The sequence below is a fragment of the Physeter macrocephalus genome, chromosome 12 (genome assembly GCF_002837175.3).
Source record: "Physeter macrocephalus isolate SW-GA chromosome 12, ASM283717v5, whole genome shotgun sequence".
In the NCBI taxonomy this organism is placed as follows: Eukaryota; Metazoa; Chordata; class Mammalia; order Artiodactyla; family Physeteridae; genus Physeter; species Physeter macrocephalus.
In genome coordinates, this window is record NC_041225.1 from 11458565 (window position 1) to 11528859 (window position 70295).

The 70295-nt window shown below is 46.1% G+C and overlaps 3 protein-coding genes, 2 long non-coding RNA genes and 1 other non-coding gene across 11 annotated transcripts in view; 1 reads left to right on the plus strand and 5 right to left on the minus strand.

The window, feature by feature from the left end:
• KRCC1 (lysine rich coiled-coil 1) overlaps positions 1 to 5537 on the minus strand; it is a 17844-nt gene extending 12307 nt beyond the window's left edge. The window contains exon 1 of one of the 5 annotated variants that reach the window (XM_028496998.2): positions 5316 to 5537. The gene's annotated coding sequence lies outside the window, so the exon portion shown is untranslated. Of the gene's footprint in view, positions 1 to 4363; positions 4507 to 4873; positions 5041 to 5315 lie in introns of those variants that run through there. The other 4 variants (XM_024129965.3, XM_028497000.2, XM_028496999.2 and 1 more) reach the window with 4 other exon arrangements.
• A 5451-nt stretch (positions 5538 to 10988) lies between these two features.
• On the minus strand, positions 10989 to 15368 carry LOC129392614 (uncharacterized). The gene is made up of 3 exons (XR_008618790.1): positions 15214 to 15368; positions 13637 to 13769; positions 10989 to 11209 (listed from the first exon to the last, which is right to left on the minus strand). It is a non-coding gene; the product is annotated as an uncharacterized lncRNA (long non-coding RNA).
• Positions 14547 to 47935, plus strand: SMYD1 (SET and MYND domain containing 1). Of its 2 annotated transcripts, XM_007102540.4 has the most exons (10): positions 14547 to 14748; positions 23781 to 23957; positions 26260 to 26473; positions 29328 to 29458; positions 31823 to 31861; positions 34792 to 34981; positions 41983 to 42075; positions 44018 to 44181; positions 45357 to 45525; positions 46751 to 47935. In XM_007102540.4, the coding sequence occupies exons 1-10, from the start codon at positions 14612 to 14614 to the stop codon at positions 46907 to 46909; spliced, it is 1473 nt and encodes a 490-aa protein (XP_007102602.2). In that variant the 5' UTR covers positions 14547 to 14611; the 3' UTR covers positions 46910 to 47935. The 2 variants fall into 2 exon arrangements, with proteins under 2 accessions (XP_007102602.2, XP_023985726.1); XM_024129958.2 differs by lacking the exon at positions 31823 to 31861 and having other exon boundaries at positions 14548 to 14748.
• Positions 28986 to 29058, minus strand: TRNAE-CUC (transfer RNA glutamic acid (anticodon CUC)). The gene has a single exon. It is a non-coding gene; the product is annotated as a tRNA-Glu (tRNA).
• LOC114487320 (uncharacterized) lies at positions 31871 to 37518 on the minus strand. Its single transcript, XR_003682317.2, has 4 exons — positions 37263 to 37518; positions 35519 to 35946; positions 33333 to 33777; positions 31871 to 32008 (listed from the first exon to the last, which is right to left on the minus strand). It is a non-coding gene; the product is annotated as an uncharacterized lncRNA (long non-coding RNA).
• Positions 47936 to 62199: 14264 nt separating the features above from the next.
• On the minus strand, positions 62200 to 65870 carry FABP1 (fatty acid binding protein 1). The gene is made up of 3 exons (XM_007102539.3): positions 65804 to 65870; positions 63682 to 63854; positions 62200 to 62301 (listed from the first exon to the last, which is right to left on the minus strand). Exons 1-3 carry the CDS (start codon positions 65868 to 65870, stop codon positions 62200 to 62202), a joined length of 342 nt encoding a protein of 113 aa, XP_007102601.2.
• Between the last annotated feature and the right edge of the window lie 4425 nt (positions 65871 to 70295).

Genomic DNA, 70295 nt, shown 5'->3' on the forward strand with positions numbered 1-70295 from the left:
ACTGTCTAAAAAATGCTTCATATCTTAATAAAATACTAAGAACCACTCCACTTTTCCTAATTCTAGACCTGTCAGAGAGAATTTGTTACATTCCAACCACCCTTTTAGAAATAGCAAAACCTGAATTTAACTTTTGCATTGTATGAAATGTTTTTAATATGTCTCCATAGGTTTAATAGGTTGAACGAGCATATCAACTCGAGTGAAAAATTTACTAAAAATTTTCACGCCCACAGCACATTATTTGTGTTGTGACATGGTATTAAAACATAATACAGCATAAAGGTTTTAAAAATATTTATTAAATATCTTTAATCACTGAAGAAAAAAATGTTTGAGCAAAATTAGGAATGTTAATTTGCTAAGTTTTAGGTGTAATTAGGTTCCCTTTAATAAATTCTTCCTCTTTAATAAATATACCAAATTAATGGCATGGTCCTATACTTTTAAATTTAGTTCACTAAGAAGCATTAAAAGACAATTTTCCCCACTATTTGCATCTTCTTTCTCTCAGCAATGTTATGGAGAATTCACTGTACTTTGTTAAAGTTATCCAAAAGTATTTTGGTTTTTGATGCAATAGTAAATAGTATTTTTTAAAAAATCTCAATGTCTAATTGCTTGTTGCTAACATTTAGAAATACTATTGGATTTGTATATTGACCTTGTATTTCGTGTCCTTGATAAACTCACTTATTCTGGTAGCATTTCCCAAAATTCCTTGGGGTTTTCTACATAGATGATCATAGCATCTGCAAATAAAGACAGTGTGATTTCTTCCTCCCTATCTGTAAACGTTTTTATTTTTCTTGTCTGACTATACTGGTTAGGGCCTCTAGTACAATACTGAAAAGAAGTGGTGAGGATGGATATCCTTGCCTTGTTCCTGGCTCTTGAGATTTGCAATCTTTTAATGCCATTACAATCTTAGGAAAGACTAAGTAGAACACAGCACTAAGTTTTAGGAGACTAGCTAACTGATTCTGTTATCTTAACCAAAGTATGCTGGGACTTCCCTGGTGGTCCAGTGGTTAGGACTCTGTGCTTCCACTGCAGGGGGCACAGGTTCGATCCCTGGTTGGGGAACTAATAAGATTCTGCATGCCGAGTGGTGCGGCCAAAAAAACCCAAAAAACCCCCAAAGAAACCATTAACCAAAGTATGCTGTTTTATTTCTTTTTGTTTTGACCTTGAGGGTCAAATCCCATTTAAGAAGTTTTGAGAGATGCAGCATGTACCTGTTAGCATCATGAATATTCTTAACTGTGTTAGTTATTAACCTTGCCTTTTCAGGAAATGAGATTAGTATGTGACCTTTGAGTTTGCCAAGCTCAAGCTATTTTACACTAATACTACAACCATAAAAGTAACTGAGGATTTACTATGGCATATTTCCAATGACAAAATACAAAGAAATTAACAAAATCATTAATTGCGGGCACTAGTTACATACTTAACATAAAATACGTCTTAACTTAAACTAAACCTTTGAACATCAATAATTATAAGTAATCTATGGCTAGCTAGCTCAAGGCTCTTGCTTGTGAAATTAGTTTTACTTGGACCCATGGCAGACATCCTATCTCAGAATGCCATCAAATACATGCCAGTCTTTCTAAAAGATCAGTAAACGTGAATGGGTCTGTGAATGCTCTTGTCCTAACACACAGTACCTGGTCCATAGTAGGAGCTCTAACTGTTTTCTGAATAACTGTAAGAAGGGCTGTTAGCTAGATTTTCTGTCATTTGACTCGAATCTCTGCTTACTGTCAAGAAAACAAAGGAACATTTTTGGCAATTGCTATGTAAATGGATTTATGATTCAATAAGAATTCAGAAATGTTCTTCATTCTTAAAATGAGTCTAATTTTTTTTCCTAAAAAGCAGATAAGCAAGAACTGTTTGCTATGGTTTTGTTGTTACTGATTTCCTAGGAATATTATTACTCAGTAGAACATTTTTAACTAACAAAAATATCTGAGAAACTTAACTGAATGAATTACAAAGTGTCCTGGAAAATCTTTCCCTTGACCATAAATGCAATGTATATTTCTTTTCATATAAGTCTGGTCATGTGGTGTTTCTTTGGGTTTTTGTGATTGAGTTTAATTTCTCAATTTCCTATTTATAATCTTACACCGTCTATATATTCCCTGCTTGCTAATTTTTAATCCTTACTGACCTTTATTATCAAGCCCAATATAGAGGAGCTCCTTATAAGAGTGTTAAGAGTGTTACAGCTATAGGTGAAAATGGATCAGCAGTTTTAATAGTATCAGGATCTTGAAAGTGAGAGTGGAATTTTAATAACTGGAAGCATGACAATCCTTTGATACCTTTTGGAGGAATCTCCTAATAAAGTCTTTTAAGAAAAAAAAAAGATACTGGCCAAGTACTAAGCAAATTTTTTTTTCTCTTCTTGTTCATGTACTATTATACTGGCAATTACGTTAGGCTTTTATAAATATCTAAACTAAAAATACCTTGGGTCCTACTAGTGTTTTAAATAGCATATCAAATATTTACCGTGTGTTAAGTAGCAGTTAACTGAAAAGTTAATTAAGGATATTTACTTAAAGCGACAAGAGGTAATTTTTAGGTAACAAGTTGTATTTTGTTTTTCAAATCCTAGTGAAGTCTCAAGCATAACTCAACAGACTTCATTAGTCTTTGAATGTCATTTGATGGCCATTAGAGGTCAAAGTTTCATGTTTTATGAATTGCTGTTCTAGTACACAGCCAAGCCATGGAAAGAATATCAGTATGGAACAGCAAAATCAGTTCATAATTTTAGAGTTGTCAAGGAGCTCAGTTTGGTTAGTGCAGACTTCCTCAACCTCGACACCACTAACATCTTCAGTGGGATAAACCTTTGTTGTTTGTGTTGGTGGCCTGTGCATTTTAGGCTGTTTGTGGCATCTCTGGCCTATACCAAGTAGATCCAGTAGCACCTGTAATCACCAAGCCCTTTCTTGTCCAGTGGCAAAAACCAAGGGGGAAAAAAAAGGCTCCAAACACTGTTAAATGTCCTCTGAGGAGGGGTTGGGGCAAAAGCACCCCTGATTGAGAACCACTCAGTTGGGCTAGTCCAACTCCCCTCTCCACAGATGACAAAACTCAAGTCCAGGAAGTTTGGGACTTAGGGTCATACAGCTAGTTAAGAAATTAGCATTAGAACTTAACAGTCAAGACTCCTATTCCAGTTCTCATACCACCTTGAAGCAGTATAGAAAAGTAACTGCTAGCATCGTGTGAACTGATTTAAAGTGTTTAGTAATTGCACATATTCAAAGTCATTGCAAAAAACGAAGTCTGGCAGAAAGCTGTTTTTTTTTTTTTTCTTCCGTAAGAAACTGTTTCCAAATCTTCCTGTGATGTGGCCATGGGAGCTAAAATGAATTGTAGTCTTGACACCTATAAACTGCTCAGGCTTACTTGCAGGCTTACTTGTTAGTGAAAGGCAGGAAATCTGGTACGAAAGCAGAAAATTCAAGAGATTTTATTTTTTAATATCTTAACAATCATACTAACCCAGGTTGACTAAAGACACTAAATCTAGTCTTCCAAAGGTTGTCTTCACTAAGGGACTTAATGGACATCATTTGGTTGCAATGAAATTCTAATTTCCATTTTTAGTGAATGGAATTTATATAAAGTTCTTACAAAATGTTTAAAGAAATTTATAATACTTTACTGTTTGCCACTCCTCCAAGTGAAAGGTATAAAAGATTATCAAATACCACACAAAAATAGAGTATACTGTGGAAGAGGATGAAAATAAAAATTATTTTAATGAAGTTACTATATTTACTGCTGTCCCTCAGGAAAAGGGAAATTAAATCATCCAACAATGTTCTGGCTTCCACCATCTTTCTCTCTGGAGACAAAAAGCAACATAAGGCAACACTGCAAATACTAAAAATTAATTATGAAAATGAAGATGGCGTAATGTTTTACTAGATCTTCTGCAGTGGGATCAAGCTCCACCGTCTAAAATCCTTTCCAAAACTTCCTTAAAGCCTAAACTCAGGGTTTGGAACCAGCAGTTTGTTTGCAGGTATACAGTAATTGTAGAAACTCAAACATCTCTTAGATTGAGATGATCAAGAAATAGCTTTTTGTGTTACGGAAAATGTGCTGGTGAAAACTCTAGGCAGATATACTCCTTCCAAACTTCTGCACAAAGACTTGACCAAACTTTAACTTGGCCTCCAGCAGCCTGTGGCTACGGCCCTCCGATGAACCAGCCCAATTTTGAGCTCAGATCTGGAAAAACTTGGGGCTGTCAAAAGACGTTTACTGTTTGTTCTAGCCAACACCTGATGACAGGTCCCTGGCCGCTCTTTAGCTCTTTAGTACTTACTAAAAAGGGTTTACGATTGTGAACCCTTGCTCTGTCCCTCTGAGATGTATGTGTGTACCTCCTACAACTTAGGAGTGTCTTTCTCAAGGATCTGGAAGCCATTCCTTTGAAGTGTAATCATCAGGAAGGACAGGGCCTCTGTCTCCCAGTCCCTGTGGGAAAACAGAACCCTCACTTCCGTAACTGCCAGCAAACTGACACAGCTCATTTACTGCAAGGACACTACCCAACCCTTTGTAATTTTGCACGTCCCTGCCTCTACTTGAGCTCCACCTTGCCCCATTCTTACATTTTCTCTTTAAAACCCCTTTTCCAACTGTCAGTAGTTGCTGAATAAAAGCTGTTTTCGCCGCCCCGATGTCCTGCTTTATTAGCTTTGACGCTGGCAGGTACATATTAAAACTCAGACCACTGTCAAGATAGGGCTGTAAATCTTAGAGGCTTGTTTTACACGGCGTTATCCTCATAAACCCGGGCAAACTCTACAAAGTGATCCCTCAAAAGCCTCACCCGCCTTCTCTCCGCTAGGGCACGGCACCTTTAAGCTCGCGTGTTTACTTCCTACTCTCCCAGAACTCCGAAATCCACTTCTCCCCACGTGTGAGTGAGATCGCTACTTTCCAGGATGTTGATTTCACCCTGCGCAGGTCTACGCCCTTCCACGTCTGGGGCCTTTTCTCTCCTCGTCTCTGTTCCCTCGATCTCCGAGTGTCCTCATCACCCCCCTTCCCTCTCCCTGACGCTTCAGATCCACGGCCTCGGCCTGGTCGCCTCTCTCCCGCTCCAACCTCAGCTTCCCCGGCAGCGATACGCGTGGGGGCCCCGGCGCCCGTTTCCGGGGGTGGCGGGTGGAGAGGGGAGCGTACTGTCCGGGCCCGCCTGGCCTCTCCCGGGCCGCGGGGTCGAGGGGCTGAACGCCTGGGCCGCCCCCGCTGCCGGGGCGGGAACTCACCTTCTCTGAGGCAGGGGCGGCCGTCTACAACTACCGTCCCCTCCCCGCCAACGCCGCCGGCCAGTGGGTAGGCCGAGGTGGAGTAGGCGGAGAGGCAGGGACAACCGCTGCCGCCACCAATGCCTCCGCCGCCGAGCAAGCGGGGTGGGAGGAGGAGGCGGAGACCGGACTTCCTGAGGGGAAGTCGCCGCCACCACCCGCGGCTGACAGGACAGCACCTCCGCCATAGCGGCGAGGCGCGTTACTACACTTGCCCAGCAGCTCCGCTCCCAGAAAGCCCCGTTTAGCCCCGCCTTCCTGTTTACCCCGCCCCCTTCGTCTGCTACTTCCGGGGCTCTGTTCTAACCTGGCTCGTGCCAGCCATTTTTCGGATGCTCGTGGTTTCTCCGTTGGAAGGAAGGAAAAGCTCGTGGGGCCGCTTACCTTGGGAGAGTGAATCTCAAACCACTAAGAAAAAAAATCAGGAAATCTACGGATTCTACCTCCAAAATATCTGAAAAATACATGCTTTCCTGCTTTTCTTTTCTTTGTTAGAACCTTTAATACAGAGAGTAGACTGAGCAAAATCCTTGGTTATGATACGTTGTCATCATTGCTCCATAAGTGACATTTTTCTCTCTCCTGGCTCCCTCAGTATATGTATATATATATATATATGTATATATATATATATATATATATACACACAGACACATTCATCCTTTCGTTCCCTGTCTCCCAAAGAAATCATTACCATGGTTTGTAGTCATCATTTCCTTTCATATGTATATACGTATCTTTAAAATATACATATTTATTTATTTTGGCTGCGCCGGGTCTTAGTTGCAGCACACGGGATCTTTTAGTTGCAGCATGCATGCGGGATCTAGTTCCTCTACCAGAAGTCGAACCGGGGTCCCCTGCATTGGGAGCATGGAGTCTTACCCACTGGACCACCAGGGGAATCCCCATATGTATATATCTTTATCATATATATATATATATATATATATATATATGTTTGATGAAAAAAAAGTTTAGATTGTTTCTGAATCTCGTAAGATTTATGTCTTTCTCTGGAAGTATTCTGGAACTTGTTTCACTGGACACTTTGAGGTTCATCCAAGCTGTTGCATATAGGTGTTATTTATTCATTTCATTGCTGTACCAAATTCCACCCATTTTCCTGTTGATGGGCATTGCAAAAGGTTCTGTGCAAAAGGTTCGCTTGGGTATGCTCTCCTTTCCTGTCACACTACTGTTGACCAATTGCAGGTTCTTACATTTCATTGCTGTACCAAATTCCACCCATTTTCCTGTTGATGGGCATGTGCAAAAGGTTCTGTGCAAAAGGTTCTCTTGGGTATGCTCTCCTTTCCTGTCACACTACTGTTGACCAATTTCAGGTTCTTATCATCTTTTGTTAGTGCCATGGCAATAGCTGCCTAACTTATCCTTCCTCTCATTTCACCCCTCCAATCTACTCTCCATACTGCCAAAGGGTTCCATCTGGAAGTCATCCTGGCTCCCCATATTCTGGTGGAGAAAGTCAAACATGACTGCTATTCCTGGACCTCTGTGCACCTGCCTGATATCATTATCTTCCTACTGTTCTCACCTCCCCACCCTGCATTCACTTGATGATTCAGCAACATTAAACCTTTATTGATTCCCCTAAATACCAAGCTAGTGCGTAACTCAGTTTATTGTATCTGCTACTTCTTCCTGAAACGCCCTCTCCCTACTTTCTAAAGAACTCTTCCTCCCCTTAGGAGTAAATACTATCATGAATTCAGTATTTCTCATTCTCACGCCTTTTTTAAAAAAATTTTATTTATTTTTATTTATTTATTATTTTTGGCTGTGTTGGGTCTTCGTTGCTGCGTGCAGGCTTTCTCTAGTTGCGGTGAGCAGGGCTACTCTTCATTGTGGTGCGCGGGCTTCTCTTGCTGCAGAGCACAGGCTCTAGAGCGCTCGGGCTTCAGTAGATGTGGCGCGTGGGCTCGGTAGTTGTGACTCGTGGGCTCTAGAGTGCAGGCTCAGTAGTTGTGGTGCACGGGCTTAGTTGCTCTGCGGCATGTGGGATCTTCCCTGAGCAGGGCTTGAACCCATGTCCCCTGCATTGGCAGGTGGATTCTTAACCACTGTGCCACCAGGGAAGCCCATGCCTTTCTTTATATGTACATTTTTACTACATACGTATGTATCCCTAACTAACATGAAGTATTGCTTTACATGATTTAAAACTTTATATAAATGTTATTATGCCTGCTGTTTATTCCCCTACAGTTTGCTTTTTTCACTCACCATTGTTTTTTGATGTTAACCTCTGCTGAGATGTGAGGTTCTAATTCATTCCCTTTCACATCTCTGTAACATCCATTGAATGAATGCACATGAGCTATCCGTTCTCCTATCATAAGACTATGAGCTTATTTCCCATTTTTGCTTTTACAGACAGTGCTGCTTTAACCTTCTTGGACAGTCTCCTTGTGCACACACCTGAGGGTTTCTCTGGGGTTTATACTTAGGAGATGCTGCTGCTTTTTAACTAGGAGGGCTCAATAATACCCACCTCAAAGGGTGCTGTGAAAACCTATGAGGTAGCGCAAATAAAGCACAATTTCAAGCATTCAAACGTTAATTCTTGCTGTTAGATTATCTTTCAAATGTATATGAAAAGCTGGGACATAAAGGGTGAGAGTCTGGTGCCAGAATGATAAAGAAGTATAATACCTGTGCTTCTGTAACTCCCAGAATACCTAGCCGATTGTAATTTTCTGCCCATGTCATGCTGTTTCTTCACCTCCACATCTCTGCTCATGCTGCTGTGTCCTTGGGCTTGAAATGGCCTCCTCCAGTTCTGGGTCTCCCCCTCCGCACTTATCCCTGTCTGCTACTTCTCTGAAGCCTTCCCTGATTCCTCAGGCTGCTTTGAGTACCCTTTCCCCTTTGCCTCCTACATCTCTCTCACCATCTTTATATGCTTTTCCATAATCCTCTCTAAATGGTCAATGTCTTAGATACAGGGCCTACATTTTAATCATCTTTGTATTGGGGCACTGAGTATAGTACCTGGTACATGTGCTGATAAATGCATGTGGAATGAGTGAATTTAGCAATTCTTGGGAGGAAAGCAATTAGGAGCTAAGGATTTCTAAGAGCCAAAGGAGGAACCATGGAAGCAACTGTGCTGCTTGAGTAAGAACACAGGGACCAGAGAGAGTGTAAAGTTCTGTCAGTGATGTAATTATACAGGATATAATGGACTATTCAGGAGGGGAGCCTGCTCCTGTCATTCTGGAATGTGAGTGCTAGGTGTGTACGAGAACTTCTTTGATCCTGTGATTATGCAATGAATGACTAAATCAGCCAGTGAATACACTTGAAAGCAGTGAGCAACCCCTGGCTTATTTAACACTGCTAGGCATTAGCTGTTATTGGTCTAAAGCAGGATTGGCAAACATCTTCTGTAAAAGGCCAGACAGTAAATATTTTTGACTTTGTGGGCCATATGGTCTTTGTTGCAAATATTCAACTCTGCTGTTGTAGTGTGAAAGCAGCCATAGAAAGTATGTAAACAAGTGAGTATGGCTGTTTTCTTATACAATTTATTTGTCATCATTGAAATTTGAACTTCATATAATTTTCATGTGTCACAAAATATTCTTTTGACTTTTCCCCCCAACCATTAAAGAAGGTACAAACCGTTCTTAGTTCACAGGCCCAAAGGAAACTTGTTGAGCCCTGGCCTAAATGAATCTTAGCTCTGGGTACGAAGGAAGGTGGAATCCAATGATAAAGGGCTGTTCTTTTACTGAAAAAGGGCTTAGAAGAAGATTTAAAATCTTGCAGCTCCCTTGATTTGCCACCAGATGGTGGTCCCTGCAGATGTGTGACTCAGGCAGTGAGTCTTTCAACAGAAGGGATGATTGGAGTTTTTCCAGGTTGTGGTAGATTAGCTAGTGCGGTATTAACACAGGTACACAAACTGTCTCAATGATTCAAAACGGTTACTCGAGGTTTCCTTTCTCCACCTTCACACTTATTTGTACATATTCCCTGAACTGCAGCATATCCAACTGAAGGGAACACAATCATTCTCTTAAGACCCCTGAGATTATTTGCTTGAAGATCCAGGACAATAATACAAATACAGAATATGGTTAAAGATTTTAGGGCTGCAATGTGAAATCTGGGAACAGATTCTACCCGAGATGAAAGTTAACCAGTGAAGCTTGTAGTAAGGGCTACTTGAAACCCATGTCTAGTCTTGTGATGTTACGCTAATAACCCTCTCCAAAACAGCCCCCAGTCCTGGCCTCTTCACAGCACCTCTTTCTACCCTTTTTTTTTTTTTTTTTTTTGGCTGCACAGCGTGGCATGTGGGATCTTAGTTCCCCGACCAGGGATCGAACCTGTGCCCCTACAGTGGAAGCACGGATTCTTAACCACTGGACTGCCAGGGAAGTCTAACCTTCTGCCCTTAAGGTGCACGACTGGGGATCCAGCATTACCCTTGCTTAGCACATGCTGTCAACAATTGCCCCACACCTTCTTTAGGGTATGGGAGTACTCAGTAGCCATAGTAATGTCCTTGGCATGTGTGTGTGGCCTGAGTGGGGAGGGAAGTTCAGCTAAAATAGAGGTAAATGGGACCAGAGGGGTCATTCTCGTCACCCCTTGTCTGGAATCTCCCAGCTCAGACCACTCTCCTGGACCAGGGGTCCTTTGACTTGAACAGTCTCATTTTTCTTCTTGTCTCACCACCTTTCTTTATCCAGACACACCAAAGAAAGAGACCAGATGGTTATTAAAATCATTAACAATGGAAAAAGTTTCCATCTTTTTGGAGCAGAAAAGGGCTCAACAGAAACATGATTGTGGGGGTCTGTGAAGCTCAAGTTTACGATCTTAACTGCTAAACCACGTTGCCATATGGTTATGTCCACTCTGACCTCCTAGTTTGCTCTCTCAGGAAAGGCAGAATGAATCTACTGCTTCTTCCACACTGTGATGAATGACGTTGAAGAAAGGTCTCATGTCCTTCTTGAATCTTTTCTTCTCTGGCTAAACAGCCCCAGTAGAGCAATAAGAAAGCCTTTCAAAACTCTAGATGTGCTTTTCCCGATGACAAAGACCAGTAATTCTCGATGGAGGCAGTTCCACTAGTTAGGGGGCATCTTAGAAACGTGGGGGTAACTTTTGGTTGTCACGATGATTGAGGGGTGCTACTCACATATTGTGGGCAGGGCTAGGGCCAGCAAGAAAGGTTTGGATCCCAGTGGGGGAAAAAAAGAACTGGAGGGGAGCAGATGAGCAAAAAACGTTTACATGGGTTTTGTGTTCATACGTAATATAGCAGGGCCCTGTGCTCCCTTCCCTATCACCAGCCTGATAACTAGAGCTGATATCCCCTGTCTCACTGGTCCTGGCCAGAGGTGCTGGATGTCCCGGGAAGCAAAGGACAGCCCTGTACGTTAAAGTTTCTCTGCCCATCCTATACAACTTCAAACATCCAGATGTGTATTTCACTTATGTAAAATTGTTACCAAACTCAGGTTCGGCTGCTCGCCGCTCAAAAGCTGATAATTTGAGAGGCAAGTGTCAGTAGAAAGGAAAGATACTTCAATCAGAAAAGATGGCAATCTGGGGAAAAGCTGGACTCACGTCCAGAGGCCAACTTTGAAGATTCTGCTCAGTTTTTAAAGGGGAAAAAGGGGAAGAATCTCAGTGAATCATTGAGGCAGGAGGTTGGGCTCTGCCTCATTCTCCATTAGGTAGACTGGCTGACTCTTTCTTCAGATGTGATCTTGCCTGCGTGATCTACCTGCAGGATTGCTTAAGGGGGCTGTTGGGGGTAGAGAGCTAGTCATTTGTTAACTGTTTAATTCTTCATTTTTACATCTTTTTATCTAGGAAAAAAAATCAACAGATTAGACAAAGCATGGTGTGCATTCAGGAGAACATAAGTCAGGAGTTAGGTTAAATTGCTTAGTGACCTCATTCCTATAATTAGGTTCTTTCAAGGTTAGAGGGGAACAGAAATGGGCAAACAGGAAAGGGGCAAAAGAGCTGCTTTCAAAATCTTGTTTATAATTATCTGAGTCTAGAACTCTGTTTTATGTAATCTTAGAGCAGTTTTTGTAAAGTTTTAATATACAATACATTTTCCAGGAAGGCAACTTCTTGTTAACTGAAGAAAGATTATACTCTCTTTCATTCAGAACTTGAGTAGGATCATTCACCATTTTAGAAAATCATGTCACAGACAACAATGGCTTGTGTGGTATTTGTGTTTCCAAAATCAATCTACATCTTTAGCTCTCACTATCATAGTGATTCTACTTAGAGGTGCAAACATCTGACTACTTTATCGTGTTTTCTAGTGTAGCTGTACTCAAGCATGTGTCTTGTGAGCACACTGACATATTTAATTTACAATGAATATATATACTTTTATTATAATTTAACTTTCATTTTTATTTCTCCCTTATTAGGTTAGACCAGTGTCTTAGTCCATTTGAGCTGCAATAACAAAATAGCAAAGACTGGATAGTTTGTAAGCAACAGAAGTTTATTTCTCACATTCCTGGAAGCTTGAAGTCTTAGATCAGGGTGCCAGCATGTTTGGCCGAAGGTTCCCTTCCAGGTCACAGGATTCTCCTTGTGTCCTCACATGGGAGAAGAGAAGGGCCTAGGGCATCTCTCTGGAGGCTCTTCTATAAGGCGCTATGTAATCTCATTCATGAGGGTTCCACCTTCATGATTTAAGTACCCCCCAAATGTTCCACCTATTAAAACCATCACCTTTGTGGGTAAGGATTTCTACATATGAATTTGGTGGTGGACACAAACGTTCAGACTATAGGAGTTAGTAATTTATGTTTTTTAAGTTTAAGAACTGATAAATTCTGTATGAATTTTATTTCAGAGCAGCAAAAGGGATTTTATATAATACTTACTATAATGAGAAACTAAGTATAATACTTTATGCATCAGTTTCCTATTGCTGCTGTAACAAATTACTTAGTGGCATAAAATAACAAATTTACTATGTTAAAGTTTGCTGGTCAGAAGCCAGAAATGGGATTCACTGGGCTTAAATCAAGGTGTTGTCAGGGCCATGCTTCCTTTGAGGGCTCTTGGGGGAGCAGCTGTACCCCTGCCTTTTCTAGTTTCTAGAGGGTGCCAGCATTTCTCTGCTCATAGCCCCTTCCTCCAATTTCAAAGCCAACAGTATAGCATCTTCAACTGTCTCTCTGACTCTGACCCTTTTGCTTCCACTGTTACATCTCCACCTGACTCTGACCCCCCTAACCTCCTCTTATAAGGATTCTTGTGATTCCATTGGGCCCTCTTGGACAATCCAGGGATAATCTCCCTCTCTCAAGATACTTAATTTAATCACATTTGCAAAGTCCCTTTTGCTATGTAAAGTAACATATTCACAGGTCTGGGGAGTAGGACCTGGACATTTTTGGGGAACCATTATTCTGTCTACCACACTTTAATAATATAATTATTGTTGTCCTGATAAGGTTGAGACTCAGTTGAAGCTAAAGCACTGGGTTTGATGCTTCCTCTCTCTTTCTGACTTGGGGCAGGTAGATTTCTTCCTTGACCTTGGCTTGGGCTGAACCTGTTCCAGGGTTATAAGTGTCTAGAGGAGAACAACACCATCCCTACGAGGCTGAGCTTCTAGCTCCCAAGGGTGGACTCTGGCTGTTGCCAGGCAATGTGGATGCAGACATTCATTTGAAACTAACCTAAAGAACTCCTTTTTAATCATTTTTTTTTCCCTGAGAGCATGTGATGTTTACTTTTGGGGGCACCCAGTTTTAAAGGTCTTAACATGTTTTGGTCTTTTGGATACATCAGAAGTCACTGAGTTATTCTCTGGTTCTAGGGACTATGTGTTATGACCTAAAAATTGGGATACATGGTCTGACAGAGGATTCTGCACCTGCTTCCAAGAGTCAAAAGAAGTTTCAGGAGACGCAATTTGCTTAAAGACACATTAGAATTTCTAGCATATCTTGATGGTTTGGGGAAGATAACATGACAGAACAAATAAAATAAATTTTCTATCATTTAATAAGTTCTGTACTAAGTACCAAGTGCTGTGCTTATGTCCTTTGTATATATTATCTCATTTACCAGTGAGGTAGAAATTATCACTCTTGTTTTACAGGTACTATCTCAAAGTTGTCCTAGTAGGCTCAAAAGTCAAACACAGATCTATCTGACTCAGAAGCCAGTTCTTGTAAACTACTACACTCAAAGAAACGCGGAGCACAGAAATCTGTAAACAGATGCATCCCTGAAACTAAAAATATTACCTTGAAGATAAGCCATAGCTCCAGATCTGCAAATGTCTTTCTTTTCAACATCAGTGAGAGCTGCCTGGAGATCAAGATGAGTAGCATTTAGTTCAATAGAGATTTTAGAATAATCCTTCCAATGTCCTCATTCCTGGGAAAGAAGAAGGTATTGGTATTTTTCTGGTAGCAGCCACCCATTTAAGGGAGATGTGATAGAATGATAGACACGAGGGTTTTCGTTTTCAAGGCCTACCTCCTCTCATAATACAGCCTGAGTAATACATCATCAGGGAACGCTCAGACCTCCATGCCCCAGGTGGGGATGTTGTGGGAGCCCCAGGTAATACTGGAGAAGAGGGAGGTCCCCTGGAGCCTAAATAGTACTGCTATATACACGGCAAAGGGGTCAATTTAGCATCTGCTGCTTTCTGCCAACAAACTACCTGTGGGGGAGGGAGTAGGGAAACAAGGGGCCCATCTCACTTGAGAAAGTCCAAGCCTGACAGCTGAAGGGTCCCAGAGCAGCAAGCATCACCTCGCCTCTTCTCTTGGACCATTTCAGCTGTCTGCTTTGGATTGACAGAGGCATCTGGCTGCTAAAAATACCCTACTGACTAAGTGCTGCCTATTGCAACTGCAGCTGAGCATGACTGCAATCCAGGACTTAACTACTCCTTGCAAAGGAACTTTTCAAAATTTTCAGGCCCAATTTGAGAAGTACACCAGCCTATGGTCATTTTCTACTTTGTCAGCTTTGCTGGGCGGTGAACGGGACCCTTCCCAGGTCACTGTCCTCTGGCCTGGCCCATCCCCGTCTCCAGGAAAAGAGGCAGAGGGGGAGTGAGGGCCCAGTGGCTGAGAGGGGGTAGGGAAGGGGAGGTGCCTGTCCATTTATAGTCTTGCTGTTGGGATGCTGAAGGTGCTGAAATAGCAGCGAGGACAAGGGACTTGGCTCAGTGTTAAATATCTGCTGAGCTGCCCGAAGGTTCTGAGATGACGATAGGGGGAATGGAGAACGTGGAGGTCTTCACTTCTGAGGGCAAAGGCAGGGGTCTGAAGGCCACTAAGGAGTTCTGGGCTGCTGACGTCATCTTTGCCGAGCGGGCTTATTCCGCAGTGGTCTTTGACAGGTACGGAATGTGGGTTGTTGCCTTCTTTTCTCCCATTGGTTTGGCCGGTGCCACATTCTCGAATACTTTGCTCTCAAAATCAGCAGGGAAAGGGATACTATCCATGTGACCATTGATAACGCCGGGCACTCGGACAGCTAAGCGTTTGCTGGCATGACTGTTTCTGCAAAGAGTCATGGCCCATGGGATTTGCCCTGGTGCCCGGGAGGGTTGCAAAGGTGAGCAAAGGCTTTGGGGCGCGCTCTCAGAGCACCAGGGAACTTGGCTGAGTGGGAGTGCTGTGTGTGGAGAGGGTGGAGGGACAGGGAGCGGAGAGGTGGGTGTGTTGCCCGAGGAAATGTTCTCGTATGGAAGGCTCCATGTTTTTAGCTTCTGAGGTGTAATAAATATACTAGAGGATTAAGTAATTGCTGAGACTTAAAAAAAGTAATTGTAAATACACAGGTAACTCTGGAATCCACTTACCTTTAAAAATTAGAATATCTCGGGCTTGCCTGGTGGCGCAGTGGTTGAGAGTCCGCCTGCCGATGCAGGGGACACGGGTTCGTGCCCCGGTCCGGGAAGATCCCACGTGCCGCGGAGCGGCTGGGCCCGTGAGCCATGGCCGCTGAGCCTGCGCGTCTGGAGCCTGTGCTCTGCAACGGGAGAGGCCACGACAGTGAGAGGCCCGCGTACCACACACACACACAAAAAGTCCTAACCAGAGCTCAAGCCATTTAAGAAGGTCTTAGGTATCCTTACCTTTAGAGACACCAACTCACAACATGTCAAAGTGTAGTTTTGCTTACCACTTCTGAATGGACTTTCATAGCGCTGCTTTTGAAATTGTTATTAAATTCCAGTTTGCATTTTTGTTTTTGTTTTAAAAAAATTTGGAACTCTTAAAAGGTGTTATCAGTCCCAATCTTTTTCCTGGGACACCTGCAAGCTTTTAGGCCTTTGACACTGAGCTTCTATTGCCTGATAGGTAGAACAGGGCTGTTGGCACAGTCTGGAGATGGAAAGGGCTATTTCCAAGGTTGTATATTTCCTGGTGACAACCTGGCAGAGATGATGTACACGAAGAGTAGGGCCATAGAGGGGAATTGAGTCATATGACCCTGAGGATCTCTTCCAGCCTGAGATTTCTGGGTTGCACCATTTCTTCAGGACATGCAAAGGACTCCAGTGCAGGAAGGGAAGGGTGCTAAGCTAATATAGGAATAAAGCTTGTTCTGATTATTATTTTATTTTAGCATCAAATACAAGATATGGCATAGGCAATGTGCTTGTGGGCACCTCTAGAAGCCAAAAATACTCTTTGATTATTCGTTTTTTAAGTCCCAGATGTCTTGAGTTTAGAGTATATCTAGGCTACTGGTTCCTAACCTGAGTCCACGGAGCCTTAGCTAAGGAAACACCTATAATTGGAGGATCAAAGTTTATGTGGATGTGCATGCGTGCTTTTTATGTCTGGGGAGGAAGTTATCTCTTTCAAAATGACCCTCAACCCAGAGGAAGGTCGAAACCCATTGAATTCATACAATCCTCTCTTACAGATGAGGAAACTGAGGCTTAATGAGGCTTTCCCCAGGTCACAGGAGTGAGTCATAGGGCAGGTATGAACCTCCCAGGATCTTGTCTGTCATCATTTCTCACTGCCCCCCATCCCCTGACACACAAGTGGGCCCAGCATTGCCTACTTAATTTTCTTTTGTTCTTGTCGGTCCAATTAATATTATTTAGCCTTAATAAAAGAAAGACTACACACCCATCAATTTCAGAAGAATAAACATCTGGTTCTGGGGCTTGAGAATGGTTAGATCCAAACACTCATAGGTAAGAAATAGAAATATACATGTGATTATACAGGAAAAAATGTGCTTATAATAACAAACCAATGTATTAGTTTCCTACTGTTGGTGTAAAAATTACTACAAATTTAGTGGCTTAAACAACACAAATTTATTATTGTACAATTCTGGAGGTCAGAGATCTGAAATGGGTCCACAGGACTATGTTTCCTAGACTTTTCTAGCTTCTACAGAATGCCTGCACCCCTGGGTTTTATCTTCAAAGCTGCTACGTAGCATCTTCTCCTCCTCTGACCTCCTGCCTCCTTCTTATTAGGACCCTTGTGATTACCTTAGGCCACCCAGATGATTCAGGATTATCTCCCCATCTCAAGGTCCTTAATCTTTATTATATCTGCCACGTCCCTTTTGCCATGTAAGGTAATTCGCAGTTTCCAGGATTAGGACATTGACATTTTTGGGGGGCTATTTTCCAGCCTACCACAACCAATAATATGAATTTCCTATTAATCCAATTTATCACAAAAGATGTTAAGAAGTGGCAAGGATAGTCGATTTTTTTTTTAAGTTCTTGACCAGCTCCTAAATGATTCTGTTTAAAGAGTTGAAAGTGCCCCAGAGAATGTGAGAATATCTATCTATCTATCTATCTATCTATCTATGTATCTATCTGAGTAGGGAAAAATAAAGATGAGAACATGAGAAAAAGAAACGTATTTTAAAAGAAATTACTGTCAGCTGGGCTTTTTTGAAAATCAAACCAACTATGAGCTTCTTCAGGTTCGGTGGAGAGGGTTGGGCTTTCAGCCCGTGTAATTCTATGTGGGCCCATGGGAACACCAGAATTAACCATGGCATATGCACAAACACAAGTGTAGCCTTTAACCTGGTAACAGCTGATGGGTAGGTGGTGGGGGATAAATGATGCTATAAATGGAAATAATTTAATAAAGGGATTAGAGAAATTCCTGAACAGATAGTTCAGAAAATGAGTAACTGTGAAAGTATTCAGGTTACAGCCTTAAACATCGGCACTTGATTTTAAGGATAACCACAGTAGATTTAGAAATATGCTTTTAATTTGGTGCTTTAATTTAGCTGTGGAGGTCAGACGTGTTGAAATGTCATATGACCCGTTGTGAGCTGTGTTGCTAAATTTTGTTAACTAATCCTTAGATGCAGAAGTTTGGGGATAATAGCCTTTTAAACATAGATTAGGTCCAATGCCATGCTGTCCCCATAACAATGTCACCTTCGCTCATTTGCCTCTAAAGATGTGTTCTGAGCCTGGGAAGAGGGGTTTGGTCTCAGGTAGAATGTGGGAGATGCATCCAGGTCTGAGTGAGGCATGTGAGCCTTGTCCTGGGAGTCGCGGCACAGAAGATCTTGAGAAGTGCTATTTTAATGAAAGAGATGTTAAAAATAAATAGGTAATCCCTAGGTCTGACCTAAGGATGCAGTACCACCTAACTTCTTCTGCTAAGGTAAATAATCATGCCAATGTGAATCCAGTGATGCCCCTTAAGTGTTGACGTGGGCCATTTTAAAAAGGACATTAGGTAGATGCCATAGGGAAAAGAAAGTGAGTGTACCAACTCTGGCCGTGTTTCTCCTCTCTGCAGAAGCCTCCAGTGGCTTCCCTCTGCTGCAGAATAAGGACTTGCTACTGAGAGTTGCATTCCAGGTCCCCCACAGTCCAGTCATTTTTCCAACATTTTTTCCCCATACGGTGCATCCTATGATCTGGTCAAACAGCTCCTCCTCTCTCCTATATGTGCCTGCCCCGACTCCTCCCACCACGGAAGCCTTTGATTTGTGCCAGTGCCTCTCCATGGTGGAAGAACTTGACCTTCTGAGTACAACTCAACTCATCTTTAGAGGGTCAGAACAGTGCCTGCCCCCCTCCCCGGTGATCACCTTCCCAGATTCCTCCCTCCCTCACCTTGAACCCTGCAGCAGGGTCCCAGCACTCCTGGATGGCATGCCTCACCTTGCTTATATGTGTTTATGCCCCAGCCCAGCCTTGGGACTGCTTGAAGGCAAAGTTCGTATCTTCTTTATCTTTAAGGCCCTCTGTCACCTAGCTCGATGCACAGCACATAATAGAAGCTCAATAAATACTTTTTAATAAACTTAAAAATTTTTAATGTACTTTTTAAAGTTGAAGTATAGTTAAAAAAGAATATAAATAAAAACAAAAAATTAAAAAAATTGAAGTATAGTTGATTTACTATATTATATTAGTTTCAGGTGTACAACATATTGATTCAATATTTTTATAGATTATACTCCATTTAAAGTTATTACAAAATAATCTATATTTCCCTGTGTTGTATCCTTATGGCTTATTTCTTTTCTTTTTTTTTTTTATGGTACGCGGGCCTCTCACCGTTGTGGCCTCTCCCGTTGCGGAGCACAGGCTCCGGACGCGCAGGCTCAGCGGCCATGGATCACGGGCCCAGCCGCTCCACGGCATGTGGGATCTTCCCGGACCGGGGCGCGAACCCGTGTCCCCTGCATCAGCGGGTGGACTCTCAACCACTGCGCCACCAGGGAAGCCCTGGCTTATTTCTTTATAGCTTATTTATTTTATACATAGTAGTTTGTACCTCTTAATCCCATACCCCTATCCTGCCCCTCCTACTTTCCCTCTCCCCTCTGGTAACCACTAGCTTGTTCTCTATATCTGTGAATCTGTTTCTGTATTGTTATACTCATCCATCTATTTTATTTTTTAGATTCCACATATAAGTGATAACAAACAGTATTTGTCTTTCTCTCTCTGACTTACTTCACTAAGCATAATACCCTCTAAGTCCATCCACATTGTTGTAAATAATGCCCAATAAATAATTGTGAAAGAAGAAAGAGGGGAAGGAACAAGGAAGAAAGACGGAATTGAAAATATTGTAAAGTTCTCTGGGTACTTAAGGGATGTGATGGTCTTTAAGACATGTGCCCTCCCCCTCGATTTTTGAGGGGGGACCACCTTGCAGGGTGAGAGTTTTTAAGCAGCCCAGGAAGCCAGCACTGCTGGTCCAGTTCTCTCTGGTTGTACTCTTGGAGGACTCATCCACCTTGCAGGCACCTTCTATTTGCATTTATCTGTCCAGTAACTGGTTATTTCCATACAAGGAGCTGACCAGCAGCTGCCTTTCCATCCCACTTGACTCTGACAGATGACATAGCCCAGGGCTGCAGAGCAAAAAGTGAGCGGGGACCCGCTGGCTGGGGCAGGGCACACTCAGGCCTGCAGGCAAAGCAGGTAGGCTTGGTGGCTTCCTCTGCCTTCTGTGCTGGTGGCAGTTTCAGCCATCAGGGACCCCTATGAGAATAATATCCCTGCGAAGATAGTGATGACCTGTACTCTAAAGGGTTGTTGTGAAGGTTTAACATAAGAGCACTGCTAAAAAACATCTCTTTCAATTGCAAAGCATTGTGTGAATGGGACTCTTGCGGGGACTGGAAAAATGAGACTAAGGAGGAGAAATGAGGCTTGGTGAAGGTCACCAGCTAAGCTGGCTGGAAGAAGCACTCTTTCTCTGTAATCTAAAAAGTGGTTTTAAGTGGGGAAGGGATAAATTGGGAATTTAGGATTAACAGACACACACGACTATATATAAAACAGATGAACAGCAAGGACCTACTATATAGCATAGGGAACTATATTCAATATCTTGTAATAACCTATCATGGTAAGGAATCTGAAAAAGAATATACATTATATATATGTATGTATAACTGAATCACTTTGCTGTATACCTGAAACGTTGTAAATCAACTATACTTCAATTAAATAAATAAATTAAAAAGTGGTCTTAGAACTTTATTTAATTGAGGTATAGTTGATGTATGATATTGTATAACTTACAGGTGTACAATATAATGAGTCACAATTTTTTAAGTTTATACTCCATTTTTAGTTATGATAAAATATTGGCTATATTCCCTGGGTTGTACAATAATATATCCTTGTAGCTTATTTTATACCTAATAGTTTGTATCTCTTACTGCCCCACCCTTATTTTGCCCCTGCCCCCTTCCCTCTCCACACTGGTAACCACTAGTTTGTCCTCTATATCTGTGAATCTGCTTCTTTTTTGTTATATTCACTAGTTGGTTGTGGTTTTTTTTGTTGTTGTTGGGGGTAGGAGTTTATTAATTAATTTATTTATTTTTGCTGTGTTGGGTCTTCGTTTCTGTGCGAGGGCTTTCTCTAGTTGTGGCGAGTGGGGGCCCCTCTTCATCGCGGTACGCGGGCCTCTCACTGTCGCGGCCTCTCTTGTTGCAGAGCACAGGCTCCAGACGCGCAGGCTCAGTAGTTGTGGCTCACGGGCCCCAGCTGCTCCGCGGCATGTGGGATCCTCCCAGACCAGGGCTCGAACCCGTGTCCCCTTCACTGGCAGGCAGATTCTCAACCACTGCACCACCAGGGAAGCCCCAAGGTTGTGTTTTTTTAAGATTCCACACATAAGTGATACCATATAGTATTTGTCTTTCCCTGTCTTATTTCACTTATGACTTCCCTCTAAGACATCACATCTTTTAGATGCTCTCATGGGGGGGAAGTAAAGAAGGGGTGTTATCTCTATCACGGAAGTACCCTCGGCCCCCTACCTATAGGTTCTCTTCCAGTTGGGAGGTCCTCCTCTTTGGTGGCTGCCTGGGAATTAGTGGGTGCTGGGGGAGAGCAGGTGCTCAGAGATCACCTGGCCCAATCTCTGACACCTACTGAGGACTAGCTCTGTGCCAGGCTCTTAGCTGCTACTTTACACGTTGTTCCATTTAATCCTCGAATCACGCTGAGAGTGGGAGAATTTTGGAACTTCTTTGTAATTTTCTTCTTGCTTGAGTTTTTTAAGATACCAAGTACGTTTCATTAAAAAGTAATAGTGGGACTTGGTGGTGCAGTGGTTAAGAGTCCGCCTAACAGTGCAGGGGACGCGGGTTCGATCCCCAGTCCGGGAAGAGCCCAGATGCGGCAGAGCCACTAAGCCCGTGCGCCACAACTACTGAGCCCGTGCTCTAGAGCCCGTGAGCCACAACTATTGAAGCCCAAGCGCTTAGAGCCCATGCTCCGCAACAAGAGAAGCCACCGCAGCGAGAAGCCCACACACCGCAACAGAGTGGCCCCCGCTCGCCGCAACGAGAGAAAGCCTGAGTGTAGCAACGAAGATCCAACGCAGCCAAAAATAAATAAATAATTTTTAAAAAAGGTAATAGTCATTTGTCTAAATGATATCAAGATCTGAGTGTTGCTATTCTCATTTTCACATAAGGAAACGAAGGCTCAGAGAGGTTAGGGTACTTGCTTGAGGTCACACAGTCAGTAGATACTGGAATCAGGGGCTGAACTCAACTCTGACCTACTCCAGGTCTGACTTTCTGTAATACCCATCCCACCAACAACAAAAAGAGATGGAGACCAGAAAGACAAGCTTTTTTTTTTTTTTTTATACTTCCCCTTCCTGCCTACCTGACACTTCCATACATACTGCCCCCCTCCCGCCCCCCAAGAAAGGGTAGAATTTAGGTTGTCTCTCATATCTACATTCATGCTACTTAAAGTTGTAGCATCAGTATCACCTGGGAGCTTGTTAGAAATGCAGAATCTCAGGCCCCACCCCAGACCTGCTGAATTAGAACCACATGATCTCTGATGATATTCACATGCACGAAAGTTTGAGGAGCCCTTCTCTGCATCAGACCCACCCTCTTCCTTCTTCCCAGTTCCAGCCTCGTGGCTAAGCCTTAATGGCAGGTGGGGTGATGGAGAGAAAGGTCAGCCTCACCTCAAGGAGATCTAAATCAGGAGATAGCTCATAATACTTCCTGGATTTCACCAGCTTTTAAAAATTGACTCTTAAGTCCCAGAAGAATTGTGGCATGAGATTTAAACAGGTGTGTGAGCCTGTAGAAAATAATTTGGTGGTTAACATTTGGAACCCACTATGTGTTCACTAGGAGAAAAATCATTTCAGATTGATCACGTTTTCTTTTCATGAAAAGTAATTAAACGTTTATTATAGCAAAGTGATTGTAAAGACTCTCATGAGACAATATGAAGGTGAGATATTATTGAACTGATAGTGGCATTGAGTCAAGGCCTGATAAGGGATTATATGCACGATTGTAAAGGTCTCCCCATCACCCAGACTGGGGTGAAATCTATATTGTAGCATCTTGGGGCTCTGTCCCCAGCCTTCTCCTGGTCAAAGTAGCAGTAGCGGCATAGTTATGATGCGCTGCGGATTCTGTGCAACTGTGAGTATGCCAGGGTAATTCTACTCTTCCTCTCTCGTTGGGAAAGTTTAAGGGAATGCAAGGGAGCGAGAAAGACATTATTATGGGAATAACCTTGAATCTACTGTAACTTATAAATAAGCACTAACCTTTCATGCCCTTGAGTACTTTATGACTAGTAACAAATTACTAGCATCACACCTCACAGCAGATGGGGACACAGCAGTTTGTGGAGTTGGCCACCCATCACTTCCACTCTCTCTCTGAGCCAGGAGAATACATCAGATAACATCTGTGACATCAGTAACCTTGTCAATCTTACTCCTGCAAAACACGCAGAACTATGACATACATCATAACGTGTAGGCTTCATTTTGTGTAAAACATGTCATGTTTCGTGTCCCATCGTATTGTAAGTAGTTACGGTATTTTTGTGCTTTGGGGAAAGGGACATTCCATTTCAACAATGAGAAGAATATGTCACACAGTATGCCCTCTCCCGGGCCACGGTGCCAATGACATGTGACTTTTGGCAAGAGGGCTGTGAGGGATTTCCACCTACTCCCTTGGCTTAGAAGACGTCCTTGGTTCCTCCAGGATCTCCTCCGTTGTGATCCAGGAATACCCTGGGCTCCCCCCCACCCATTATACTGGGGCTCATGCTGCATGGTGATCCCAAGTTCAAGCGTTCATCCAGCAACTTGTGGTATTCCCCGGTGGCTAACGCATAAAGGTTGTAAATCTACGACCTCTTGCTGAATTAAATTGAAGGGCTTATATGAAGAGTACAACAAAGTTCCCTACCTTGGTTTCACTGAAAAATATCTGCCAAAAGCATAGCTACAGCTAGAGGGGATCTTTGGAAACCCAAGCCCCTCATTTTGAAAAATGAGAATCTGAAGCTTAGAAAGACAAGGACGGCCAGTACCCGCGCCCCAGTCTCCCAAAAGCCAGTGTGGCGTCCCCCAGTCACAGGTTTCCTCCCTGCATTTCCAGCCTTGTGAATGTTGTGTGCCATACCTGCTTCCAGAGGCAGGAGAAGCTCCATCGCTGCGGGCAGTGCAAATTTGCCCATTACTGTGACCGCACCTGCCAGAAGGATGCTTGGCTGAACCACAAGAACGAGTGTTCGGCCATCAAGAGATACGGGAAGGTGCCCAATGAGAACATCAGGTCAGAGCTGGGCCCCGGGGTGGGGACTGGGATTCCCAAATGTCAGGCGGGGGATGGCGGCAGGGACAGCATGCCCAGGTCCAAGCAAGCTGGGATGAGTGCAAATCAGGAAAGAGTCCCAAAGAGACAGGATATGGTCACTCCTTCCGTGCTCTCCCTTGGTCTGGGAAGCCCATCTGTGAGGGGATCTCCACGGGTGGAGCTGGTTGCAGACTTGTTCCGTGCGGCTCCCCAGTGTTTAATTTTTTTAAAGATTTTATTTATTTATTTTTGGCCGTGTTGGGTCTTTGTTGCCGCGTGCAGGCTTTCTCTAGTTGCAGCGAGCGGGGGCTATTCTTGGCTGCGGTGCGCGGGCTTCTCATTGCGGCGACTTCTCTCATTGCGGAGAACAGGCTCTAGGCTCACGGGCTTCAGCAGTTGTGGCTCGTGGGCTCTAGAGCGCAGGCTCAGTAGTTGTGGTGCACGGGCTTAGTTGCTCTGCAACATGTGGGATCTTCCCGGACCAGGGCTCGCACCTGTGTCCCCTGCAGTCGCAGGCGGATTCTTAACCACTGAGCCACCAGAGAAGCCCCCCAATGTTTAATTTTTAAAAATTGATCTGCCTGTGTCAAAAAATTAATGAGTGGCAGAGAGTCACCAAAGTGTCCCTTGGTCACAGGCTTTATCTTGTGGGCATGGGCTGCCTAACTGTTAACAAGTGGGCCTTCTCTGCCCTCAGAGTGAAGTAAGGCCCTCTGTCTCATACTCGAAGTTCTGTACTTTCTACGCTGTATAGCACGGGGAGATCAGCTCTGTGACGACCTAGAGGGGTGGAATGGGGAGGGTGGGAGGGAAGCCCAAGAGGGAGGAGATACATTTATACATATAGCTGATTCACGTTGTTGTACAGCAGACACTAACACAACATTGTAAAGCAATTATAATCTAACAAAGATGTAAAAAAAAAAACAAAAAACCTCCCCCCAAAACAAAAAACAAAATTCTGTGCTTTCTAGGCCCCCCCCCCATGTTAACCCCCCCTTCTCCTCCAGAGCCCTCTGCTCCTTCCAGACCAGGCCTTCCTTGCCCCCGCTCCCTGCATATGCACGTTTGGGGCTGCCTCAGGGCCTTTGCTTATACTGTTTCCCCTCCTAGATTGTCTTGTCTGCCTTCTCTCTAATCATTAAGAATGTGAATAAGTTCACACATGATGTGGACCTCCACTACCTCGCTTTATCTCCTAAACACCTCTGTGTTGGAGGAGGTCATTGAGAGGACATGACTTCCGGTTGAACTGCAAGCTGGACCCAGGTAATCAGAGGCTCTCCATCCCCTCCCCTGTCCTTGGAATCTGCTCACTTGCCTTCCCTGCCTCCCAGAAGCTGCCCAAGAACGTGGCATTGAGATAGTAATGTGGTGTTGAAATCATCTGGAAGGTATGACTGAACCCAGTGAAGGCCTCTTTATAAACTCTAAGATTTGGCTGGCAGGGGCCAAGATCTTTTTATCCGTGGCCGCCCAAGACAAGCCTCCTAAGTAAGTCCCCTGCTGATTCAAACTGCCACCCGCCAATCTGGAGCAGTCTGCCTCTCTTCCTGCCCCCTCTGTGGGTGGGGGCCAGTTTGTGAACCAACACTCTGCAGGTTAGCACGGCACGGGATACCTATTATCCTCACTTTATGTGCCACTGGAGAGGTTCCGGGAGGTCAAGTGACTTGCCCAGGGTCACACAGTAAGAAGTGGAGTCATCAGACTCCTTCTCCAGTGCTCATCTTAGCCGCACAGTCAGGAGAGACCCAGGCTGCTGCACCAAACTGTGTCCCCAGACCCCTTCCATGATTACCCAGACCCACGTGAGCCGGCTTCTCGTCCACCTCTTCCCCTTTATGTGCTTTCCTCTCCCAGCTCCCTAGCTCCAGCACCTTGCTGTTTCTAATCCTGCCAAGCTCTTTCCCTGTTCGGGGCCTTTGTACTCGCTGCTCTTTCGCCATCTGCCCAGGGCGGGCGCTTGTTCACGCCGCTGGCAGCCAGGGGGTGCCTTGTCAAGCCTCCCCCGGTCACCTTGGTTTCCCCTTCCCCCGCCGCTCCCTATCAGGTCACCCTGTTTGATTTGGGGCATAGCACTTAACAGTAGTTTAGATTATCTTTTCAGCTTAGGTCTCCCCCACTCTAAGAAGCTTCATGCTACAAGAAATTCCATCCGTCTAGTTCAGAACGGTGTCTTGGGCCCCACGCTGTGCCGGGCGTGCCCTTAGACGCTCAGCAAGCGCTTGTTGAACGAATGACTGCAGCGAGGCCTCTCTAAGCCCGCCCCTCTGCGCAGGCTGGCGGCGCGCGTCATGTGGCGCGTGGAGAGAGAGGGCAGCGGGCTCACGGAGGGCTGCCTGGTCTCCGTGGACGACCTGCAGAACCACGTGGAGCACTTCGGGGAGGAGGCACGGAAAGAGCTGCGCGGGGACGTGGACACTTTCCTGCTGTACTGGCCGCCCCAGAGCCAGCAGTTCAGCATGCAGTACATCTCGCGGATCTTCGGCGTGGTAAGATTTCTCCCAAAGTGGCCTTGGGGCTGGGGTGGCGCCTGGGATTGTCCGACGAAGGACCTTCCAGATGCTGCCAGGTCAGAGTGGAAGGGGAGGCCAAGAGAAGCGCTGGAGGGGGGACGGAGACCTCACATGACGAACTTTCACCCGGTTCTCTTTCTGGTCTTCCTTTACCCTGAGGTCATGCCTGCCATGGCTGAAGTCAGCACCCCAAGCGTAAACTACTCATTAGCTCTGATAGGTAGATTTTTTTTTTTTTTTTTCCTGCGCCATGCGGGCCTCTCACTGTCGTGGCCTCTCCCGTCGCGGGGCGCAGGCTCCGGACGCGCAGGCTCAGCGGCCGCGGCTCACGGGCCCAGCCGCTCCGCGGCACGTGGGATCTTCCCGGACCGGGGCACGAACCCGCGTCCCCTGCATGGGCAGGCGGACTCTCAACCACTGCGCCACCAGGGAAGCCCTGAGCGGTAGATTTTGATGGTGATTTACCTTCTCGTTCATCTGCACTTCCTATATTTTCTCTTCTCCACATTGAAAACGAAGAGCCAGTCCCTATCCCTTCTTGCCCACCAGTCACGTTGGAAGTAAGACTCTTCTTTTTCCCACATCTGATGTGCTGATCATGGGGAACCAGGGAGAGGAGAGTAGGGGCTTTCTGGAGGGCACTGCCTTGAGCAACCCATCCAGGCCTCTTGAAGCCATGAGGGTCCGGGAGGAGGGGGTGGGAGCCCAGGAGATCAACAGTCTCAGGCCGTGGGCTAAGGGGGCATGTCTCCCATCTGGCAGGCCCAGCCCCTTGTGGGGTGCTGGTGAGTGGGCCGAGGAAGGGGTTACTGTGATAACAGTAGCATGATCACACTCAGCATCTCTCACCATGTGCCAGTGCTTCTGTAATAGCGAGAGTTCTCCAGAGAAATAGAACCACAAGGATGTACTTTGTGTGTGTGTATGTATGTGCGTATATATATATATATAGTATATTATACTCTATGCATTATATTGTGGATAGCATATATATATATATATATATATATATATGGAGAGAGAGAGAGAGAGAGAGAGAGGGAAGGAGATTTATTTTAATGAACTGGCTCTTGTGATTGTGGGAGCTGCTGGTAGGCCATCAGGCTGAAGACCCAAAGAAGAATTGCGGTTCAAGTTCAAAGGCAGTCCACTGGCAGGATTCCTGCTTGCTCAGGGGCAGTCAGTCTCTGTTCTATGAAGGCCTTCAACTGATTGTATGAGGCCCACCTCCATTGTGCAGGGTAATCTGCTTTACTCAGAGTCTACCAATTCAAATGTTTATCCCATCCAAAAAACACCTTCACAGAAACATACAGAATAATGTTTAACCAAATGTCTGGTCACCACAGCCCAGCCAAGTTGACAGAAGATTAACCATCATAGCCTTCCAGATACTATTTTATGCAGTCTTTACAAAACAAGATGAAGTCCGTGGTTTTAACATTCCTATTTTATAGAACAGAAAGCCTAGGGCCGGAGAGGTTACAGGACTGCCAGAGGTCACACAGTGAGCTGGTGTGCAAGGAAGGCCTAGAAGCAGTCTGTCTGATGCCAGAGTTTCTACTCTCACATGTGGAGTTTCTATGCTCCACAGCCTTGGTGTGAATGGGTGTCATAGACTATCTTGAGTATCTCTAAGATGGTCTGGGGACTACAGCCAAGGATGGTGTAATCACCAAGGTGTAGAGCTGAAAGGACCCATAGAGATCATCTAGTCTAACTTATTCAACCTACAGATGGGAAAATAAGAGCTCAGAGAGGAAAGAAATTTGCCCAAGGTAACACAGCTTATTAGTGGTACTGATGGGCTTAACTTCATGTACTTGCTGAGTGACCAGTGAGATTGATGGAGAAAGTGACTGTCCTCCAGTATCAATAACAAATAGCTGTGTGCTATACAGATCAGTATATCTCTATAAATGTATATTGTTATAAATATTATGGATAGCAGGTATTTATATATATGATTTTTACATTTGGCAGAAATTTGTGTGCAGATATTAATGTATCCTAGGTAATATATTTTTTTATACCCTGGGAGCAGACATTTGGACTCTATTTCTATAAAAAATAACTTATTTTAAGGAAAAGGAAAGAAATCAGGTGCTGTATAAGCAGTAACCAATTTGATTTGCCTGGCATTCAGAGGTAAATGTTGCACTCATCAGATTTTAAAATTGTGGACAGGGAGTACAAGGTATCCACCGGACACAAAATAATCAAAAACAGATGTTAATTTTATTTTATGAATAGTTATAGGAGTTGAGAGTAGTCAAAGGTAGCAGGGGAGACACACACACACAAAGCAGAGAAGGGCACAGAGAGAGAAACCAAGATAGACACTGGGCAAGACTCGTGAGACCCAGATACAGGGAAAAGGAGAAACTTCTCAGAACCAACATTTCCATCTTGGGCCTTTTTATTTTTATTTTTTTATTTTTGTTTTATTTTATTTTTTGGCTGTGCCACACGGCTTGTGGGACCTTAATTCCCTGACCAGGGATTGAACCTGGGGCCCCGGCAGTGAGAGCACCGCATCCTAACCACTGGACCACCAGGGAATTCCCATTTGGGGCCTTTTTAGAATACAGCTACCCAAAACTTTCAAGGTGGTGGTGCATTTTAGCAAATATGAGACTCTCCCACGGTACTAATCTTGAGGGTCATTTGGAGTCACACAGAGAACAGGAGACTGACTGTTTTGTTTCCAGACTCTCTAAGCATTTCCAGGATGAGACCAGGTTTTCTATTTTTTAAAAGACTTTCAACAGCTGGAGGGTGTTCTGCGCCAAGTCTATGTGAGCTGACTCTCATCTTTTCCCCTGGGTAGATTAACTGCAATGGTTTCACGCTCAGTGACCAGAGAGGCCTGCAGGCAGTGGGTGTGGGCATCTTCCCCAACCTGGGCCTGGTGAACCATGACTGTTGGCCCAACTGCACGGTCATATTTAACAACGGCAAGTGAGTATGTCTTCAGCTTGGGTTGGTATGATGGGGATGGGGAGACCTTATGGTATTGTCTCTACACTTGATTTAAACCAAAAGTAACCTGTTGAACCTGAGCTAGCATGGATTTCAAATGGACAGAGAATAGACATTTTATTCTAGAATAATTGTGAATAGGAGAAACATAATGAGGAAGATGGCAAAGAATTCCACATAAGTAATTTTGGAGTCTCTGTATGTTTCTTGAGGTGCCTAGATATGTTAGATAAATCTCTGACTACTACATAATTTAGAACTTGAAGCCTGAGATTTTCTATCTACAGGTCATCGCAGAACATCATCACCTGAGAAGGCGCTTGGCAAGAACAGTCAGGTTCCCAGCAGAAATCAGAAGGCACACTCAGGGGTTACCCTAAGAGAATTTAGTAAAAGGACAATTGACAGAAGTGTGGGTAGAGTCGAAGAAATTGACAAAGAATGGTGAAATGTCCAGGGTCTAGTGACAGAATGAAACCATTACCACCTTTTGACCTGGAGGGGCAGTGGAGGAAGTATTGTTCTTGCAGCTGGTGAGAGCTGTAGCCATGGGAGGGGGCCCTTTCTCCCTACCCCACCCTACGCCAACAGCTTGGCTGTACCTGTAGAGAAACCAGCCACTGCTAGAACCGTGGCGAGGCAGAGGGAGAGCCAAGAGACTAAATACCCCAACCTCTTTCTCCTCCCATCTTCTGATCTCCTCCCATTGGCCAAACCCCAACCAGAAGCCAGAGGGCCAAGGAACCTGGGTGATGAAGCCCTCAGAGGTCAGCCCTGCCCCTCTGAAGGCACAGATCAGGGGACAGAAGGGCAGAGAATGGAGTTTGGGGTGGGGCGCAAATGGAGAAGAGTCAGCAAACAGGATGAGCCCCTCGTTGTCCATGGCTCAGGCTGGGGGGCTTTGGGGGAATGAGGCCTAAACAATATTTCTTTTGCTCTTATGACAGGTGCAAGTTGACTCTAAGCCATCAACAATGAGCAGGTTTCCCCCCAAAGATAATGGTTTCTGGTTCTCAGCCAAGAATCAAGCTTAAGCTCCAATAGAGTGAGGGCTCTGATTTCCCTTTTCCTTCCTATTTCTGGAAGCAAGGGCGTACATGACAGTAGGCTTTTAAGCACTTGAGAAAGTCACTCAAGACAGGACAGTTCATTTTGGACCCAGACGATTATCTTTCCCCAGCATTTGTATTTCCCTCTGTAAGCCTCTTGGGGTCACTGGCCTGGACCTCATGGAATCCTCCCCAGAGGAGCTGGTGTCTGGAGTTACCCTGGTTGGCAGAGAAGATCAAATTCACATGTGGGGCTGGTCTTTCTGGACACCACTCCCCTAACTGGTGGTGACCCAGAGCTCTTCTTGTCACTACATGTAGCAGCCACAAGGACCTGGGAGCCCTTTCTTCAGATCATCACCAGTGCTCGCTCTGGCTTCCATGCATCCGCTAATTTCGAGCAGCCACATTGTATCCGAGCTTCTTGGATGTTGCGCAAGAGGTGACTGCAGTCACTGTCTAGCTGCCTGCCATAGTGGAAGGAACACTGGACGTGGTGTTGGGAGCCCAGTTCTAACCCCAGTAATTTCTGCATACTACCTGTGTGATGGGTCTCCAGACACAGTTCAAACTGTTCCCAAAAGAGACATTCGAAGAGGCCACCCTTATTTGTCCAAGATGCTTGTTAGTGGGATAATAATAGCCTCCCACGTGTTTTCTTAGCACTCTACTTTTATTTTATTTTTTTGGAAAAGAATGCCTGAAGGAAGGTTTATTTCAGTAGAAGAGAAAGCTGAGCCAGGGTTTGAATCATCCAAAGATCGCTTGATGCTGCTTCTTGGTGGCAACACAGATGGAGACTCTGAGTTGAAGCCCTTACTGGTGTACCACTCAGAAAACCCCAAGGCTCTGAAGGGGTACTCCGAGCCCAATTTGCCCATGATTTGGCGCTCAAACAAGACTGGGCAACCTGGAGCATCTTTCGTGAATGGTTCACATACTTTTTTTTGCCCTGCCATTGAAAAATACTGTAGCACTCTACTTTTAAATGCGTTGTCTCATGACGGTCTCACGACCAGGTTACAGATGAGACTACTGAGGCCCAGGGAAGTGAAGTCACTTGTCCAGGGCTGAGTCCCTTTGAACCCAGAACTTCTCATTCCAAATCCAGTGCACTTTCCACTATAGCAGGCTGCATCTTGTCAAGGGAGCCCAGCAAGGAGGGGCTGGGCTAGAGATGGTTGTGCTGACCAAAGCTTTGATGGCATAACCTGGAGTGCTGTGCACCCTTGCTGGCCATACGGGATAAGCCAATGGTAATGATTTCCATTTGGGTGTCTGTTTTGTTTTTCAGTCATGAGGCAGTGAAATCCATGTTTCACACCCAGATGAGGTGGGTCAGTCTTTGGAAACATCCCTGCCGCGCTGACCCATCTCCCTCACTTGCCTGGTTTGCTGGGGCTGCCCCTTCATGAGACTCCTTGGCTGCTGTCTGTCCGTCATGCCCTTCTGCCCCCCAGAATCTTGTCTTTGCCGAATGCTGCGTGTTTAATGCATTTATATTAATCATTTTGTTCCTCACCCACCCACTACCTGCTGTGCCTATGCTTCCTTCTCTTTTACTCCTCATTTCTCTCTCTCCTCCAACCTCAAAGCATGAAGGTCCTTTCCAGTCCACATCATCTTAGCAAAAACCCACACTGTCCCTTTAAACCCTGCTTATCATGAAATGAGGACTGTTGAGATTACTGACCTACTAAAGGACTCTGTGTTTGTTTATAACCTCCAACTTCTCACTCAGACGGGTTCTGAAAATGGTACCCATAACTGTGATGTTTTTGATAAATATTTATTCATAGTATTCTCTTTATTGCTTCTGGCCACCTATGAATTAGTGGTTTAGGTTAGATTTTACTTTGGACTTTTCTTAATGACCACTCCACAGCCCCAGTGGGCCTTTTTCTCAAGGTGGGCTTGAAAGTACTTGAAATGATCTTTGGATTAACAACAAAATGCTGTGTGGAAGTTTGGGCTTTGCGGGGGCAGGGGTAGGAGTGGTCGGTGCATCTGAGTCTGTGTTTATGTGTATTGCAAGGGACTTTAGATGACTCACATCATCTCCTGGGTGTTTGGTTCTGCATTTGTAGAGCAAAGGTCAAGATGAGAGCATGTCTAGGGACCTTCCTAATTCTAAGTCTCTGTGGCCCTGGACTCTGCTCCTGACCTCTACAAGAAATACTTAAGTTGCCTACTTGTGGCTCAATCGGCTGAACTGTAGAACTGCAGAGCATTAGAGATGGAAGAGGTCTGGGATCCAAAACAGAATGGTGGTCACTATTCCTCCCCTGGTTCCCAGTTCCAAGTTAGGTAAAATGGGGCATATCAATGTGCATTTCTTATACCTAAGTGACTTTACATTAACTTGGTTTTGAAAACTCTCTAATATCATTGAAATAATTTGAGATACTCTGAGACCCTGTAAGAACTGGATTAACCTTGGTGCGATGCAAAGCTGCTGGCCAACTCAACTGGCCACTGATTCACTGTTGAATGAGGATGTGTCAATATAGTGAGCTGCCTCTGTGAAAGGGCTACTAGTGGGAGCAGAATTGCTTACTTATCCCACCAGGACCAATACCAGAGTTCACATTCAACAGTGGCCCAGGAGTTGCTCCTATGCAACAATCTAGGACATCAGTGGAGTCCTAATCTCAAGGGTATTGGTGCATCCCATTTCCTGTGCATTGAAGACCCGGAAGGCAGACTGGGGACAATCAGGCAAGGCCAGTATGATGTGGTTAAGCTCTTGAGTTCTAATCTTGACCCTGGCGCCAAAGTGCTGTGGGACCTTGGGGGCAGTTCACCTCTCTGGTGTCAGCATCCTCATATGTGAAATGAGAAGGTCAGGCCCCTGTAGCTGGGACACATTAGGATTCTAAGCAGAGCTGCGAGAAGGATCATCTTGCCTTCCTCTCCTTCTTGCCTTTTATCCCTGCAGTAACAGCCAAAAATTGGGGTGGAGAATAAAGGAAAGAAGGAATAAAAGATGAACAGTCACTCGGATTTTGCCAGGCTCTGTATAGTTGTTTTTATCTATAGTATCACATATATTGGGCATGGCAGTGTACCCCACTTTGAGAAAAGGTTCTTTAACCTTAAGTGGTCACCTCAGGGGCCTGGACATGCAAGTCACTGCTGTTCCTCGCTTGGCTCTCACCTCCGAGCAGGTAGAAGGGGCTCCCTCTGACTGGGACCTTTCTCTGGTGCTGGAATCTTCTCCTGCCTTTCACGTGGCATCTGAATCAGCCTCTGGAGGTAAAGGAAATGACCATGGACTTCTCTGTAGATGCTTTCCCAGCCCTCTGCATCCTGCCCCTCACTCTCTGGGTGATGGGTTCCCTCTGGGCAGGGAGGCCCCCTGATGTTGGGGGGATACAGGAGCATAGCTTAGGATCCAGGCTCACCACTCTTTCTGTAGTTTCTGGCCTCCTGGGTGGAAGATGCATGGCTGAGAGGCCCACAGGCTGGTCTCAGCCAGTTTGGCTTAGCTGGGTGTCAGTTGTGCAGTGGATTTTGTATTCAGTACATTCTGTATCTATTACATGGTGAGGTGTGTAGTGCTGTAGGTAATTGGAGGGTCAGGTCTAGGCTGGAAGGGGGTTGCAATGTCATCTGCTCTCGCTAACCACCTTCAACCCCAAAGCCATGTCCCCCAATAAACACAAAAGTGAACAATGCAGTGGGCTAATAAAGAGCTAGCCTTTATTTGCCTCAGAGATCTCCAGGCATAAGTCTCCTCACATAAATTAGGTCTGAACCATTGGACCAAAGGTTAAGGTAAGAGGGGGCTTATAATTAGACACAGAACGGGCCAAGCTTCTGGGTAACTGAATGTGCGTGTTTCTGAGAGAAGCAGTCTCCAAACTAACCAGAAATGACTCTCAAGTCTTCTCTTGTTTGGAGTTTTTGCCTTATTATTTCTCCATTCCTTTGTTACAGACAGTCAGTAGCTAAATGCACTGGGAGAATTGCAGGCGTGGAAACTTTGTATGCTTTTATGATGGAGCCCAGACCTCTACTGGGAGTCTATCTGAGCTGATTCCAGAGCAATTAGCTGAATGGAGCAGATTTGATTGTTATAATGAGTAGAGCAGAACTATCCAGAAAATTGTCCTTTACATCACATCTCCCCCTTTGGGAGGGGAATGGAGTTTTCTCAGTGTTAGTGGAGGTTGTTGTCTTTGAGACTCAACTTCTTGAAACCTTGAGGATCATACCTCCCACCCCGGATTTGATGGACTCTTCTCCTTTACCCTGCTCCAGAATTGAACTCCGGGCCCTGGGCAAGATCTCAGAAGGAGAGGAGCTGACCGTGTCCTATATCGACTTCCTTAACGTCAGCGAAGAACGCAAGAAGCAGCTGAAGAGGCAGTACTACTTTGACTGCACGTGTGAGCACTGCCAGAGAGGGCTGAAGGACGAGCTCTTCTTGGGTGTGAAAGACGACCCGAAGGTACAGGCAGCCCCACTACTGGGGTGCTCCTGGGCATCTTCCCCAAGGGCCGGGCAAGGGCAGATTCCACAGCTAACCAAGGCACCACTGCCCTGGTGGACAGAGTGGGTGGTGGACAGAGCACGCAGATGGGTCCCAGCTAGCGTCCTGGTACCACTGCTTGCCAGGTGTTTGAGTTTGGGGAAGTTACTCTGTTTTCTCATTTGTAAAACAGGAATGATGGCACCCACTACAAGGGGTTGTTATGAGGATTAAGCAAGATGATCTATGTAAAAGGAGTGGCATAGAGTGTAGACACTCAGTAAATTTAAGTTCCTCTTCTTGCCCCTTTGCAGGTTAAGTGATGCTGAGATTTCCATATAGAGAGACCAGATGGGCAAAGAGATTTGTTGTTGTCGGGTTATCACAAAGATATTCCTAGTCCCATGGAAATGGGCAATGGGGAGATTGGGCAATGTTTGGATTGCTTAATATGCTTAATTCCTGAGTAACTGTTGCCTAAGTGGTGGTGAGACCACTGAGCACTGGAAGTCTTACCAAGGGGGATGTCAGGGGCTCTGCTGAGTTGGGAGAGAGCTAGGCTGCCAGGTGTCAAAGTAGCCGCTTAAAGCAGCAAGTCTTTCGTCACTTCCTATGATGGTAAAGCAGGAGGCTGAGACTGGAGCGGGTGCTGACTCCCCCTGCTCCATTTCCCTCCATGGGAAGGCACACAGGTGGAGAGTCAGATGGATCCGCATAGATGTGAGGGTCGGCTCCCTGCTGAGGGACCCAGAACAAAAGGCTCCAGCAGTTTTATGGACCCTCTTTTGGGGAGGAAGGTGGGGGAAGGGTTAGGAGTGGAAAAATACTGGGTACAGAGTCAGAGTGGGGGAAAAGTGTCTTCGAATCTCACCCAGCGCCCCCTTCACAATAAGCAGGCCTTCGTAGAGGCTCCTGAAGAAGACCTCAAGACTTCAGATAATCAACTATACTTCAATTTAAAAAAAAAAAAAAAGAGAGAGAGAGAGAGAGAGAGACTTAGGCAAATATGCAAATATACTCTTATACTTATGCAAATATGCTTATGCAAATATACTTATGCAAATATACTTATACTCTTTGCAAATATACTTATGCAAATATACTCTTTGCAAATATGCAAAGAGCTTGACCCGCCAGGGGGACCTGAGTCCTTGGCTGCATCCCCCTTCACAGACTGCGGTGCTCTGGCCCTGCACCAAATCCCTTGTGGGGAGGGCAACTTTCCCCCCACCTGTGAGGCCTGCCAGGGAGAGCCTTTGGAATTGCCTATGGTCAGGTCTGAAAAATCACACACAGGTTTTTAACCGGGAGCCATTCTCCTCGGAGAGGCTAACCCAGCACTTCTATATAATTCACAGTTCACCAGAGCATTTAAGATACAAATATACTTCTGAATTAACTTAACTTCTGCATCCTAAGTGTGGGCAGAAACTTGTCTCTGGTTAGAGCAAAGGCTACAAGCAAAACTGACTTCTAGGTTCAGATGGTGGGACCCCTCTCAATGACTTCATTACCCAGTGGTGTCAGTGCTACTGTCCAGGTGACTCTGTTCCCCAACTTGATTCACCTCTCTTTCATTTTCTGGCTATTCGAGGCTTCTTTTGCCACTAACTTATTTTTACTCATAATATATAATATTTTTTACCCTTTGGCCAAGCAACTCTAAGAATTTACCCTGCAGATATACTTGCATAGGTGCACAGGAATATATGTGTAAAGAGATAGTACATTATGGCATTGCTGGGAACAACAAAATATTGGAAAAAAGCTAAATAACCACCAATAGGGAAATATTTAAGTTAAGAAAATAAACTAATGAGGTAGATCTTTGTGTACAGACATGGAATGAGCTCTATTTCTTTTTTTTTATTTATTATTTTTAAAAATTGAAGTATAGTTGATTTACAGTGTTAGTTGTATTAGTTTCTGGTGTACAGCAAAGTGACTCAGTTATACATACATATATATATTCTTCTTCGTATTCTTTTCCATGATGATTTATTACAGGATATTGAATATATTTCCCTGTGCTATACAGTAGGACCTTGTTGTTTATCATTCTACATGTAATAATTTGCATCTGCTAGTCTCAAACTCCCAATACTTCCCGCCCCCCTCCCCCTCCCCCTTGGCAACCACAAGTCTCTACTCTATGTCTGTGAGTCTGTTTCTGTTTCATAGATAAGTTCATTTGTGTCACATTTTAGATTCCACATATAAGTGGTATCATATGGTATTTGTCTTTCTCTTTCTGACTTACTTTGCTTAGTGTGATAATCTCTAGGTCCATCCATGTAGCTGCAGATCGCATTATTTCATTCTTTTTTATGGCCGAGTAATATTCCATTGTATATATGTACCACATCTTCTTTATCCATTCATCTGTCGGTGGACATTTAGGTTGTTTCCATGTCTTGGTAATTTTAAATAGTTGAGCTCTATTTCTTAAGGGAAAAGAGTTAAGGGGCTGAACATTGACATATGAATTTGTTTCCTAGGGCTGCCATAACACAGTACCCCAAACTAGGTGGCTTACAATAGAAATGTATTGTTTCTCAGTTCTGGAGGCTAGAATCTGAAATCAAGGTCTTGGCAGGGCTGGTTCCTTTTGAGGGCTGTGAAAGAAGGATCTGTTCTAGGCCTCTTTCTTTGGCTTGTAGCTGACCCTGGGCCTTTTCACATGGTCTTCTCCTCATGTGTCTCTTTCTCTTCACCTGGCATTGTTTTTTTAAGAACACCAGTACTGTTGGATTAAGGGCCCACCCTACTTGAGTATGACCTCATCTTAACAAATTACATCTGCAATGACCCTATTGCTAAATAAGGTCAGATTCTGGGGTACTGGGGGTTAAGACTGCAACATAGGAATTTAATTTTGGGGGGATGAAATTCAACCCATAACACTGTATATTGCTACCGTTTATGAAAATTAAAATTAAACTTATTAAATTATTTAAATTAAAAGGGACACATGCACTCACACAGATTCACTCACCCCACATGGGTGTGCAAGCAGAGTCAGTCTCTAAACAGACAGAAGTAGGAGGAGAAATCTGTAACCAATGGATCAACAAGGCCTAGTGTGGAGAAGTTGAGTCATCCCTCTCAGGCAGGATACAAAACAGTCAGGAATGTGTTCCTTATAGGAACAACCCCATTTTCACAGAATCAAAGGTTCTGTTTTCCAGGAAATGTGTATTGACACGTACTGAACACAGTACCACAGGAGCTACAGAAAAGAATAAGCTACTGTGTCCACCCTCACCCTGACCTTCCAGAACCTGCAGGCTAACATGTGTCTTATCAGCAAGCCAGCCAGCCTTCCCTCCTGGTGCCTGGCCCTGAGTATTTTTTTCATAACTTGCTTCCACCACTACCTAATTTTTTAAAGAGGCCAGACCCTCTTTTCTCCCTTCAGAAATGAAGTGAAACAACCGTATAGTCATTTCTCTAAATTTTTCAATATTTACCTGGCAATTCCAATAGTTAAATAGGTGATGTGTGGCTGTTAGTTCCTGTCTCTTCACTTGAGATACGCTTACCAGCTGGTGACTGTATGCCCACGTCTTTCAGTCTGAATTAGTAGAGCTGACATCTCTCTTGATATAAAAACATCGATGATTTCTGCTTGAACCGACCTGGATTCAAAGCAAAAGCTGTCTATTATTTTTATATCACGTTGGGTTTCTCTGTTAAAATAAAGAAATAACTCAAAATAAAAATGACTCAACCAAAACAAGTAAGCAGAAAAAAAATTTGAGTATAACTTTTTAAAAGCAAGTGAATCTGAAGGCATAATAAAAAGCCATTATATTGTAGTGGAAAGAATACTGGAGAATTAGGAGGCCTGTGTTCTAGTTCTGGCTGTGGCCCTGAATGTCTGAGCTTGGGCAAGTCTCTTCCTTGTGGGTCTTAGTTTCCTCATCTGTAAAGTGGAGCCTTGGACTAACTTATTAACAGTTCCTTCAAGCTTTTCTACCTATGATGCCATCACAGTTGCTTTTCTTTCTTTATTTAAATAATGCTTTATCCCAGCCTGATAAGCTCCTTTCTATACACCAGCCTTTGTGACTCATCTTCAAACCTTAAACTGGCATCAAAATTGTTTCTGACTCCTATGTATATATTATAAATAACTAAATAAATATAATAAAAACATACACATATAGACCTGGATAAAAATAAAAACCAAATATTTTTTAAATGAGAACATAACACCAATTTCCCCCGATTGTAGCTTTGGACCCTCCTTGTTTAGGCTGTTTGGTTCTCTCTCTCTCTCTCTCTCTCGCTCTCTCTCTCTCTCCAGCCTTCAGCTATGGTTTTCACAATAGGAATGTTCCAGTTTTTCAAGGTTGGGGAGCTGATGTCCCTCTTTCCCTCCCCTCCTCCTCTTTTGGTTCCTCCTCTGGCTTCTACCCCTTCTCCTCTGGCTCCTTTCTCTTCCTCCCCGTTTTCTATTAATTGTGGTGCTACTGGAGAGGGGAGCGTCTCTCTGTGGGGTTCCTCACATCCTATCTGCAGATCAGGTTTTCCTGCCTTTACTCCGAAAAGGGAGCCAAGTGGAGCAGCCCATTTCCCTTCTCAGAATAGCTTTATCACATGTTGCATGTGTCAGTTAACCTTTCAGCCAGGTTGTTTTGAGAACCTTGGCAGTTGCCTCCTTGAAAAACTTTAATTCCCTTCCAGAACTTAAAGTAACACTCTTCCTTACAACATCAAATTGAGCAAGGCTTTTATTAACACCTAACAGCTTGGTATTCCCTGAATTTACCCTGCAAGATATTCATTACTCCAGAAGATTCACTAAGAATTTTGAGTTTTAAAGACAATGGAACTTACAGTAGATTGGAGACTAGTGCTCATAAACTAGATGTGATTTTATGAGCCAACACTTGGGCAATAGGTGAAACTAAAGATGTACGTTTGATGGATGGGTAACACACCGCCGAACCACCAGTCACAGAACTCCACACAACCAGGCAAGATGTGGACTCCTCTCACTAATGTGCTTGATTCCAACGGGCGAAGGAAAGCAGACACACACTGAAATGACTGGTCTTGGGACCAAGACATGGTCTGCTAACTAACAGAGTGCTGAGTAGCCCTCAGGCGGGAAGCCAACATTCGGGTCATCAGGCAGGAAGGCAGCCAGAAGCCAGAAATCTCAGCCAAATCCAAGGTCAAGGCGAAAGTTAAGTCAGGGTGAGACCTGCCAGCAGAAGTCAGAGCACTGATGGATGCATCAGATGTTGGAGTCAGGCTGTGAGACAAGTACAGAAACAAATACAGAAGAATTGATTGCAGGGAGGCCCAGATACAGAAGGATATGGAAATGAAGGTAGTCAGAATTTTAGGGATAATCAAGAACTCTGCGGAAGCCAAAGTAGGCGAGGTGGGGAGAAGAATAAATATAATCCCACTTCCTTAAGTGATCTTGACCCTGAAGCAAGCTGTCCTGGGTTCGGGTTCTCCTATTACAAGATGGACACTGTGGAACTGGCTCAAGACAGCTGGGAGCCTGAGGGAAGACCCTTGATCTCCATGTATTAGGGGGCTGTATTTTTAAGGGAACAGATGCCCATTCTCCTGTTACTTTTTGGTAGTTTAGTGACGGTGACCTCCCAAAATAATGTGAGCAGCAAATATAAACACAGCTGTTGATCCCGATTCTTTGTGGTGAAAAAATTGGATGACCAGAGGACTGATTAAATTATTCTAGTTTTGTGCGGTGGAAAACTCTAGTTATTAAAAAGGCAATATAGGTATTTTTATATTTATATGGGAAAATATCTACAATCTACTGAGTGAAAAAAAACAGGCAATAGACAGAAATATGTTATTATTCCAGTTAGAAAAAGATTGATGCTATTAACATATACACACTCATGCATGTGTGTACACGCAGGACAGCAATTCAGCCAGAACACACTGATACTGTCATATAGACATACTCTTTGCTGATGTGTCTATGCCTTTGATTGGTCAGTGCCTTTCCTGTACCAGTTGTTAAATAGTTTAAATATTTTTCCTCTGTATACTCATTGGAAAATACTCCTCAACGTGCTGTGTCCATCTTTGTGTGGGTTCTGGGGATTTCTACTTTTTTCTCCACACTTTTTCATATGTTTTAATTTTTTACAGTTTGCATATGTTAATTTTACAGTCAGAATAAATAATAAAGGTATTTTTATTTTGGAAAAAAGTTAGATTTGCCCAAGCAAAAAAAATTTTTTTCAGAAAAGAACTTCTCTTTCTTTAGTATTTTTTTTTTTTTTGCTGTTGAGTTTTTTTGTTTTTTTTTTGCCACGTGGTATGCGGGATCTTATTTCCCTGACCAGGGATCGAACCTGTGCCCCCTGCAGTGGAAATGAGGAGTCTTAACCACTGAACCGCCAGGGAAGTCCCCCCAGAAAAGAGCTTCTGATATGGATAAACATAGCAAGCAAACTTTTCCTTTGGTCTTTGAGAAATTTGGCACTTTTTCTTCAAAATTATTGTGCCTTCATGGGAACTGGCTTCTTAATTATGGTACCACAAATATCAAAACCTCATTTTTTTTTTTTTTACAAGATCACTAGACTGCTTAGGTAAACATAGGGAGCCTGGTAGGTCTAGATTTCGCAGCTGACAAGTTCTCTCATGATATCCTTTTGGTCTAGACAAGGAAATATGGACTGGATGCAGAGACACTTGGAAGGGTTGACAGCCCATAGCCACAGGGCCCTCTTTCATGAGCTCCAATGGCAAACTGGAGTATGATATTTTTTGGTCAAGTCCCCGGCCTCTGTCCTCAACCACTGGACCACCAGGGAAGTCCTGAGCTATAGGGACCTTGAGCGGCATTTACAGAACTGAAGCATTCAACGAAGAAGGCATTAATCTTGTACTATGGTGAATGTCAAAGGTGGCAGCTGTTCAAAGATGCAGTGGGTTGCCTCACAAAGGGGTCTCCAACTGAATGTCCCTCCCTTTCCCAGCCCTCCCAGGAGGTGGTGAAGGAGATGATACAGTTCTCCAAGGATACGCTGGAAAAAATTGACAAGGCTCGCTCTGAGGGTTTGTACCACGAGGTAAGAATTCATTTTTATAGGGGGTGGGGATGGGGAGGAGGGCAGAAAGATTCTCTAGTAAAGGAGGGAAATGGTGGTGGTGGAGGGGTGAAGACGGGGAGGCTACCAAGCAGGTTGTTTTTCTGGAAGATGTCCCTTGGCTGAGACTGTGACTCTTCTTGCCCTTAAGCATTTAGCACCTTTTAGGGGTGTGTTCTCAGTGACTGTTCAACTCACTGAAACTGGATTTGAGGAGAGCACAGGCAGCCTGACAGATGTCCTGGGGCTGGGGGTGTCTGTGATATCGGGGATGGAGGAATGGAAATGGGCAGTGGGTGTCTTGCTTTCTCGTGTCCTGGCTACAGTTTCCAGATCTACTAACTGTGCATTCAACCCTGGCTCTAGAAACACCAGGAGTTCTCAACTGGCTGTACACTAGAATCATTGAAAAAATCTTGATGCTCAGGACAATTCCTCCAGAATCTCTAGGAGTGGGACCCAGACATCAAGAGTTTTAAAGCTCCCAAGTGATTTCAACAAGCACCTAAGGTTGAGACCCACTGCCACCACTGACCTGCAGAGCATGTGCCTGCACTGAATTCACTCAGGCAGCTTGCTGGAAATACAGACTGCCGTGTCTCACCCCCTAAGGTGGGATTCGTCTAGTCTGCAACAGAACACAGGGACCGTGAATCAGTATCTTTTCCCCCAAGCTCTTTAAACAATTTGGTAGCTAGGTTTGGATGGCACTAGGGCATGCATGGCAAGGTGGGAGATTAATTTCTGTTCATTTCTGTCTGCTTTTCTCTGATCTTCATTCGCCTCCTTTCCTCACTCATTCTTTGCCCCTTTTTGAGCCCTTACTGGGGTGACCAACACACGACATGCTCCTTGCCTCCCAGGAGTTCTGTCAGGTTGCGGGGAGAGAGTCCCATGAACACAGCGTTGCTGTACAGTATGGAAAATCTATGGCAGAGGCTCGAGGTAGGAGCTGGAGCTTCTGACTCCATTCCTCTGTCCTCTTCTTCGTTTGTCCTCTTCTCTGCTCAAGCTTGGTAGGGTCGGCTGTAGGGCTGGACGCTGCCCGTGGGCTTACGAGGATTGCCTTCGGGATGGATTGTTTGCCAGTTCACAGTTTGTCACGCCCCTCCCCAGCTGCCTCATGGGCCTCTGGGAGAGTCTCAGAGAAAACTGGTTTCCACGCATCTGAAATGCAAAGAATTGTGTGACATTTCTCCCGTGAGAGTGGCAAGGGAAGGAGAGGAGAACTGTGAACCACTCAAATCGAGAGACCGTCTGACTTTGTAGGGTGTAACTAAGATATGTCCACACATGAATCAGTCGGAAAAGCCTGACTATAAAGGCGCTTGTGGTCGGGCCCATCTTCTTCCTCACCAGGACCAATGTGGCCTCCTCCTGATGGGTCGCCTGGCCTCTCTCTCTGCCAATCCATCCTGTATACTTCGAGCAGGGCACGACTGTCCAGCCTCACTGTGCATAAGGGCCACCCAGGGGTAGATGTGAAGGATGCCAGGGTCCCTCTCCCGGGTGTTCAGTTTCAGTTGGTCTGGGGTAGGACTCAGACACCGGGATTTTAAAAAGCTCTCCGGATGACTCCAAAGCACAGCCAGGATGCAGAATCATGGGAATGACAATTGCGTTGTTGTGAGAAGAAGTACATATGTATGTATGAACGTGGCTTTCATAACTCCCTACTGACTTCTATGATAACTCCTCATTCGGCCATGTCAGCTGTGTCTCCCACTGTGACCCTTGCCACCCCTACATCTTAGCCCGGCAGGGCCATTTTGCTATTCAGATCACAAACTGGTGCTTTCCCTTCTCTGCCGGCAATCTCCTCAGGCTTCGAAGAGCGAGTGTCCAGTGCCATCGCGATGCTCCCATATGTGAATTAAGCGTGTGCTCTGGTGCAGTGATAACAGACAGGGCCTGTGTCTCCTAGGTTGTGAAATTATGCCGGAAGTGCCTGCAGAAGCAAGAGACAGTGTTTGCTGACACCAACATCTACCTGCTGCGCATGCTGAGCACCGTTTCCGAGGTCCTCTCCTACCTGCAGGCCTTTGAGGAGGCCTCACACTACGCCAGGAGGATGGTGGATGGCTACATGTAGGTGACGATCCTGGGTCTCAGGTAGTCTCCTGGAAATGTGTCTATTCCGGGGATGGCAAAGAGATGGCATACATATTGCTACCTCTCCCTCCTGCGCCCACAGCAGGCATCAGTAATGGATCACTGTCCTCTTTATAACTGAGTCTTTTTATCATGGTGTTCTGAGCAATAATGTCCAAATAATCAGTTTTGATACCTGAGATGAAATCTATTTGTCATCCCTGGTCTTTCCCAAATCCTCCAGCTTGTCTGTCGTTTGGGAGGCATCTTCCGCTTGTGGTTTCCTTAAGGCTGAATCTGGCTTGATCTTAAGTGCTTAGAAAAGCTTTTCCCCCCTAACAATCAACAGAGGCAATCTTGTCAGCTTTAGATTTTATTTAAAAAAAAAAAAAAAAAAAAAAAAAAGAGGAACTTCGCTGGTGGTCCAGTGGTTGAGACTCCTGGCTTCCACTGCAGGGGACATGGGTTCGATCCCTGGTCAGGGAACTAAGATCCCACATGCTGCACAGCAAGGTGCAAAAAAAAAAAAAAAAAAAAAAAGAGGTGTCAGCCATTCTTGCTTATAAATTGTAAAAGGCAACTCCTTTGCCTTCCCTCTGCTAACGTCCTCTCTTGCCTTATCTTATGTGTCCACATTGGCATGTGAATTTGTATTTCTGGCCAAATGAATATGTTGGCATAAGAAAGTTGCATTTTTCTGAGTGGATGTCACTCATAAACAAAATCTGGGAAAACTGTACACCATGCGAAAAGGAAGTCCTGTTAAGAGAGTGCCAAGGAGGTGAAGATACAACTCTGTCCCAAGAAGGACATTCAAATTATTATTTTTTTTCCCCCTGAACTTCCTAGCCCTTTCGAAGGAGAGGGCTGGGGAGCCTCTGAAGGCTCCTTGTACTCAAGTTCCAAGTACAATCCTGACCCCGTTTCCCCATTAGGACTTGGCTCAGTACCCTAGGTCGGAGTCTCAGCTCTTGCAGCCTCACCGCGTGGGGTGTTTCGCATCTCACTGCATCTCCGTGTGCCTTAGTCTCCCTTGATGGTTAATGCCTCACAGCGCTGGTGGGAGAGTATATGGACTTAATCAGTGAGGTCACTTTATAAGTTGTCAAATGTTGTGCAGATAAAAGGTAGGTTGGGAATATGTGTTATCATTACTTGCTCTGCCCCTGCAGGAAGCTGTATCACCCCAACAATGCCCAGCTGGGCATGGCCATCATGCGGGCAGGGCTGACCAACTGGCATGCCGGCAACATTGAGGTGGGGCACAGCATGATCTGCAAAGCCTACGCCATTCTCCTGGTGACACACGGACCCTCCCACCCCATCACCAAGGACTTAGAGGCAAGTGGCTTCTTGGGGGCAGGTCTGGGCTCTCTGAAGATGAAAGCTGAATGCTAGACTCTGCGTTTGGAAAGACCCTAGATTGCCTGCTAGACCGGAAGGGAATTCAGAAATGCTTAGTCCACTCCCCTTGTTTTACATATGAGAAAACTGAGGCCCGGAGAAGGGGAGTAACCTGTCCTTAGTCACAAAGCGAGTGGATGGCAAAATTGAGGCTTGAACGCTGGGATGCTCCAATCCTGGACTGAGAAAACCTAACGGTGTGCATGTGTGTGTAACACGTACATTAGAAAACGTGCCACGTGGAGTAGAGTCAGGGAGCACAGGTGCTGGGATCAGACTGCTGGGATCCAATTCCAGTTTTACCACTTTCCAGCTTTGTGGCTACAAATATGGAGTGTGTGGGCCTCAGTCTTCTCATCAGAAAAATGGAGAAACAAGGGTAAGGTTGTGGCAAAGGTTCAATGAATTGATGTGTGAAAAGCACTCAGAACAGTGTCTGGTGAGTGGCATGCTCTTCATAGCTGCTGGTTGGCTTTGTGCTTCGAGGGCTGATTTATTTGAAAGTGACAGGGTTCGAAGGACTGTCCTCCGGCAGTAGTAGTACAGGGAAAGAGGACAGACTTTGGTGTCATAGAATGTATGTCAGTACATTAAGCTTGTCAAATGCAAGTGTTTGTCATTGTATTCTCTGCTCTAACCTCAGCCCCTCAACGAAGCCTGGCCCTTGATACACATTTCTTGAATTAACATATGGGAGAATGAGGGTTTTTCTATGTGTCACATGCTGTAATCTTACGGCCGTTGTAAAGCACAAGGGAATCTCACCCATTTCATGTATGGGGAAACTGAGGGCTGAAGGGGTTAAGTCACTTGCCTGATGTCCCAGAGTGTTGATGGGACTTAAGTTCAGGAACCCGGGTTCAAATCCAGGTCCCCACCTAGCGGTTCCTAAGAACAAACATTCTCTGCTGAGAGCATTCCCTCAAGCTACTCTCTCAGGGGTCTGACTTCCTCTTCCTAACAAATGGAGTCCACTGCCAGGACGTTAGACTCGCAGCGTATGAGTGTGTGTGTGTGTCCTCTGAGGAGGTACAGTTGAATCTCAGTGGCCGGGAGCCACTTACCCCATAGTCTGTCATTTCCAAAAGGGCCACGGTAGGTCAGAAACCAACACATCCTGGGAGTTTGTCATCACTGTTTTCGGTGTATCCGCGTCCCACAGGCCATGCGGATGCAGACGGAGATGGAGCTGCGCATGTTCCACCAGAACGAGTTCATGTACCACAAGATGCGCGAGGCCGCCCTGAACAACCAGCCCATGCAGGTCATGGCTGAACCCAGCAATGAGCCGGCGCCGGCTCTGTTCCACAAGAAGCAATGAGGACCTGCCTGGTGGGAGAGGGGCGCCGTGGCTGGAGAACTGGGGAGACATTCTGGAGGTGGTGGGTTTCTGGGGAGACCCTTGATGAGGAAATCAGCATAAAGCTCAGCCCTGTTGCTGCGGGAATGTCCTACTCTTTTTTCCCAGTGTCATTTCGGTTCGTTTCAACTCTGTTCAATTCAATTTAACCCTATCCCAGACCAGTCCAACTCCTCCTACGAATATTTATTGGGGTAAATATTTATAGGGATAAAGAAGCTCCAAATGTAGCTGGAGAGGCAAAATGTAAACAATTAAAGCACAGTGTGATAATAAATGCAATGGTAAACTCTATGGAGAGAGGGGGTACAGTGGAGGGCGTGTGTCTGGTGTATGTGTATGTGTGTGTGTGTAGTGGTGAGGGTGTCATGGAGGAGATGACATCTGAGCTAAGGGTGGCAGGTACCTGGAGTCTCAGGTGGCCGCTCACCTATCTGTGCAGGTGTCTCTGGAATATTCAGGGTTTGCTGACTGGGATGTTGGGTGATGTTCAGTTTCCTCGGGTGAGTGTGGAGTTATGAAGAAGAGGCTGTCTTTGGGCCTTTTAGGTCCTACTCAGAGAACTGAAACTTCTTCAGAAGGGCACGTATGCAGAAGGAGGGCTTTGCCCAAACCACTTGAGGCCTCAGTTTAAAGTCTGGGTTCCCAGCATTATTCTGAAACTACTTCTAGAACACAGAGAGGGAGTGTTTCCTTTCCACACCCTCCCTGCCAAGCCTTGTGATTCCCGTGACGCGGGGCTACTTGGATAATAGCTGAGATTTTTCTGGCCATTGGCCTCCTAGGATTGAAGAAGTCTCTTCAGGGTGAAGTTGAGGGAGAAACTTGGAAACCCACATACCTGATGATCATGGGTCCAGCGGAATTGGCCTTTGCGTCTTTTATTTTGTCACATGTGCCTGGGTGGTCTTTACCAGCTTAGACTTCATCACTGGCCCCCAGTAAATCTCTATTTTTTAGTAATGAATCATTATGACTTGCCTTGCTTGATTTTTTTCATTGTCCGTACCCTGGGTCCTCTGCTTTCCTTACCAGAAGGAATGTCTAGTCTGGACTCTGCACACCTAGGTGAGGACCTCTTTGGGAGAGTGACCAACTTGCCCTCATCTCCTGGGAGGCTGCTCTGGTTTCCACCCAAGAGTGTGGGTCTTGGGAATCAACTAATCTAGTTGTCCCATTGTCCTGTTATCTTCTGGGATCCCAAACTTCTCACGAATGTTTTGGGGGATCCCGGACAAAAGCCCCCCGTTTGAGAGTGTCACCAAGTCTTCTGTACTCTCTGGGCCCACCCTTGACCCCAGAGCTCTAGCTAACATCTTGAGGTCAGGTGATTCCATCAGGCCCCAGATCTGTCATCTGTGCCTAAAGTGTCAGTTCCTCCATCCCCACCCTTTCGTCCTCAAAATGATCCACTGCTTCCCTTGTGACCTGACCAACAGCTCTGCCAATGTGCCAAAAACTTTGTGCAAAAACTCTGCAAAGGTGCCACCTCTTTGCAGAATACGGGTACCTGGCACTTGGCTCTTCATTGAGGACACCTGCTTGTTCGGAACTTTCACAGGGAGACTGACAGTTCTTCCAAGCTCATGTAAGGATGGCACCAGCCCTCTGCCAGGGACCTGACTGTGCCAGTTCAAATGGTCCCTCTTCTATCCTCATATGAAACCTTCCCCCAAACCTCTTCCCTTCTTTGTCACTGTCACCTGCCACGCCGCTGGTCATTCCCCCACATTCATGGTCTTCTTTTCCATCCCCTCTTCCTCAAATTTGGTGTCTTCGAAGTCCACTTTCACAAACCATCTAAACCACTTGTTTTACAGATTCTTCATTTACTCAATTCCAGGTGTCTTTCCATTTGCTCCATTAAAACCCTCTCTTAGTTGCACCCTGGACACTGTCATCACCCATAATTTCTCCATTTTTTGGCCGCCCTCTGTGGCATGCGGGATCCTAATTCCCCGACCAGGGATCGAACCTGTGCCCCCGCGCAGTGGAAGGGCGGAGTCTTAACCACCGGACCGCCAGGGAATTCCCAATTTCTTCATTTTTGATGTCTAACTCTCTGGTCATTGCTTCCCATCTGTTCACTTCTCTTTTTCCTCCACCCCTGATTACTAGATGACATCGTATTTTCTCCAGCGTGTCACCCTCCTCCTGTCTTCACATCCTTCCAGATAACCAGGGCATCAGCCTCTTTTCCTTTTTGCCCGTCCCCCCTTCCTACTCGGCAGAGTCCAGGCCTGGATGAATTCGGCTGTCTTGGTTTTTTTTTTTGTTTTTTTGCGGTATGCGGGCCTCTCACTGCTGTGGCCTCTCCCGTTGTGGAGCACAGGCTCCGGACACGCAGGCTCAGCGGCCACGGCTCACGGGCCCAGCCGCTCCGCGCCATGTGGGATCTTCCCGGACCGGGGCACGAACCCGCGTCCCCTGCATCGGCAGGCGGACTGGCAACCACTGCGCCACCAGGGAAGCCCGCTGTCTTGTTTTTCCTCTGTTGCACCTGGAGGTCTGAGCGCAGCCAGGAAAATGGCACCTCTCAGCTCAGGCGCCTCCACGGCCTCCTCTCCAACCTCGGCTGGCCCTGGGGTGCAGCCCAGGCGTGCTCCCTGTGTGCTTTTCTCATTGGCTCTCCCTTTGCCCAGTGGTTATTTCAGGTCTTCACTCCTGTCCTCGAGCGAGTCCTCTGCTTTCAGCAGAACCTCATCTCCTGCTTCACGGAGAGCCCAGGAGACGGGATTCCTCAATTTCCTCTTCCCACGCTCACACGTGTTGTGTCTGTGCTCGTCCTTCCCGCTTCCGTCTCACACCAGTGGGATGGGAGCCCCTCTCCTCCAAAGCCAAACTCCCCACCTGTGCTTTGGACCCCATCCCCTCCTAGGTCCTTGGGGCCTTGCTTCCCATTTATTCCTTCTCACCCTGGATTCTTCACATTTCTCTGTCTACTGGCTTCTTCAAAGCAGTTAATAGAACGTGCTGGGGACACTTTGATCATAATCTTCAAGGCTGGGTATTTTTAAAAAAGGCTTTGTCTCCCACAGTTATTATCTGCCTTTCTTTACTTTCCATTTCTTCCCGAACCCACTGCAGCCTGGCTTCCTGAGTCCATGAATGTGGCTCTTCCCATGGTTGTCTCTTGCGGGGACTTTGCAGCCCTCGTGTTATTTGGCTTCTCTGCCTCAGTTGGCGTCACAGCCCTTGATCTCCGGGCACCACATCCTTGCGGTGATCCTCTAATGAGGTTTCTCCCCTGACCCCGTTTCTCTCCTGCCCCTGATAGGCTGGCACTTCCTGGAGCTGGTTTTGTTCATCCGGGTCTCTCTCAGTTTGTCCTCATCTCTCTCTGCACACCCTCCCCCATGGGCTCAGCCAGGCCCTTCGTTTAATCACTGCCTTGGGGCTGATGTCCTTAAATCTGTATCCCTTGACCTTGCTCTTGAGCACCAGCCCCGCACACCCTCTTGAACATTCTGCAGGCATCAAACATCAAACATCAAACTTGGCGTGTCCAAAAGGAAGCTCTTTCTCATTCCTTTCTCTCCACCCCGACACTTGTTCCTCCTCAGCGCTGCCCTCCTTCCACCCCCGAGGAGAACATCTGACTTCTGTTCTAGTCACTTCCTGAGTATCTACCGCATCTGAGACGTTAGGTCCACTCAGTCACGGGTCCCCGGGTGGCCCATGTTCTTCTGTGCCTCTCTGAGTTTTGAAACATTCTCCCCAAAATACCCGAAACCTGCCAACTCATATTCATCGTTTCAACACCCACTTTGGAAATCACCCCTTCTGGGAAGTCTTCCCTGAAAGCCTTAGATTCAGCTGGCTGCCTGTCGGAGTCTGTCCTATTATCCTTGAATCTCCCATCCTCACCCTCCCCTCATGGCCTTATCATTGCCTTTCCACTTGTCTGCCTCCACCATCAGACGGTGAGCCTCTGGAGGGCAGGAGCTTTGTTCCTTTTTTCATCTTTCTATCCCCAGAACCTAGCACAGGTCCTGGGACATAGTAGGTGGTCAGTTAATGTGTGTTGAATGAATGAAGGAATAAGCGAATGAATTTGCTTAGATCAGAGCAGAAGAGACATGAAACTGTGTATCTCGAGTTTTTATGTTATTGCAGTCCACAGAGGCCATTAAATTTTCTGTATTTCCAAGCAAATGTGTGTGGCTTCTTTCTTTCGGACAGTCTATTAATAGAACCCTCTGTCATGATGGAAATGTGTTCTATCTGTGGCCAATACAGTAGCCACTAGCATCATGTGACAATGGAGAACTTGAAATGTGTCTAATGTGAGTGGAAAACTGAACTTTTAATTATTTCATTTCTTCTTTTTTTTTTTTTTTTTGTGGTATGCGGGCCTCCCTCTGTTGTGGCCTCTCCCGTCGCGGAGCACAGGCTCCGGACGCGCAGGCTCAGCGGCCATGGCTCACGAGCCCAGCCGCTCCGCGGTATGTGGGATCCTCCCAGACCGGGGCGCAAACCCGGTTCCCCTGCATCGGCAGGCGGACGCGCAACCACTGCGCCACCAGGGAAGCCCTAATTATTTCATTTCAATCCTAATAGCCAATGTGGTTAGTGGTTACTGTGTTAGACGGTGCAGTTTTAGAGAATACTTCAATGTAGTTCTCAAGATTATGGACACTGACACAAATTAAGTTCATATCAGCTCTCCTGATATTAGCTAGATGACCTTGGACTGGTTATCTCATCCATGCCTCAGTTTCCTTATTTCTACTTAACACATAGTGTTGCTATAAGAATTACATTTTTGGGCTTCCCTGGTGGTACAGGGCTTAAGAATCCACCTGCCAGTTCAGGCAACACGGGTTTAAGCCCTGGTCCGGGAAGATCCCACATGCCGCGGAGCAACTGAGCCCATGTGCCACATAGACGGTGCAGTTTTAGAGAATACTTCAATGTAGTTCTCAAGATTATGGACACTGACACAAATTAAGTTCATATCAGCTCTCCTGATATTAGCTAGATGACCTTGGACTGGTTATCTCATCCATGCCTCAGTTTCCTTATTTCTACTTAACACATAGTGTTGCTATAAGAATTACATTTTTGGGCTTCCCTGGTGGTACAGGGCTTAAGAATCCACCTGCCAGTTCAGGCAACACGGGTTTAAGCCCTGGTCCGGGAAGATCCCACATGCCGCGGAGCAACTGAGCCCGTGTGCCACAGCTACTGAGCCTGTGCTCTAGAGCCCGCGAGCCACAACTACTGAGCCCACGTGCCACAGCTACTGAAGCCCGCACGCCTAGAGCCCGTGCTCCGCAACAAGAGAAGCCACTGCAGTGAGAAGCCCGTGCACCACAATGAAGAGTAGCCCCTGCTCGCCGCAACTAGAGAAAAGCCCGCGCGCAGCAACAAAAACCCAACGCGGCCAACAATAAAAAATAAATAAATTAATATTTAAAAAAGAATTACATTTTTAAAATGTAAGGCTCTTAGAACAGTGCCTGGCCCATCGTAAGTGGTCCATAAGCATTCCAACCATGCTTCTAGTAGGGTGTCCCTTCTCGTACTAAGAAAGTGGAGGAGAAGGGTAGAGACAAGCAGTGGTATGCTGGACCAGCCCGAGACAGCCAACCACATACACTTCTTCCCACGTCTGCATCTATCAGCATCATGTTGATAGCCCGCCATTAGCCACGGTGGGAATATTCACATCATGGTAATCGTTTCAACTCTAGAAGAACACATTAATTTGTAGTGTTGTCAATCTGTAAATATGGGGTTTGCTACATAACTGTAGCGGAACAGATACTTAGAAAGACCACTAAAGAAATCTTTACTTCAACTGGGGTGAACTCTGCATTCTGAAACCTCTATCCCACAGACCCTCACAAACAAGTCTAAGACTCTGATTACTACCCTTCAGACTAAGCCACTCGTTCACTGCCTCACCAGTGTATTGACAGACAAGTGTATTAAAGGCCAGAGATAACCACTGCTTGGGAAGATTGCTCAGGGCTTCCTTCTCAAGGATGCAGAAGGGAATCTGCATGGAGGCCCTTGGGGAAGAATCTGTTTCTTGTCTTTTCCAGATTCTAAAAGCTTCTAGAATGCCCACATTCCTGGTTTGTGGTCCCCGGTCAACAACACACCACTCCTTCTCTGACCCTCCTGCCTTCCTCTTTACTGACGAGAATACTTGTGATTCCATTGGGTCCACTGGGATAATCCAGGATAATCTTCCCATTTCAAGGTCTTCACCTTGATCACATCCGCAAAACCCCTTTTGCCGTGTGTCACCGGTCTGGGGCGTAGCATGTGGACATCTCTGGAGGCTGTCCTTCTGCCTGACACAGCAGTCTTGTTATCAAGCCCTCAGACCAGTCATGCAGGCACAGCAGCAAGCCTCTGAGTAGAAGACTTGGGACTCGCATCCTGATCTCCAGGCACCAGGACAATGAACCTTCCTTCCCGTCCATCACATTGACAGCCATGTCCAACTGGCCTTCTTTCTCTTCCTCATTCACCCAGCTTGAACCTATGATGGTGCAGCATTTCCTGACCCACAATGGTTTGCTGGTAAACATTCAGCCACAAAGTTAAGAAGAACCCTGATTGGTGACAGTTGCTGATTTTTCTCACAGTGTAAATATTCTCACCACGGCCAGTGTCAAGCTCCCAAGCTGTATGTTGAGTCAGGAGCTGGTCCTAGCTGCCTCCAGTACCCCATGCGACCCATGCCAGGCAGCCGGCCCCTTGCTGGGGCCCTTCTGAACTGGAGAAGGAGTCCCTGCCCTTCTCTGGGAATAAAAGCTCTCAGTCTGTGAGCCTAGAGATGCTGGTAGTCAGACTCACTGCTGCCTGGAAAGTTCTGGGAGAACATAGCTGGCATCGAGGGAGAAAAAGAAGTTGACAAGGAGAGAGAGAAGTATTGATGACATTCTTGTAAGGCTTTGGATCCACTCCTGCTTGACAGTTACATGAGTCAGTGAACTACCCCCTCCCACCTTTAATTTTGGCCTAAGCCAGTTTAAGTGGGTTTCCTTTTTCTTTTTTAAATTTTAATTAATTTATTTATTGGCTGCGTTGGGTCTTCATTGCTGCGCGCGGGCTTTCTCTACTTGCCGCGACAGGGAGCTACTCTTCGTTGCGGTGCGCGGGCTTCTCATTGTGGTGGCTTCTCTTGTTGCGGAGCTCGGCCTCTAGGTGCGTGGGCTTCAGTAGTTGTGGTGCACGGGCTCAGTAGTTGTGGCTCGCGGGCTCTCGAGCGCAGGCTCAGTAGCTGTGGCTCACGGGCTCAGTTGCTCCGCGGCATGTGGGATCTTCCCGGACCAGGGCTCGAACCCGTGTCCCCTGCCTTGGCAGGCGGATTCTTAACCACTGCGCCACCAGGGAAGTCCTAAGTGGGCTCCTTTGATTCGCAACTAAAGGAATTCCCATTGTGCTAGTTTGTCTCCATCTTCCCTTCCCTGCATTCCTTCTCCACCCTTCTCCGCCCGGCTCTGCGCCCAGAAGGTCTGACTTCTGCTTTCTTGTTCCTCCAGTGGGAGGCACTGGCGGGAGATGAGACGGTAGAAGGAGAGAGAGGTGGGTGTTATTCCCCACCACGTCCCCTCTTCCCTGCGCCCTCCCTGCCTAACCAGCGCCTGTTGGCTGGTTCTCGAAGGGTCCCAGCTCTCACTGAGCTCCAGTAATGCTGTCCTCCAGGTTGCCTCTTCAGGCCCATGGGTGGTAATGGTTTTCTGTGGTTGCTGGTCCCTGGGTGCCTCACCTACCCCGTAGGCTCCCCTTATTCAAACCACACCTTTGTATGTGGTGCTTTCATTAAATTCTCATCAAGAGGACCCTTTTGAGTGAGCCTTATTTCCTGCTGATACATCCCTGACGTGTATCTTTCTTTTTAAAAAAAATTCAAGTATAGTCGTTGTACAATATTATATAAGTACAGGTGTACAATATAGGGGTTCACTATATAGGGAGTAATTTTTAAAAGTTATACCCCACTTATAGTAATTGCAAAATATTGACTGTGTTCTCCATGTTGTGCAGTATATCCTAGTAGCTTATTTTGTACATAATAGTTTGTACCTTTTACTTCCCCACTCCTATATTGCTCTCCCCACTGGTAATCACTAGTTTGTTCTCTCTGTGAGTCTGCTTCTTTTTGGTTATACTCACTAGCTTGCTGTGTTTTGTAGATTCCACGTCTAAGTGACGTCATACAGTATTTCCCTGACATATATCTTTCCAATTTACTTCTCACACCTAGTCACTAGATCCCATCGACTCTAATTCCTAAATGTTCGTGAACCCTTCCACTCTGCTCCATCCTCACAGGCACTGCCTTGGTTCAGGTCCCCAACATCTCTTGCCTAGACCATCGCCACTGTCTCTTCATGGTCTCTCTGTATTCAGCCGTGGCCCTCTCTTTGATCCTCGACACCATGGCCAGAATAATTTTTCTACAGTGCATTTAGTATCATGTTCCTCTTGCAGCTGAAAACCCTTCAATGATTCCCTATGGTCTCCAGGGTCAAGTCTAAACTCCTTACCAGAATATTCATGGCAGAGACTCTGTGTCCTTCTCAGCCTCATCTCTTGCCAAGCCTCCATGTATACCACACCTCCCTGCCAAGCAAACACACTCAGATGCTTTGAGAGTCGGCTGAAACGTCACTTCCACTGAGACATTTTCTGAGGCAGACGGGGTCTGGTGATGGTACCCGTCAACATCACGGCACGGATCATACTGTCGCCATGTGGATTATGGGTTGGTCTCCCGGCTAGACATCACTTCTCCCAGGAATTACTGTCTCCTCAGAGCTTAGCATTGCCCAGCCCTGATCCGGCTGAATGAGTCTAGGTTGTGGAGAAGATACATGTAATTCCACATCTCGGTGTTTTACTGGTAAGAAATACTAGAAAATCATAGGATGGTCAAGATGCCTCTAGTATATATAGAAAAAATGGTCTGAAGATTGAGTATGAGCTGTTATATTCAACCCCTCAAACCCCCCCAAAAAAATCACTTTCTTTATTCTAATGACAATCAGTTGAAACAACAACAACAGAAATGTCTACTTTTGCATGGATATAGACACCAAAGCTGACTCTTTACAAATCTATCCGCTGTCACAGGGAAAGAGCCGTCTCTGGTACTGGGACGCCCACAGGACAGGTGGAGGGGTCAGAAGAGACTAGGGGTCAAATTAAAAATAGCTGATACCATCAACAGCCGTTTATTCAATTTATTTAAAGCAGGCTTCTGGCCCAGGTTTCTCTAGACACCTGTACGAAATCCAAATTCAGTATTTAAAATGAATTCTCCTTTTCAGGCAAAAACATACAAACAATCCGCTCCTAAATCCAGAGCCGTTCCCAGGTAGGAGGAGACTTTGGGAAGTTTGTCAGATGCCTAGAGGCTTTGCTGAGGAGAAGACCTTATTTCTACTACTTTCTGCCTCCTGTGCCTTAAGAGTCAAAGAACCTCAGTTGCACCATTTATCAGCTGGGTGGTCCTAAGCAAACCTTGTTTCCTCTCTGTGCTTCATCTGCTCACAGAGGTTAATTTCTCTGGGCAGTAACAGAGCTTCTGCTACTAAAAGTCTAAATGTCAAACCTAACCACAGTTCCCTAGGAATCCAAGTAGCAATGATGACGTGTTTTATTTGCATGGTACTGGCTTCATTTCATGGGCTCCTTACAAAAGCTATGAGAGAAGGTGTTGTATTGCCCATTTTACAGATGAGAAAACTGAGGTCCAAAATCATGGATTAGTTAACTAGAACCGTGCCTTCAAGCCCACTATTTTTACTTGAAATCATCTGCTTTTTTAAAAGTCATTGCTCATTTAAAAAAAGTAGTTCCACAAAATTAGTTCCTTGTAAAAGATTCAAGCAATATAAATAATGCAAAAAGCTCTCTTGACCTCCCACCCAATTCCTGTTCCTGCCACAGAAGTCATGGCTATTATCTGGTGTTCCAGCCATCCATGGTCATAGACATATCTGTATATCTATATAAATAGATAATTTTGTTTCATATTTTAATAAAATTTACATGATATTGTACTGTTGATATTGTTCTGAAACTTACTTTTTTTTTTTTAATGCTTGGTCTTAAAGATAGTCCTATAACAGTACACATAGATCTACTCGTCCATTTAATCTACCAAAGGTTATTTTAGAGTGTGGCCACAGCACAGTTTATCTGATCCTTTTTTTACTGCTGGGCATTTGTTTCCAGTTTTTGGCTGTTGCATTTTTTGTATGCTTCTTTGTGCATGTGTTTAAACACATCTCTAGTGCGATGTACAACGTGGCATTGCTAGGTGCTAGGAAATTCACATTGAAAATATTAACGGATACTGCTAAGTAGTGCTCCAAATGGGCTGTACCAGTTTACATCTCCACCAACTGATGGGAGAGCCATTCTTCACATCCTTGCAAACACTAGATGTGGTCAATCTTTTTATGTTTTACTAGTTTGATTTGTGAAATGATATCTCATCTTACATCCCTCCTCTGTGATTAACAGTGAGACTGAGCATATTTCATATTGTGAATTCCCTGTATATGTCCTCAACCCACTTTTCCATTGACTTGTTGGTCTTCTTATTGATTTGGGGGAGGTTTTTATATTCTGTCTATTAACCTCTGTTATGTAAGCCACAAATATATTCTCCCACATTATTGCTTCTTTTTGGAAACTGTGTTTACAGTGTCTTTTTTTCATATCAAATTTAAAATTTGTAAGGTGGTAAAATGAATTAATCTTTCCCTTCGTGGATGTTGCACCTTGTTTAAGAAGGTCTTCTGTACTTCAAGGTATTTATCTCTCATCATATCTATTTCTAATATTTCATATTTATTCATTTAGCTCTTTAGTTCATCTGGAATTTATTTTGTGAATGGCATATTGTAGTCTCCTATTAGTTGTATTTTCCCCTGTATCTTCCAACTCTGAGTTCTTACTGAAGCTCTGAAGCACTTTCCTTAAGTCTGCCCTAGTTCCTGAAATAACTGTCTCCCATTTTTTCCCCCAAGATCCGGCTCCACGTGGGAGAAGGAGGGCTAACATATGGGGAAAACTATAGAGCAAGGAAGGAAGAACTTCATCCAATAGACTGGTGCAGATAAAAAGCCAGAGAGAGGGAAAGAGTACTTTCAGCTGTGCAGTTTAGGAAGCCTTCTTGGAGGAGGTGACACTTAAATTATGAGAGGAATGAGAGATTGCTTAACTCGATTGGAGTGTATATTATAGGAAGGGTGTAAAGCTAGATAAGGTGGGACAGGACATAATGGAGCAAAGTTCGGCAACCTATGGTCCATGAGTCAGATCCAGCTGCCACATTTTTTCTTTTTTTTTTTTGGCTGCTCTGCACAGCATGCAGGAATCTTAGTTCCCTGACCAGGGATTGAACCCGCGTCCCCTGCAGTGAAAGCGCGGAGTCTTAACCACTGGACCCCCAGGGAAGTCCCCACCTGTTTCTATATGATGTGCAAGCTAAGAATGGTTTTCCATGTTTAAATGGTTGAAAAATATCAAAAGAAGAACAATATTTTATGACATAGGCAAATGATATGAAATTTAAATGTCAGTGTTCATAAATAAAGTTTCATGGGAGCACAGCCATACCCACCTGTTTGGGTATTGTCTGTGGCTGCTTCAGTGCTACAACAGCAGAATTAGGGAGTTGTGGCAGAGCCTGGGTGGTCCACAAAACTGAAAATATTTACTTTCTGGCTTTTTACAGAAGAAGTTTACTGACCCCTGTTACAGAGCCTTGAATGCAGATTGAGGAGTTTGACTCTTATGGGTAAGGCATGAACTAGGGTGCATTATGATCAGTGCTGTTTTTAGGGAAGATGACAATTTGTGGGGTGGAGATTCGCAGGTGAGAGAGAGAGGCAGGGAGATGCCATAGTGGCTTGTGAAACAATGCAAGTAACAGGTAATGGGGTTTCAACTCCAAAAGAGGGAAGGTGGGAAAGGTGACAGATTCATTCATTCACTAAAGCATCTTTGTTGAGAGCTTTCTGTGGTCTGGGCACCGTTCTGAGAGCTGAAAGATATAAGGTAGAAATGCTCGAGCTTGGTAGCTCTTTGGGTATGAGCTCTGTGTTCATTTGCTAAGGATGCCGTAACTAAGTACTACAGACTGGGTGGCTCAAACAACAGACATTTATTATCTCAGAGTTTTGGAGGCCAGAAGTCTAAGATCAAGGTGACCAGAGCTACGCTCCTTCTGCAAGAGGGAGGGAAGGATCTGGTCCAGGTCTCTCTCCTAGCTTCTGCAAGTTCCTCGGCTTGTGGTTGCATAACTCGTCTCCACATGGCACACTCCCTGTGGGCGTGTTTGTTCAAACATTTCTCCTTTTTACAAAGACACCAGCCATATTGGATTAGGGGCCCACCCTAATCCAGTATGAGCTCATTTTAACTTAACTAATTACATCTGCAATGACTATGTCTGAATAAGGTCACAGTCTGAGGTAGTGAGGGTTAGGACTTCGACATGTGAGTTTTGGAGAGATGCAACTCCACTCATAACAGCTACCAGAGCCTGGTACAAGGTGCCGTTTGGAGAAATCCCTTTTCTCCCACATTCCGCTTCTGCCTGCAGCATGGAGGGAATTTCTACCTGAGATTCCTCTGTCTGCTTCTGGCAGCTTCTCACTCAGCCCTCCTCTAGAAGGGAGGATTGTCCCAGGTTGGGTCAGTGCCCCATCTTTTGGTTCATGTCCCCTGGTGGGTGGGGCTGCTGTGAGCATAGCTTCCCTTTGCCTTCCCAATATTCCTGCTTTCTTTGTCCCCATGGGAGTGACCCAGCACATAGCCCCTCTTGTTCCAGCTCCTTGCCATGTGGCTGACTGGGACAGGTCATTCCAGGGCTGCTCTACAGATCCAGCCACATCATGTGTCCCTTACGGGGTCACCTGAGTGGGCAGCCTGGGATCTGCTTTCAGGGTGAGAATCAGACCTGACTCCGTAGGATGGAATGTGCAGATTATCAAGATTTACAAAAATAGAGGTGATCGGCGTTCAATAACCACATCAATGAAAAGCCATCAAGAGGAAAAGACATTTTTTTTAAAAACAAAGTTCACTTTATTACATTAATTGTATATACTAAAAGAATATGAAATGCAGACTTGTCTAAATTCTCTTGCTGATTCTCTTGAAGACAATGTCACCCAGTGTCATGGTCTGAAAGCCAGAAAAGACATCATGAAACATTCATCTGATGTTGAACTGTAAATGATAGTTAAGCCCCCAGTATGCTAACATATGTAGTAATTCAAAGAATCCTCTGTTTTCTATAGGACCAGAGGAAGGGTTGGCAATCTTTTCTAAAATCCCATGCCGAGTCTTTGTCACTTTACTTCCTCACGTGGAGAGTTTTCCTGCCTTTTACTGAATTCCTTTCTACATCAATGACTGTTAGAGCAAGACCATCCAACCCAGTCCAATCTGATCCAATTTCTCAAAGTTTCATTGAGCACCTACTATGGACCAAACACGTGTTAAGCACCGAGAACAAGGGTATGGGGAAACACGTGGGCATCCAGCCTGGAACTTAGTAGGTAGTTCATAATTTCCCTCCCAAAGCTGTGGAGCCTATAAAAACATTAGATTCATTGGATCCGTAAGTTTTTGAGTTTTTGAGGGTTGCTCCTTTCTCCCCCAGCCCTTCCCTCCTGCTGATTCTCTTGAACAAGACTATGGCAATGATGTGGGGTGATGTCATCAGGGTGAAAAGGGAGCCCTTTAGTTTCAACAGCAATGAAATGGAACGGAAAGATCTAGGTTTGAACCCTAGCTCTACAGCGCATTAGCTGGATGACCTTGGACAGGTCAACCTGTCTATTAAGTCCCCCATCCTGCCTCCCTCACAGGAGATGAGAGGAATAGGGGTAATGGAGCATATCAAAGACATTAGCCAGGACTGAGTCCAGGACAGCTTATCTCCCACTTCCCTGCAGGTGCCTCTCTCCTCTGCTGTGAATGTGCAGGGGACTGCAGATTTCATGGTTGACCCTCACTCTCTCCCTAGCTGAGGGATTTCTCCCCTTGAACAGGGTGATGACAGACCCCTTGAGCAGTGTTCTGCCTCTGTTACTCCCCAAAATACAACCTGGGGGCAAGGAAGAGCCGGGGGGACACCGTACTCTAACTGCAGGAGAAACACTGTACTATTCACTCCCGTATGGGGGATAGGACGTGGCCGACAGCCAGGCACCAAGGGTGATGTGGCACACACAAGCCCAAGTGCCGGATCCATAAGCTGCCATGAAATTGCCAAGAATATGATTCTCCTTATAAATGCCAAAAGGGCAAAGGCATTTACTGAGTGCCCTGGGCTTGCAAGGCAGATGGAGGCCTCTGTGTTCATTGGTTAGTGACGCAGAAGGGAAGGGTTATGGCTAACAATTACTGCAACGTCATAAAATAGGAAAAGCAATGAAACAGCCCAACTTTCTGCCAAAGCAAGCCTTCCTTGAGCGTGGGTGCTGCGTCCATGGGAAGGGTTGCTCCATGAATCAGAGAGGACCACAGGTGGGAATGAATGGATTTCTGTCCTCCAGCCTGTGAGCGAGACTTGTGTCTACATCCCAGCAGGGTCTAAGAAGTGTGACCTGTGCTGGTGGCTTTGCACGACCCTGTGTCTCCTACCAAGCTCCTCTCCCATCCCATCCTATCTGGGTGTTAGGGAAGGAAGGGGAGAGGAGACAGGGGGTGGCAGTGACGAAGGAAGGAAGTGGGGGAGGTAGGAGTGGACGACAAGTGGCCAGGAAAGTGGTGGTGGAAGGACAGCCTGAAGGAACCGGGAGAGGCAGGGAAGCACCAGCTGGGGCCACCACCAGCACATGGGGGGCTTTTGGTGAATTAGAAAAGTGTGCCCCTTCCTTAAGACACCACACTCCTCTATTGGAAAACTGCCCTAATACACTGCACTGGTTTTATTAGAACAAGATGCCTTATTAGCATTCATTGCAAGTGGTAAGAAATGTACAAAGCTCCCCCGTCTACAATGGGAGTTGGCTTCTCCTAGGGTGGTGCAGTGTATCACCGTGGACTGCTGCCCTGTGAGACAGATCCAGCTCAGAGGAACCCTAACTCTGCCATTTCCTGGCTGTATGATTGCCTCAGTTTCCCCATTAAGAAAATTCAGTGTTGGTGGGAAGTTTTGAGATAATGTGTGAAAGCTGCCTGGGCACAGTGGATGCTCAGTAAGTGGTAGCAGAGATTGACCCCTGGCCCCAAGCACGAGGAGCCACAAGCTCAGAGTGTCAACTTACGCTGGTGACTGTATCACCGTTGAATTCAGTCACGGACTTGATGCCTTTGAGGGTTGTCACCAGTTTATTCTCACCTTCCAGCTGAACCACCGCCTGCATGGGACAGAAGGAACGGCCTGCGAGGAAGGGTCTGGGAGGGAGTAAACCTCTCGCTAACGAGGTTGGCTCCCCTGCATAGGTCTCTGCTTGCAGCAACCAAACCCTGTTCTCTGGCTCTGAACAGAAGTGAGGTGCATGTAAGAACTAAAGAAAATGGCAGGGCTTCTTTGGTCAGACTTTTCATCTATGGGATGTGATCTAGGAGTCAGCATAAGACCCCTAAGCTGTCTCAAATCAAACACAAATAAAATTGATTCAAGTCGTGATTCTCCAAGCCAATGGAGGGAGGGAGTAGCAAAATTCAAAATCCTGGCCAGTTGGAAGAACACATATTTTTGCTCTGTATTATTTTATATTATGGCTTCTAGCACCTTTATCTTTCCACTTGCGGTCTCCTTTTCATGCATCCAGGAAGAGGTAACAGAAACCCAGCATGGAGCCGAACACACTGGCCAACGTTAAAATTTGCCTCCAAAACGGACAATTGTAAAAGGCCTGTGGTCAAACCCATGACAGCCTGCCCCGTACCGTGGGCCATATAAGAGAATTTCCCTCCTAAAATTTATCATAGATTTCCTGACCTGTAATGTTATATCTAGAGAAGCAGAAATCAAGAGCCATCAGAAGAGGTAAAAAAAGACCAACAGTTGTGCGGAGACCGATGCACGAAGTTGTCTGGGGTCAGGGGATGTTGGGGGAGAGGATTGAAGATGGCCGCTCAGTGGTACTGGTGGTGCCGGGGTGTGTGGGGTTTCGGACGGAGGAACAGAGGCCCTTCGTGGGGGGCGCCCCCCTGCCTGGATCTCCCTGCCCCTGCCTGCCCACCACTCACACATCCCACACCCAGCTCTCATCGCACACCTTAGCCACAGCCCAGCGGAGGTGACACCGCCCTGCCCGCTGCCTTTGCTCTGGGAAGGGTGACTGTGCCCATTTCACAGATGAGGTAGCAAAGTCTAGGGGCTCATTGACCAACCCGCAAGGCTTGGTCTGAAGGCCTGCTTTGGTTCTTTGGTGTCGCAGGCATCTCCTTCAGGAAGTCTCTCCCCATGACCACCAGCTCTAGGCTCAGCAAAGCCATTTCCTTTGGCTCACAGATGACCTCAGGGCTCTGTTAGGGGTTTGGCACAGAATGCCACTTGCCCGTTGCTGGGCCTGGGAGATTCTGAGTCTTAGACTCCTGCTCTGGGCCTGGTTCCCCATACCCTCTATATGGGAGAGCTCGGACTCTTGGGCCAGAGCTCCTCCAGTGGGTTCAGAGATAGGGTATCAGCAGTGGGAATTGTGAGGTGGGAGCCTTGAGGGAGGAAGCCTGGCACCAGGCTCCAGGGAAAGTTCTGGAAGCAGAGGGTGGCTCGAGGGGGCACCTCCTACCTTGACCTTCTCCCCAGTCAGGAATTCCATCTCACACTCCTCCCCCAAGGTGAACTCGTTCTGGATCACTTTGGAGCCAGTGTTGATGGTGAACTTGAAGTGGTTCCCGTTTTGCACGATTTCTGACACCCCTTTGATGTCCTTCCTCTTCTGGATGAGGTCATCAGGCATACCTGGTGGAAACCACTGGAAGTTTAGAGGTGGGCAGAGGTAGGAGCTGCAAGGTCACAAGAGAAACTCCGTGATGTGGAGGGGGAGGGGAGATGCCGCGTTTTCCCGGAGGCCTCAGCACTTTCCGGAGTCCTGTGAGCAATGTGGGTTTTGACCTCTGAAAGGGAAGGTCAGTGGCCTGACTTGGCCTGATCTCATGCACCTGTTATCTTGCCAGTTGGTTTATTAAAAAAACACACCCCTCTGCCCAGGGGAAGCTTTTCTCGGCTGAGTACCTGCTTCTTACTTGCTCTCCCTCCTCATTCCTCCTACTTTAAAGCCTTCAGACTTTGCTCTTCTGAGTGTAAAGCGTTTTGTCCTCCACATGCAGGGGACCATCCAGCTTGTCTCCCAAGCCAGGTCCCCCCTGAGAGTGGGAGGGGAGCTCTTAATAATTATGCCAGAACGGCAGGCACACACCAGGACTGTGCCTGGCAAACCTATGTCCCCCTACCCTTACCTCCACCTCTGCCATCGAGGCTCTTGAGGAAGACGGACCAGGATTCCCTTGCCCGGGGACAGAGCTTTACGAATTTCAGAGCATGTCTATGTTGTTACATGAATTGAGGTTCATGAAAACCAGGTGCATTGACAGCGGTCGTCCTGTTGCCCAGGTGAGGGATGCAGGACACAGAGAGATGGCATGACGTGCCCTACAGGAGGTCCTAGCTCTCAGCTTCCCCGAAGTTCCTCTTCTCTTTGCCTCTGCTGTCTTCCCCACCCTCTCCTCTCAGCATCCTTCCTTGTCCCCCTGCTCCTTTGCTCCCTCCCCCTGGAGGACACTCCCCTCCCCCAGCCCCGCAGGGGACACCTGCTCATCTTCCAAGGCTCAGCCAAGGCTCTCCTTCGCTCCTCCCAAGCCTTCCCTTGATGCCCTCCCAGGACCACCACATCCTCCTATAAGTGACCCGGTGGGATGGGGGGAAGGGATTTAAAATGTGTCTCCGGGAACTAGTGCCGGCTTCAAATCCCAGCTCAGTTTGGGATTACTACCTGTGTGACCCCAGTTGGGATTACTTCAACTTTCAAGGCCTCAATTGCCTCAATTATAAAATGGGAAAAATAATAGTATCCAACTCAGAGGTTTTTGGTGAGGCATTAACAGGATGTTGCCTGTCTAGGGCTTAGCATGGGGCCTGATGCTGAGTCAGCACTCAGGACACGTTAGAGCACGCTTGATTGCATTTATTTCTTCTCTTTTTCTCTAAATTGTGACCTTGGAAACGTGGCTCATTGTTATCTGTCTCCGTGGTATCTGCCCCAGCACAGCACTCATCTCAGCGTGCGGTTGGCCTTGAATCAAAGTTTGTTAGAAGAATGAATAAATGGGGCTTCCCTGGTGGCGCAGCGGTTGAGAATCTGCCCGCCAATGCAGGGGACACGGGTTCGAGCCTCGGTCCGGGAGGATCCCCCATGCCGCGGAGCAACTGGGCCCGTGAGCCACAACTACTGAGCCTGCGCGTCTGGAGCCCGTGCTCCGCAACAAGAGAGGCCGCGATAGTGAGAGGCCCGCGCACCGCGATGAAGAGTGGCCCCGGCTCGCCGCAACTGGAGAAGGCCCTCGCACAGAAACGAAGACCCAACACAGCCAAAAATAAATAAATAAATTTATTTTTAAAAAAAAAGAATGAATAAATGAATGAACGAGTGGATGAACAGGGTCACACAATGAGGTACCAGCAGAGGTGGCTTCAATCCAGATCAGACCCTAGTTCAGTGCTCTTTCCACTTGCCTAAGGCGTAGCCTTGTGCAGGGCAGAATAGCATGAGCTTCGAAAGTAGCAGAACAGGACCCCTGGTCTGTGTAAAGCTTGGACCGCTCCTCCCATCCAGACGTCAGGACCCCAAGGGGCCGCCATGTGTAGGACCAGACCGTCATGGCCATGGCCCCCAGCCTGGGCCCAGCACTCACCGACTGCCTTCATGAAGGCCTCAAAGTTTTCGTGGCTCTGCACTTGGTACTTGCCGGAGAAGTTCATGGTGGCGACGAAGCTCCCTTCACAGCTGAGCCAACAGCTCTGCTGGCAGGGCTGCCAGAGTGGGCTGATTTATAGGGGGCTCCTTCCCCTTCAAATGTAGACCATAGGTCAGCTGCTGTCGACTCCTTTATGGCCAGGTTCAAACATTAACTCCTGAGAGCAATGGTCAACGATTAAAAAAAAAACAGGTTGGGCACAGCAGTGATCTGCTCCAATTCAGCAAAGCTTGATGAGTGCTAATCAGGTGCAAAGCCCTATGGCCCTGCAGCCTTTAAGGTGCTGCTCTCCCATGAAATGTGTGTGTGCAGGTACGTGTATGCATACATACCTACACACGCATATATGTGTGTGTGTGCATGTGTGTATGTATGTATACATATATACGTGGAGATGTGTATGTGTACGTGTGGATCTAGATTTAGACACTCAGAAAAATACCAAAGAATCCCTTTAATCTCAAAACCTCACCTTAAGTTACCTTATGATCTCTTCTCATCTTTATCATCGCACTAAGTTAATTTTTACCAAGTTGTCATCAGTCCCTAGAGCTGCTTTGTATTCTGGGAATTCCTCACAGGCTCCTCCGCAGTCCAAATCAATCTCCTTTTGGGGACTTCCCTGGTGGAGCAGTGGTTAAGAATCCGCCTGCCAATGCAGGGGACACGGATTCGAGCCCTGGTCCGGGAAGATCCCATATGCCGCGGAGCAACTAAGCCCGGGAGCCACAACTACTGAACCTGCGCTCTAGGGCCCGTGAGCCACAACTACTGAGCCTGCCAGCCACAACTACTGAGCCCGCGTGCCACAACTACAGAAGTCTGCGTGTCTAGAGCCTGTGTTCTGATACAAGAGAAGCCACTGCAATGAGAAGCCCGCTCGCTGCAACTAGAGAAAGCCCGCATGCAGCAACGAAGACCCAACACAGCCAAAAAAAAAAAAAATCTCCCTCTGGAAGTGTGAAAGGGTACCTTTAAACCAGGTGTGTGGAAATTGAGATGCATTTAATTAGGCAGGGACAAGATAGGGGAAGGAAGAAGGTAGGGCCTGTTGGACCCCCTGAACCTGTCGGGGCTCTCATGCCTCTATGCTGGCTTTCACGGGGCTCCTCCTCTGCCCTTCTGTTCTTCTCCCCCGGTAGTCTGCTCTATGAATCCTCTGGGCTCAGAGAACACTTTGCAAGTACCTATATTGTCATTCCTACTGGGATTATTTCTCTCTGCCTTTTTTTCCCACTGTACTTCTTCCTTGGTATTCCCAATACTGGCACGTAGTAGATGTCCAATTAGTGATGAGTCAGCAAATAAAAACTGTCAGCAGATAATGAGGCCACAGTGTTTCTCGTTAAACAAAAACGAGAGATACAGAGTAGTCAGGTTGGAATGCCCTCTCAAACCACTGACTCACTAGGGCTGGGCAGCCAGGAGATGTGTGTGTGTGTGTGTGTGTGTGTGTGTGTGTGTGTGTGTGTGTGTGTGTGTATAAGAGAGAGAGAAAATGACAGGCTAAGGGAGAGAGGGTGAGGGAGCCCGGGGTCTGTGTTCAGTGAGGCTGAGCTGATGAGGCAGCAGGGCTGTTCTGGGCAGGAGACCGAGAGAGAGACATCATTTGCATCTTCTTTCTCCCTCCTGGATGATGGGGGAGGAGAGAGAACAGTGCAGCAGGCAGAAAGGAGAGGGGCCAGCAAGAGGGTGTGGGGTGACCGAGTCACTAAGGCATCCCCAGTGGCAGGGAGGCAGGCAGGCTTCTAGGAAAGCTGGTGTTGAATTGGAAACTGCCAAGTGAATCCTCATCCACCTTTCTTCAGTTCTCTCCCCAACTACTTCCATGCTTCAGTAAAGCATAACCCATGAATCAATAGATGTGCAAGAGGAAAATGATGGGCTGAGTTTCATTTCTGGGTTGATGTAATGGAGCCAAGACAACACGCTGAAAACAGTACCAGGAAACCGAGTGGCCATGGGGTGCATTTTCCCCAGGGATCCCCCTAAATCCTAGGTTGGCCTTTAGAGGAATTCAAACTAATTTTGTCCAAATCCCAGAGTACCATCTAATCCCTGCTGGCATCTGGGTTACGTAGGGTAACCCACTGGCTAATAGCTGACGTGCGTCTGCCTAATGACTGTGCGCTCGTTGAGCCCCGGGCTAAATTCAGCTTATACCTGAGACACCCCCCACCCCTCCCCGCCATCAAGTGCTCTATTGGGGAGGATTTACTGGCAGTGCCCTGGACACACCGCGCTCTCTCATGCAGCCACTGCCTGCCCAACACCCCTCCTCGGGTAAAGGGATGCCTGGCATATAAATTCCACATCCAGACCCTCTCCCCTTGACCATGGATGTCAAATGACACAGCCCACAGCGCTGCTCATTGGGCTCTAAGCTGGATAGGGGGACAGAGTATCATAAAAGTTTCTCCATAGGGCAGGACAGCATCCATCCCAGAGGCCTCTCAGGAACCCTGGACCCTTTTCTGGTGTCCGAGGAAGAGCAGTACCTGTGAACTGACTCCCTGCAGACCCTTCTGCTTGCCCTGCCATTCCTGCCTCTCCGTCCAGGCAGTGCCTGGCATGACCAGCTCAGAGGCTGGTCAAGGGGCTAGCACAGCCGTTGGAGACCTGACAGCTCCCATGGCAGAGGGGCAGCCTCCTCTTGGCTAGACTCTGTGTGTGTGTGTGTGTGTGTGTGTGTGTATGTGTGTGTGTGTGTGTGTGTGTGTGTGTGAGAGAGAGAATTAGTGGCCATTTCAAAATTTAACACTTGTAGGTACTTTTCCATAAAATTTAAAAAGGGTAATGACATCTCCCACCCACAAGCTAAGTAAACACAGGAAGAGATAAGCCTAATTGCAATGACAAAGTTCAAGTGGCTTTCAAGAAAAAAAGAATCCCACTTCCTGGGCCCAGCTTCTGATTTTTGTCCACTCGCAGACTCCAGCCCCCTCCAAGCCCCACCAGACATCCCCTCTCCTCACTTTCCCTACTCAGCTGAGCAACGTGGAGGCGTGGAAGGGGTGACAGCCTCTTGGTAGCCAGGATATGACTGCCATTTATTTGAGGCCAGGCACCTCTGCGCTTGGATCTGATCCCAGGATGTCTGCAGTGCCAGTTTCCCCATTTCCTGGATGTTTCAGGAGATGCCATGTGCTCCACTAGAGGCAGGGCTGCAGGAGGGGAAGGGCTTGAGTTTGAGTCCAGCTCTTCTCGCTAACAGACGTGTGACCCTGGACAAATCATTCAACCTCACTGGGCCTCCACTTCCTTATCTATTAAATGGTCCTGACATTCTCTGCCTTGTGAAAGTCCTGTGTCAACCCAAGTCCTTCAGGAAAGTGAAGTCAGAGGAGATCAGAGCACTTTGCATCTGCTTGTGCCAGGTGTCCAGAGGTATCTCCAGCCTAGGGCCAACTTTTATGTTTATCTCCTGACTTGAGGACAAGCTTCCTTCCCATCTCCCCGGGCCAGTAGTAATGTCTCCAGTTGCCCCAGCCTCAGCTCACTGCTTACTTCTCTGACTTACAATTCCTACGGTACTCCTGGCATCTGGGGATTTTTCTTTCTTTCTTGAGACCTCAGCTGGTCATCAGAAAAGCCGTTATGGTTCAAGCTGCACATTTGATGCGTCCTGAGGGAAAAATTTGTATCAGCTTCGCTGGCCGTGTCATCAGTCCTGCAAGTCCTGTGTTTTTATCATGTGCTGTTTCAAATCTTTTTGGTAGGGGGGACTTGCCTGGTGGTGCAGTGGATAAAACTCTGCTCTCCCAATGCAGGGAGCCTGGGTTCGATCCCTGGACAGGGAGCTAGATCCCACATGCACGCTGCAACTAAGAGTTCGCATGCCACAACTAAGGAGGCCACATGCCGCGGCTAAGGAGCCCACGTGCTGCAACTAAGGAGCCGGCGAGCTGCAACTAAAGGAGCCCTGGAGCCACAACTAAGGAGCCTGTGAGCTGTAACTAAGGAGCCCACTTGCTGCAACTAAGACCTGGTGCAACTAAATAAAAAAGTAAATATTAAAAAAATCTTTTCGGCGGAATTTCAGGATGTACATCCTTTGACGGAAACTTTTAAAAGACATTCTTAAGCCTTGCTTTTCATATGCTTATTCTGTCTCTTCAATCATTGTAAATTCCTTCAAGAATCCCCCCTATAAAAACTGTCCGGTACCTAGAATGGGATCTGCCTTAAAACCACTCAATGTCCTTGACCTTTTAGAGGTCTGCCTCCTTGAAGAAGCCCCGGGGGGACAAAAGGACAAATATGCCAAACAAGAATTGTGGGTTGTGGTTTGCCCTGTAAAGGGAATCACACTTGCACAGACTATACTGAAAAACATATTCAACAAAATTTCCCTTTACACCATAACTTTTAGGAATATCCCTATTGTGTAAAGTGAGACTTTCCTGTGATTTCCTTTGGGCCTTCCAGT

Excerpts from the sequence above, each read along its gene's own strand:
- FABP1 (XM_007102539.3), bottom strand. The coding sequence starts at position 65,870 with ATGAACTTCTCCGGCAAGTACCAAGTGCAGAGCCACGAAAACTTTGAG. Across the intron at positions 63,855-65,803 it reads GGCCTTCATGAAGGCAGTCG|GTATGCCTGATGACCTCATC; the intron begins GTGAGTGCTGGG and ends GGTTTCCACCAG. Across the intron at positions 62,302-63,681 it reads TGACTGGGGAGAAGGTCAAG|GCGGTGGTTCAGCTGGAAGG; the intron begins GTAGGAGGTGCC and ends TGTCCCATGCAG.
- SMYD1 (XM_007102540.4), top strand. The coding sequence starts at position 14,612 with ATGACGATAGGGGGAATGGAGAACGTGGAGGTCTTCACTTCTGAGGGC. Across the intron at positions 14,749-23,780 it reads TCCGCAGTGGTCTTTGACAG|CCTTGTGAATGTTGTGTGCC; the intron begins GTACGGAATGTG and ends CTGCATTTCCAG. Across the intron at positions 44,182-45,356 it reads AGGATGGTGGATGGCTACAT|GAAGCTGTATCACCCCAACA; the intron begins GTAGGTGACGAT and ends CTGCCCCTGCAG.